Source organism: Gopherus evgoodei, unplaced genomic scaffold (genome assembly GCF_007399415.2).
Source record: "Gopherus evgoodei ecotype Sinaloan lineage unplaced genomic scaffold, rGopEvg1_v1.p scaffold_62_arrow_ctg1, whole genome shotgun sequence".
Taxonomy (NCBI): Eukaryota; Metazoa; Chordata; order Testudines; family Testudinidae; genus Gopherus; species Gopherus evgoodei.
The window spans coordinates 461496-533584 of NW_022060083.1; the positions used below are offsets into that span (position 1 = coordinate 461496).

Consider the following 72089-nt stretch of genomic DNA (forward strand, 5'->3'; position numbering starts at 1 on the left):
ATCCCATTGATAATGGAACCTGAAGATATGATGAAGAGAAAGAGCTCTGAACCATTCTCGTAACTCTTTGCATCATGTGATACAGACTCACTAGACAGTCTGGTGTTCAGAGTGATGTTTGGGGTTATTGTGTGTGCGGGTAAAGCTGTGTATTTGTTTGTGTTGATTTATTTGTAGAATGTGTTGTCCTGGAACATTTGTGTTGATTTTTGTGTGCGGTAAAGAAGGGATTTGTGTTTTGGTAGTGAACTATGTGTGATTACGTTTATCTTGTATTCTGGTTGAGTTGCAGTGTGAGTGGTTGTAATGATTTCTGTGAGGGTTCTGTTATGCCTACAGATTTGAGTTGATTTGTGTGGATGTGTGCTGCAGTAAGAGGCTCTGTGTGCTTTGGGTTATTGTGTGAGAAAGTTGTTTTATTTTGAGGACAGTTGTGCAGATGTCATTCATTATAAGCTCATGTCCCCTATTAAGTAGTTGACCTGCTCTTTCATTTCTTTTTATATTGCTGCTAATGTACTTATAATTCCTCTTCCTATTGCCTTTTATGCCCTTGCTAGGTGCAAGTCATTTTGCACCTGAGCCTTTCAGATTGTGCCCCTACATCCTGGTTGTATACTTCTCTAGTCATCCTTATCTATTTGTCCATGAGTACAGCCAGAGAATGAAACACAGTCACAATACTGGAATCTTCTCTGTATAGATTGTCACCAAGTCAATCAGAGAGAAGGGTTAGATTTCAACCTATTCAACCTATTTGCCCTATTTTTTTCCATTGGAAATTTCTCTCTATGGCAATTCAGTGAACATGTCATGAGCATGGTACACAAGTCCGTCATCAGTTTAGAAACAAAGGAATCCCTTGGTCCGTCAGGATCTCCTTAGGTATCCCTACTCTGGAGAATATCTGGACTAACTCTTTGGCTATGGTCTTGGACATCGCATTCCGTAGGGGGATGGCCTCGGGGTATCGGGTGGCGTAATCTAGTACTACCAGGATGTATTGATGGCTCCGGGCCGACTTCTCCAATGGCCCCACTATGTCCATAGCTATTCGTTCGAATGGAACCTCAATAATTGGCAGAGGTACCAGAGGGGCCCTTAAGTATGGTCTGGGCCCATGTATTTGGCACTCCGGGCAGGAGGAACAATATCGCCGGACAGCCGCATAAATACCAGGCCAGAAAAACCTCTGTAGGATCCGATTGAGGGTTTTATCCTCCCTAGGTGGGCCCCAAATAGATGACTGTGGGCCAGATCCATTACCGCTTTTTGGTGCTTCCAGGGGACCAAGAGTTGTTCGATGACTTGCTCTTGGACGCAGACTACTCTATACAGAAGATCCTTTTTAATCATATAATACGGCCCTGGGCCCTTAGTTCTCCCCTCCACTGGGACCCCATTTACCTCGACTACTTCCTTAAAAATGTTGTGGTATATGGGATCATTGGCCTGATCCTGACCAAAAGTCCCGTGGGCGTTCCCTATTGGCCCTATTCCGGGGGGGGGTCTACCTCCGTCTCCCCCTGGACAGAGCCTGGGGAACCCGGTCCAACAATTGGGTTGTAGTTGGCCGACCCCGTCCCACTGTCAGTTGAATTCCTTCTTTCTCCTGCTAGTGTAGGCGTCAGGTACCATGTCAGGATCCTCGTCCCCCTCCTTTTATCCGCCCTCCATTCCCTCCAAGTCTTCCTGGACTTCCCCGGTGAGGAGAACACATCCCGGCTAAACTCGTGGAAGGTGGGGAGAGGGTCCCCGATCTGGGCCACCCTTTGGATCCCAGAGTCCCTCTTTCCTTCACCCTCGTCCCCGGGGAGTAGGCCATCAAACCCCGGGAAGTCTCTTCCGATAAGGACAGGGTAAGGGAGTTTCAGGACGACTCCCACTGTCAACTCAGAGGGGTTCCCTAGAACTTCTATGCGTACGGGGACGATTGGGTAGTAGCTGATATCCCCATGTACACAGGATATTCCCGAGCGCTTGGCCTGGGATAGTTGGCCCGGCCTGTCCAGCTTCCCTGAGACCAGTGTGACTGCACTCTCCGAGTCTATTAAAGCTGTGGTCTCTATACCATTCAGCTTAACGGGCCTAGTGTACCTATGGGGGACCATCGCAACCCTGACTAGACTTATTAGCTCGCATGGTCCCCCTATATCTCCCAGTTCACACTGCATGGGCTCTCCTAGATTAGGGCATTGGGCAGCAATATGCCCTAATTCTCCACAGGCATAACAGCGGTACCCCCCTCAGGGCAGCCCCCTATTTTTCGGGCTGACGGGATTTATCCCCTGAGCCTTTCTTCCCCAGTCCTCCCATCTCTCCGGGACTGCCGGCGGCACTTCCGCCTCCTGCCTCCCCTCCATTTTCAGGCCTGGAGCAGGGGCAAATCGGGGCCTCAGTGCAGAGGCTGGTCTCCGATACTGGTGCCTTCCTCCCTCGGGGGTCTGAGAAAGATCTTGGGCTGCCAAATGCCTCTCCACGAGAGCAACTAGATCGTCATAAGAGGAGGGATCATTTCGGCGGACCCACCCCCGTATGTCCGGCGGCAACCCTCTCATGTACCTGTCCAATACCAGGGTTTCTACTACCTTCTCCGGCCCACGGGCCTCGGGGCGGAGCCACTTCCGCGCTAGGTGTATCAAATCAAATAGCTGGGACCTCGGTGGTTTGTCCTCCCGGTACTTCCACTCGTGGAAGCGCTGGGCCCTTATGGCTGGCGTCACGCCTGACCTCGCCAGGATTTCTGCCTTCAGCTGAGGGTAATCCATAGCTGCTTCTGCAGTCATGTCGAAGTAGGCTTTCTGGGCCTCCCCACACAGGAATGGAGCCAGCAGACCTGCCCACTGGTCTTGGGGCCAGGCCTCCCGCAGTGCCGTCCTCTCGAACGCGAGGAGGTACGCCTCTATATCGTCATCCGTTGTCATCTTATGTAAATAGTTGCTTGCCCGTAGCGGCTGGGTCCCCTGGGCTGCGTGCGTCATCGTAGTCAGGGCCTTCAACTGGTTCACTACTTCGGTCAGGGTGGCTCGATCTTGGGCCACCTGGCTCATCATCAGCTGGTTGGTCTCCTGTTGCACCCGCACGGACTCTCGCTGGGCCACCACCTGTACTCGGGTAGCCTCCTGCTGAGCCGCGGTGGCCTGCATCAACGCCTTCAGCACATCCTCCATTTTTCCCAAAGAGAAAAAAAAACTTTTTTTCTCTCCTTTTTTTTTTTCACCTTGCCCTGTGATGGCTTGCCACCGAGCCACACTCACTGGTACAATCCCACTCCTGACACCATGTGTGGCAAAGTACCTGTCTCTCCTCCCCTAGCTCAGTCCTCCTCAGCCTTGGAGACACAGGCTTGGGCAAAGCAAAAGCCCTTCACAGTCACGCTTGGTCTGGCTGATCCCTCTCAGTCAGGCCCTTGTTCTGTTTTCCTCTCCTTTTGGGGAGAGTGCAACCTGCTTTGCCAGAAAAGTTTTTTAGAGTTCAGCTGCCTCTACTCGCTGGCAGCTACTCTGCTTCTCTCCTCCCCCCCTGCTTTCCTGCCAGGGAAGGTTTAAAAAGGTCTCCAGCCATTGGGGCCAGCTGAAACCAATTACCTCCCTGGTAACCCCTGTTCCAGCTGAACCTTATTCCTCCAGGGTTAAGCCTTCTGGGACTAATTACTACCCCACGCTTGGTAGCTAAGTGTCCTGAGTTTGCCACACTTATTTATTCCCCTTTAGATAACCAATGGCTGGACTAGAGAAAGGAAACCATACACTCATTACAGAATTCCTGCTTGTAGGATTTAAGACTCTTCCCGAGCTGCAGATAACCCTTTTTGTGGTGTTCTTGGTCATCTACCTAGCAACCATTGCTGGGAACCTTCTCCTCATTCTGACCGTATGGACTGATCACCACCTATACACCTCCATGTATTTCTTCCTCAGTAATTTATCCTTCCTGGAGACTGGCTATGTCTCCAATATCATCCCCAGGCTGCTAGTGAGTCTTGCAAGGTGACAAGACCATTTCTCTCCTGGGCTGTTTCCTTCAGTTGTTTGTTTTTAGCTTTCTGGGAGCTACTGAGTGTTTCCTCCTGACTGGAATGTTCTATGACAGATACTTGGCAATATGTGATCCACTGCATTATGCAAGCAATATGAGCCCCAGGTTTTCCTTTCTGCTGGCCTTTGTTTCTTGGGCATTAGGCTTTGTGGCTCCTTCCTTCACAGTAATTATGGCATCCCTGTTGCCCTTCTGCGGTCCTCGTGAGATCAACCACTTTTTCTGTGATTTAACAGCTGTGTTGAAGCTTCCATGTACCAGCACCAGCCTAATAGAGATAACAGCTCTTAATATCTGCCTCTACTATATCAACGATCCCATTTGTCCTGACCATCATGTCCTACATCTATGTCATTCTGACCATCCTGAGAATCCCATCCACCCCTGGGAGGAAAAAGACCTTTTCCACCTACTCCTCCCATCTCATTGTGGTTTCAACATTCTACGGGGCTCTGATCATCATGTATGTGGCACCATCAGGAAACCAGTCTCTGGATATCAACAAAGTGTTCTCCCTGCTCTACATTGTGGTGACTCCCATGTTCAACCCCATTGTCTACAGCCTGAGGAAGCAGGAAGTGAAAGATGCCTTGAGAAGAGCTATCTGTAAAATGTGGCCTTCCATCAAAATGTAGCTGACACTGAATTTCAATTTTTGAATGAACTTATAAGGGAGAAAAAGTCAGGAGTTAAATTTACATGTCAGACAGTCCAACAATGTATTTTTTCCCCTTCTTCCATGGTTTCGGTTGCTGTGTTAAATGTGATCTGAACATGGTCTAGAGAAGGGAGTTTTATTAATCATGCAGAATGAAGACCTGAATCTTTTTTGTAACTGTTCTTAGCTGAGATTTTAAAAGGGGCCTAGTGGAGTTAGGCACCCAACTCTTGTTGAAAGTCCACGCAATCGTCCTGTCTCCAACAATATCAGCTACTTCAGAGGAAAGAACCAATACCATGGTGATCATGGCTGGGATTCTTTTAAGATGTCACAAGTAATTAGGCACTCAAATTATTCTGACATTCAACAAGAATTTGGCACTTAGTTCTTTTAGCTTCCCTTGAAAATCCTAGGCCAAGTTTTCAATGTAGTGCTCCTTACTGAGTTGTGGTCGGGGTAATCTCCCTTGAGTACTTGTTTCTTAACACTTAGATCTCTTGAACATCAAGTGCTGACAAGATAATGTGCATTTCTAAGAATCAGAGTCATACTTTCATGACAGGTTTCATGCCTGCTGCTGTTGATACATTAAAAGATCATGGGAATGTGATCAAGCTGTCATAAACAGATAGCTAAGGGTTAATGTCTCTTTCACCGGAAAAAAAAAGTAATCTGAAGCACCTGACCAGAGGACCAATCAGGAAACAGGATTTTTTCAACTCTGGGTGGAGGGTTTTTTGTGTGTGAGTCTTTTGTTCTGGGTCTTCTGCCTGAATCTCTCTCGGCTATGGGAGGATTTCTGTTTCCTGCTTTCTAATCTTCTGTTTACAAGTTGTGAGTACAAATATAGTAAGACAGTAAGGTTTCTATTGTTTTCTTTGTATTTACATGGATATAGTTTCTGGAGTGCTTTGAATTGTATTCTTTTTGAATAAGGCTGTTTATTCATATTTCTTTTAAGCAATTGACCCTGTATTTGTCACCTTAATACAGAAAGACCATTTGTATGTATTTTTATTTCTTTTTTATATAAAGCTTTCTTTAAAGACCTGTTGGAGTTTTTCTTTAGTGAGGAACTCCAGGAAATTGAGTCTGTACTCATCAGGGAATTGGTGGGAGGAAGAAGTCAGAAGGAAATCTGTGAATGTTAGATTTACTAGCCTGACTTTGCATTCCCTCTGGGTGAAGAGGGAAGTGCTTTTGTTTCCAGGACTGGAATTAAAGAGGGTGGACTCCCTCTGCTTAGATTCACGAAGGTTGCTTCTGTGTAGCTCTCCAGGAGCATCTGGAGGGGGGAAGGGAAAAATGATTATTTCCCTTTGTTGTGAGACTCAAGGGATTTGGGTCTTGGGGTCCCCAGGGAAGGGTTTTGTGAGGACCAGAGTGCCCCAAAACACTCTAATTTTTTGGGTGGTGGCAGCAGTACCAGGTTCAAGCTGGTAACTAAGCTTGGACGTTTTCATGCTAACCCCCATATTTTGGACGCTAAGGTCCAAATCTGAGATTAGGTTATTGACACAAGCCCATATATTTTAGATTCTTATGGAAACATCAGCCTCAATGGAAGTGGGCAAAGAAAGGTATTCCATTTCATGGAGGAGTTTTTGAGCTTCATTTTGACTAAGAGCAAAAATGACAACATTAAAACTTCTCCATGAAGGGGGATGGAGATGTAACCCCAGGGCAGTCTAAACAGTTCTCAGCATGAGCTGCTGGTATTTCAAACAGAAGTGAAATAATAATCAGTAAGGCATATGAAAAATAAAATGAGTTGTTCAAACCCTTTTCAGGGTTATGGGAAATCATGGGACGTTCACACAACAGGGGAATGTCAGACAATAGTTGTTTAATGGCAGTAAATGTTGAGATTCAAAGAGTTAACGTTTTATAATCATTAAAACAAATTGTCAACATAATGTCAAAATATATAAAGTCAGTATCCTTAAATCAAAAACTTTTAAGTTCTCAAGCAGCATTTTTCTTACTTTGCCTAGCTGTAACTTTTCATAGAATTTCATAGAAATAACTTTTGGTTATTATTGATAGCAATATTTTTCATTGCTTTGTGTGCGCACATTGAAATCAATATTTGCCAACATTTACCAATAAAAATCTAATCCTTCCAAGGCCAATTATAATTAGAGTTGGTCAGAGAAAAAAAATCCCTTTGGGGAAAATATTTTCTTTGAAATAATTCAAATTTTAATAGAAATACCAAAAGCCGCCAAATAGATTTTGGTTTCCATTTTTGTTTTGTTTTATTTTTTCCATAAACCCCCCAAATAATTTGATGAAAATGGATTTTCTTCCCCAAGAAAATTTCTGTTTTCTTGAAAACTTCTTTCATTCCAGGAAAGATTTCAACAGAAAGTTTTCAATGCACAGCAAGATTTTCAAAGGATCTAACTAGGGAGATAGGCACTTAGGAAGATTTCCAAAGCTGCCAAAGTGAGTTAGTCACCTCATTGTTTACAACAGGAGATAGCTGCATAGCTTAGGTGCTTTTAAAACTCCCACCTTTGTAATTCTGACCTCAGGTCTAGTCATGATGAACTCTGGTAAAACACAGATTCTAAGAGGCTCATTTCAGCCTTCTTGTTAGTTGAAATACTCACTTCTGTAGCAAAACTACCACCATTGAGGTCAACACATTTTCTTGCCCAGTGTTTTCCTCAGGGGGCCTTCACCTTGTTCTTCTTCAGGCTGTAGATCATGTGGTTTAGCATGGGCATGAGGATGGTGTAGGTGAAAGATAGTAGCTTTTTGGTATCTGGGGAGTAGCTGGACTTAGGTCATAAGTAGGTCAAGCTGTCCTTTTTATAGAAGAGAGTCACTACAATGAAGTGTGGAAAGCATGTAGGGAAGGCTTTTTGCCTGCTGCCTCCTGACGATTATGCTAAGGGCCTATTTCTCAGTGAAGGCCTATTATCAGGTGATTCAAACACCCAGCAACATTTAACAATAATTTGTAGTAATAATGCTAAATTGTATCACCTTTATTCAGAGCAGAAAATTTGAATTTAGTGAGAATGAGAAGTTTAGTCATTTAATGTTTAGTGCAATATTCTCTTTAACAGAAAAAGTGTTCTGAATGTAAGACGGACTAGTCATGTTAGTATGGGGAGTTTGGCTATTGCAATATCTGTATCAGAGAAAGCAGATTATAAGTAATTATTCTGAGTGTAAAAAGGGAATTTATAGACTGTCAACACATCAAACTATAAAAGAGTGTATGTTTGGGTTATTAATTGGATCGGACAGAATTGAGATTAGATTGCCTTGGGCTGCAGCCTTTGGTTCCATAAGGATTAGGTATTACAGGTCTCTCCTTTTTATGCACTATTCTTAAATAATAAAGATAACCAAGCTTGACTACTAATTTATTATTACCTTCTAAGACTGGACCGCTAATAATTTTCTATATAAAGGTAAGAGCCAGGATGGCGTAGATGATATGAATGTAAGAGACAAAGATCAGTATAAAGGGGACAGTAATAATAGAGCCCGTCAGGGCATACATCTGACAAAAGCTTTAGCATGAGGCGGACGGAGGCTGTTGCTGAAATAATAGTGTTGATGTACTATACTTAATAGTCTGTAAGGCGTTTGACTTAATACCACACAACATTTTGTGGGTGTTGTAGTTCAGGTGCCTCACATTCTCATTTGACCAGAATTCACGATCAGGACTACAACTCCCTTATTACCCCTCTTGTAGATTCCCTCTGCGCACTGGTGTATCATGGGAGATGTAGCACAGCTTAGGTGCATGGCCTGTAAAGGAAAATGGCACATGAGGCAATTGAACTACAACTTCCACAAGTCACTGAGGAACCATATCCAAATTTAAATATTTCAGACTTCAGCTTAATATACTTGTTTGGGACTGAAATATGTCCAACTTTTTTATTTAAAAAATCAAAATTTTCTGCATAGAACAGACTCTTTTTGTGAAAACCTTTAATTGAAAACCCAGATTTCACTGGAAAATTTTCCATAAACCTTACTTTTTTGGGGTCAAAACTAGTACTGGAATAGATTTTCCAAATTTCCAAATTTCAGTTTAAATTAAAAACAACTGATAGAATTCTCTCTCTCTCTCTCCTTTCTTCTCTAGTGGGTCTGAGAGGAGGAGAAGGACCTTGGGGTACTGGTTGATAGCAGGATGACTATGAGTCGCCAATGTGATACGGCTGTTAAAAAAGCAAATGCGATTTTGGGATGCATCAGGCGGGGTATTTCCTGCAAGGATAAGGAGGTGTTAATACCGTTATACAAGGCGTTGGTGAGACCCCATCTGGAATACTGTGTGCAGTTCTGGTGTCCCATGTTCAAGAAGGATGAATTCAAACTGGAACAGGTTCAGAGACGGGCTACAAGGATGATTCGAAGAATGGAAAAACTGCCATATGAAAGGAGACTCAAAGAGCTTGGATTGTTTAGCCTGGCCAAAAGAAGGCTGCGCGGGGGGATATGCTTGCTCTATATAAATATATCAGGGGGGTTAACGTTAGGGAGGGAGAGGAATTATTTAAGTTTAGTACTAATGTAGGCACGAGGATGAATGGGTATAAACTGGATATTAGGAAGTTTAGACTTGAAATTAGACGAAGGTTTCTAACCATTAGGGGAGTGAAGTTCTGGAACAGCCTTCCGAGGGAAGTAGTGGGGGCAAAAGACTTTCCTGGCTTTAAGACAAAGCTTGATAAGTATATGGAGGGGATGTTATGATAGGATTGTTAATTTGGGCAATTGATCTTGGATTACCACCAGATAGGTCTGCTCAATGGTCTGCGGGGAGATGTGTAGGAAAGAGAGAGCAGCTTCTTGGTATTTGTGGAGTAGATGGATTCGGGTTGGAGGTAGGTCAAACTGGCCATGCCATAGAATAGAATCACCACAATGAATTGAGAGGAGCAGGTGGAAAAGATTTTGGGCCTTCCTATGGCTGTTGGCATCTTTAGGATGGTGGAGATGATATGGACATAGGAAAAAAGGATAATCAGAAAGGATGGAGAGGTAAGTATAGTGGAGGCAATTAATGCATACATACAAAAAGGTAAGCGTCTGCACAGATGAACTCTAGAACTGGTGCGTGCATCACAGAAGAAGTGGTTCAACTCACTGGACCCTCAGAATAGGAAACTAAACAACCATGTTGTTTGCAGAGTTCCCATGGAAATCCTTGAGATCCAAGAAGTTACTGCCAGCTTTTTACAAAATTTCTTGTTCATGATGGTGGTGTAATGCAATGGGCCATATATAGCTGCATAGCCATGGCAGACAGGAGGAAGGACTCTATGATGCCAAAGAAGAAGAAATACATATGTGTCATGTCACCAGAGAAGTAGATGTCTTTATTCTTAGAGAGGAGCTTCATCGGCATCTTTGGTACAGTGACTAAATTGAATAAGATGTCCACAAAGGACAAGTTCTGAAGGAAGAAATACATGGGGCTTGACCATAGTCTCATGCTATTTTTTTAAAAAAAAGCATTTATAAACTGGAGTCATGATAAAGAAAGATCTAGGAATAAATTCTGCCCTGTGTTTTTTCTTAAACAACTTCAGAGCTTCTGTATATATGTAACTGAGAGCATAGCCTGGGTCTTCTTGAATTCAATCTGCTGGGGAGGTGGAGTTTGCTGTCTCCAGAATTCTAGTATAATGATAGGTTCTTTCAATTCCTCTTCAGAAATGTTTTTCTCGAGTTCCCAGTTCAAGTTAGACAACAGTCGGTATGGCTAAGACTTGGCAAAGATCCACAGTGTCTCAAAACATCATCAAAATGCAGTGTGATGCTCGTTCCCTTTTACACCTCTTTAGGGTAATGATGGAGGAAAGGAGTAGATACCATCCAGAAGTATGTGTTCTGCATGAGAGAAAAAAAACTAAGAAACGGAGGGGAGGGGGACTATAGCTTTCATATGATTTCCATCATCAAACTTAATTCAGTTGATGTTGCTTAAATGCGTAACACACATCTTTGTCCCCCTCTCATACTTGCTTCACTTAAACGGAAAAGAGTCTACAACTGCTGACTGTCAGAGGCACATGTAGAAATTAAATACTCTTCTTTATTTGTTTTCAAAAATTACAACATGCTACTAGGTTGACAAGTCAGGATTGCCGGTGTCAGGCCCTAGAAAGAAAAAACAAAAAAAGAAACAAACAACAACCCCCCACCCCAGTAAACCAAGATGGTGAAAAAACAAAAAAATAAAATAAATGATACAACCATAGAGCAATAGAATTCATGGCCTGAAGGGCCCATCAGATCATCTAGTGAGAACTCCTCTCTATCGCAGGCCTGCAACACCAGCCATCACCTGCCCACCTAACCCAACAATGACTGGAGTCTGAAAAAAACATAAAATACAAAGAAAACAGTGAAACAAAACAGAAGAGGGGGGAAAGAGGTTCAGTGTTACAACACACACAGAAACATGCACACCCCCACACTACCCAGGCCCCACCCACACCCACACACTCATCGGGAAGACAAGAGCCTTATGAAGAATATGAAACACACAAAAATAAAGAGAATGACAAGGAAGACCAAGGACTAATCATAATGAAGAGCAGTAAAAATGAAAACATGAAATAAAACACAAAGTAGACAATTTTTCCCCATCAAATGAATAACTAAAAATAATTAAAACAGCCCAGCTGATGGAACAAGTCTCATTGTCTCATTACTTCTTGTATTCCCCCTTTTGTCTCTCTGTCTCCATCTGTTGTCTCTTATCTTATATTGTAAGCTCTTTTTTGTTCTGAGCTTGTACAATACCTAGCACAATGGGGTCATGGTCATGGGCTAAGGCCTCAACCTATTATGATGATACAAAGAAATAACAATAACAACAAGTGGGGCAGGATGTGGGAGTTGTTTTTGTTTCAACACGCAGCCAACATAATCCCCTAACAAAAAAGAAATGATCAGTTCAGGTAAATTTGCTACCCTAACTCAACAGCTACACAGAGAGCTGTGCAGGACTTGAAATTTCTGTTTGGAAATTCTTGGGAGGTGGACAGCTGGTGGAAAGCCAGCGCAGCAGATTCAGAGCAAGCCTGGCTTATTACCATTGAAACCTTAGAAAGAATCAATATATTCCTGTAGAATATATTGATTCTGTCAAATCAGCATTTCCTGGTGGAAATGGTTCAGAGCAGGAAAGAGCTATAATTAATTTTAAACTGGAGGGAATAACTCAGGGCCTCTTGCTCCCATCCAGGACACTCTCCACTGGTCCACTCCAGATAAACCATCAGTGACTGCATCGCTGAAACAAATCAGTTTTCAAAGGTACATAAGGGAATGTGTCATCCAACTCCCATTGAAAGTCAATGAGACCTGGTTGACTGACTCCATCTGGTGCCTGTGAAAATCTCTGTCTAAATGTACAAGGAGCCTAATTCTTAGCTGTGTAGCTCAGGGCAGCTCGACTTATTTTCAGTTCCCATCATCTGGAGATTGAGATCACATGCTGCCATTTTTGGAGGCAGGAGGGGGATAAACATTCCTGTCCACATAAAAGTTGTCATGCTTACTGTTAGGCAATCGGTGTAAAACAAACAAAAGGAAGTATTTTTTCACACAATACACAATCAACCTGTGGAACTCCTTGCCAGAAGATGTTGTGAAGGCCAAGACTATAACAGAGTTCAAAAAATAACTAGATAAGTTCATGGAGGGTAGGTCCATCAACAGCTATTAGCCAGGATGGACAGGGATGATGTCTCTAGTCTCTGTTTGCCAGAAGATGGGAATAGGCAATAGGGGATGACTCACTTGATGATTGCCTGTTCTGTTAATTCCCTCTGGGGTACCTGGCATTGACCACTGTCGGAAGACAGAATACTGGGCTAGATGGACCTTTGGTCTGACCACTGTTATGTTCTTATCTTCATCTGGAGGACAGTTTGGGGAAACATCTGGAGAATAGCCAGATAAAGCAATTTGGAGTTAAAAGAAATATATTTAATCTTTTTTTAAACTTGTTTAAAAGTCCTCACTTTCTTTCTCATCTAGGCATGTGTCACAACAAGTTTGGTCTATACACACTATTTTTGCATGCATTGTTCCGCACTGACCAATCAATGGGATCTGGGCACATAAACCCATTAGGATTCTTTCAGAATTCCAGCCATCCACTTTAGAAAAGTGCCTAGCACCATGGAATGAAATGTGACCACTCGTGCTACCAAATGAGTGGTAAAATTTGGAGGATCAGTCACTAAAGAATTGCTGCTCTCAGATATAATTCTTCACTGTCAGAGGCTTAAAGCCTGAACTTTCAGAGTTGGAGTTTACGGCACTAAAAAAAAAGAGAATTAATCCTTGATGGGAAAAATTATTCATCTGAACGAGAATTACTCATTAGATTAGGTCCAGACATGTATGATCATTGCAGATATGAATTATTATGATTAATAATAATAATTCAAGTAAGAAGAAGATAGAGGTTTAGGAGGAATGTGCTGTGGCAGGGAAGCCAACGAAGAGAAAGAACAGAGAACAAAGTATCTATATTGCTCAGGGCAGCTGGCACATCAGGAAGGATAAGAGTAAAGTAAGCTTCAATTGTATTTAGCTATTAAGAGGATATTAGAGTCTTCAGTGAGGAGAAACCAGGTCCAAACTGGAGGAAGTTGGTTAAAGGTAAGGGAATAAAAGAGCTGTTGTTCCTGTTTCAACAGAGCACAACAGTTGGGGAGTATCAATTTCACAAACAGAATGAGACGGGTGAGGTCAGTTTCAGCTCCCTGCCCTTATGAACCTGGAGGAAACTGGACAATTTCACATGTCTAATGAGGTAAATCACTGGCAGTGGTGGGTGTCCGTTTCTCATCTGAGTAGCATGGCAGGATCCATAACAAATGAATCCTAGTTCATTGGAAGGATTTAAATATCTCTAGACAATAACTCTCTTTACTGCAGCCCACGGACATCCTCACCCATGTCTGGAATTAGTACTGGTGCCTCCACAGCAGAGCAACTTTGCTTACCTTCGATAAAGCCCCTTAAACCACAGCTGGGACTGCTGCTTCTGTGTCACCTTCTCTTTTTGTTTTGGGAATGACTCAGTAAATTGCTGTTTGACTTTCTTTACTCAAATTCACAGATATGGTCCCATGATTCCTGTGCCTATATAACTGGGGGGAAATTTTAGTGTTAGTGGGGCATCAAACTGCACCTTGTGCTTTTGATAATTTCCCCTGGTTTCCTTCTCTCCCTAATATTGATTTTAAATCAATGATTGTTCTCAGAGGTGTTTGCCTACCTGCTTTCGTGCTTGACAGGATACAATTTTTAATACATTCATAGGACTATGCTATTCTAGCTTCACCTTCTCTATAAAAGCTGTTCTCAAGGAAATGTTGTAGCAAACCATGTAAATGCAGCCCTGTGTCAACTACTAGTGATGGACCACTTTCACATGTGGTGAAAATTATCGTAGCTCCACTATAGTCATTGGGCCAGATTCCCAGCTGCTGTAGCCTAACATTGATCCACTGATGTTGTGCAGTTATTTTACTGCCTACATCATGAGAGAAACCTGAATAAAATCTAGTGGTGAGAGCAGTTTGTTAGAAAAGAGTGAATAAATAGTGTTATTTTGTGCGACTGAAGAGGGGGAATGATCCAGTCTCATGTTCCTCAGTATTTATTGTTTCTACAAACATTTCCTCATGCTCACTGGAACCTCTGTGTAAGAATAATAATTAATCGGACACGGATGAATATTTATATTTATTTCTGGTTCTCATTTTGTTCTAGCCAAACCCTATTTATTTGTTTACTCATTTAAATACTTTCCGCTCTACAATAAAATAACACCCAATCAAATCTCTGGGTGGCCTTGAAAATCTTTTCAAAAGTACTTTTCAACAATTAAACCCAGTCAAATATCACAAGGTCAAACAACTCAGCAGCAATATATATCTGACAGAAACTGAGCCCTCATCCCACCACACCCAGCTCCCAGAATCTCTCACCAGTGTTCCACAGCAAGTTTACCCAGCCCTAGCCCATCCCACATCTCCCTGTGTGCAGCAGAGAAAGATGACACTTGCTCTGTGCCCTGAAGGTTGACAAACTCATGACTAGTTGGAGCACAGGGGCTATGAGTTCCAAAGATGTTGGACTCTCATATATAACAACCTGACAAAACGCCTCCTCCCATAGATCAATGAGGCTCCAGCTCTGTTATTTCCACTGACTTTAAGTGTGGCAGAGGGTGACCTATGGATCCATTAGACAGAGTTTTATGGCAGGAAATCTGAGTTGGTTAAAGGAGTAAGGTGCCTAAATACCCTTGGAACTCAGTCAGAACTGGATGCCTAACTTCCAGCACACATGTCAAAATGGTTATCTTAGAATCAACTTGGAAGCCAGCAGAGAGCTCATGCGGAAGAGAGAAGCAAGATATAGTCATGGGAAGAAACATCACATGGACAAGTTACAGGTACACCAGGAAAGAAGAGGCTTCATTCTCATTTCATTTCAAGTGGTATAAATCTGGAGTTACTCTAGATATTCAGAGGTGTATCTGAGCTCAGAATCCCATTCATGGTCCTTGTTTAATATATAAGCTGAGATTTTTAAAGGAGACTAAGAGACTTGGGCACCCAAATTTCCATTCAAATTGGATCCATGATGCGCAATGTATTTATATTAAAACTAAGTATAGGATTTACAATAGATGTAAGGAATTTGGGGACCTATCTCCAGTTGACCCCCGTTGTCCTTTTGAAAGTCTCAACAAAAACAATACAGTTTGAGATCTGTATCCTCTCCATGTATGATACCAAAGGCCACATGGTAAAAGCCTTTGAGTTAACTGAAACATTCACCTGCCTGGGGGAAAAAAAATCAAAATTGCCTTGAACATATTTGCCAACCCAGCATTTTCCTGATGGCCCCCTTCACCTCTTTGTTCCTCAGGCTGTAGATGATTGGGTTTAACATGGGTGTGAAGACTGTGTAGGAGAGAGAGAGCAGCTTCTTGGTGTCTGGGGAGTAGCTGGATTTAGGTCGGAAATAGGTCAAGCCAGCTGTGCTGTAGAACAGAGTCACCACCATGAGGTGAGAGGAGCATGTGGAGAAGGTCTTGAGTCTGCCTTCAGCTGAGGGTATCCTCAGGATGGTGGAGATGATGCAGATGTAGGAGACCAGGATGAAGATGAAGGGGAATAATACAATTACAATGGTGCCAGTCACAGCATACATCTCAAATAGGTAGGTGTCTCCACACACCAGTTTCAACACTGGGGGGCTGTCACAGAAGAAGTGGTTGATTTCAGTGGGACCACAGAAGGGGAAACTGAACAGCCAAGTCGTCTGCACTGTTCCTACAGGAATCCCTGAGACCCATGAAGTCACTGCCAGCTGGATGCAAATCCTCCTATTCATGACAACTGTATAGCGCAGGGGGTTGCATATTGCCACATAGCGGTCGTAGGCCATGGCGGCCAGGAGGAAGCACTCTGTGCTGCCAAAGAAGAAGAAGAAATACATCTGCAAGATGCAGCCATGGAAGGAGATGGTTTGATTGGCAGACAGGAGGTTCGCCAGCAGCTTAGGGACGATGACTGAGGTGAAACAGATCTCCAGGCAGGACAAGTTCCGGAGGAAGAAGTACATCGGGCTATGAAGAACAGGATCCGCTGTTGTGATGAGGATGATGAGAATGTTACCCATTAGGGTTATCACGTAAGCAGCCAGGAATATCGCAAAGAGCAGGCACTGGAGCTGGGGGAGATTGGAGAACCCTAGGAGAATTAACTCAGTGACCACAGTCTGGTTGGCCCAGGTCATTCTGTCACCATTCAGGGCAACTTAATCTATATTTCCCCCCTTTTGTTCCACCAAGGGCACCCACTCTATGCTCTCAGTTCCTCAGTTGTCACTTCTCCGGGGTAGAGACTCATGTCTCTCCCTCTTTACTAGAGGGCTTTGAGCCCTGCCTACCTTCTGCTTTCCTCATTAAGCCTTAGCAGGCCTACGTCTGTGCTTTCTTTTCTCTTCCAAGCCTAGAAATGGATTCATTCCCCCCAGCAATATGTTACTATGCAATTCTTTCTAAGCAAGAACGTTTACTCTTAAGGTGAAAGCGTTACAGAGAAAACATATTAAAATAATAAAAGAACCTATATGCATGCTCATAAGATAACCAGGGATCACCTCAACTCCAGCAAGGGCTCTGCTAGGAGTCGTTCCTTCCCAACTCACCAAAGGGTTTTTCCCAGATTACAAGTTCATAACAGCATTAGCTCAGAACTCACACATTCATGAAAACTTTTGCCTCTCCTTTATACAGCCTGGACCTTTGTTTTTTAGATTCCAGGAATAGGTAATCAGCCGAGAATAGCTCTCTCCTTAGGACATAGCTTCAAATGGCTGGAGCTTCCCAGGAAAGCCACTTATCTGTATATGTTCTAAAACTATATTCTTATCTGGCCCATTCCTAAATACAATCCTTTGAAGCTCATACTACTGCCAAGGGTTCATCACCCCTCTCTCACTCTGGAGAGGTTACAGGTAATCCTGGCCCACAATAAAGTATAAACCATTCATTTAATACAATGGACTCCAAAGATAGTTAAACTTAATTCAATAAGGTTTTTCAAGGATATTGCAGGAAATTGCCATATTTGCAACACATTCTTCTAAACATTTTTACTCTGAGTCTGAAAGAGGTTATGAAGAGAGTAATCCAGTTCTCCGAAAGCCTTCAGATTTTCTGTCCTCTTTGGTAAGTTTAATTATGTTCAGTGGAATTCATGCTGCAGGCAAGGTAGTATTTCCTATCAGTCTGATTGTCATGGAAAGTGGTCAGAAGTGTCACCTTCTGGACTACCGCATTTATGATCCACCTTCTGTTCCTGAGGCAGCCACTGACTATGAGCAAGATATTAAAATATCTGAGAAATACAGTGTGATGGAAACTCTCTGATATTTCAAGCCAATGTCAGAGTACAAGTGGAAGCCAGTAGAAGTCTGTGATCTGCAAAACATACACGAATGAAAAAAAAACGCAAAAGTAACTAGAACATTGTTTGGACTGTGGTTTTCACAGACTCTAACTGGAGCTGGGTTTGAAATGGTTTTCCCATCCAGTAAGAATTTTTGAGATTTCAGAAAAAAATATTCCCATCTTGAATCAGGCCAAAAAATCTTTTGTGAACCAACAGACCAAGTAATTCAATTAATGAATGAATCAATCAACCAATCAAACAGTTTGAGGCAATAAAAATGTTTGGTTTTGATAATTTTGAAAAATGCTTCATTCGAATTTACCCTTTTTATTCTTTCTAAATAAAGTTTAATTTTGAAATAAAAAAGTCATTTTCAACTGAACTGTTTTGTTTAGAAGATGTCCATTTTGTGAGCAGAGAAATTCATTGAAACCCATCAGAAATTCATTCATTTTCCCATGTATGAATTCAGTTTACATGAATCAGCATTTTTCAGCAAAAAATATTTTGTAGCAAATTCTCAGAGAATTCTATTTCAAAGGGAGTTAGGTGCCCGAGATCCACTGAAAGGCAATAGAAGTTGGGTCCCTAAATCCTTGACAAATTCTATCCATACTTGTAATATAAATACTGTATTAGCTAAAGCAAGAGGATGGCTGAAAATGCTACTCATATACACAATATGCCTGGTTCACTACTGTGTTGTTCTAGTTTTATCTCAATGCAACTCCAGGGAAACCTATGGAGTTTCACCAGAATAATGGAACCAGAGTAGTGAAACCAGCCACTTGACTCCAATGGGTTGTCCGCTGGTATATTTAAGAGCAGAACTTGTCAATCATCTTTATCCATTGCCCACATGACCTCCAAATTAGATTAATTGTGATCCATTTTTATCTTTTTTATCACAGAGGTCTGAACATTCTATATGTTAATCTTATAGTTCCTCGCCACTTGTAACATCTTGTGATACTGAGGGGAGAGTTTCAAAGGCAAAAAGGTGAATTAATTGATTATCCCCTTGTGACTTAGAAAATCATAGACTCATAGATTCATAGGACAGGAAGGGACCTTGAGAGGTCATTTAGTCCAATCCCTTACACTCAGGGCAAGGCTACGTCATTACTAGACCATCCCACATAGCGTTTGTCTGATCTGTTCTTAAAAACCCTCAATGATGGACATTCCACACCCTCCCTAGGCAATTTGTTCCTGTGCTTAACTACCCGGACAGTTATTAAATCTTTCCTAATGCCCAACCTAAACCACCCTTGCTGCAATTGAAGCCCATTACTTCTTGTCCTGTCCCCAGAGGTTAAGAACAATTCTTCTCCCTCCTCCTTGTAACAACCTTTTATGTACTTGAAAACTGTTATCATGTCCCCCCTCTGTCTTCTCTTCTCAAGAATAAACAAACCTAGTTCTTTCAATCTTTCTTCATAGGTCATGTTTTCTAGATGTTAAATCATTTTTGTTGCTCTGCTCTTCTCATATTTGTCAACATCTTTCCTAAAATATGGGGCCCAGAACTGGACACAATACTTCAGTTGAGGCCTAATCATCACAGAGTAGAGTGGAAGAATTATTTCTCATGTCTTGCTTAGTGCGCCTGCTAATAAATCCCAGAATGATGTTCATCTTTTTGCAACAGTGTTACGCTGTTGACTCATATTTTGCTTGTGATCCACGATATGTAACTCCCAGATCCCTTTCTGGAGCAGTCCTTCTTAGGCAGTCATTTCCCATTTTGTATGTGTGCAACTGATTGTTCCTTCCTAAGTGAAGTCCTCTGCATTTGTCCTTTAAATTATATATTTAAAAAATGAATTTTTACCAAACCTAGTTATACAGGAGGCCAGAGGAAAGCATTGAAGAGCTAGTGATGCACCATGTGGAAGGCTGTTGACAAATCAGGAAGAATAAGCCTAAAGAAACACCCCTTGGATGAAGCTGGAAAAATATTCATCAGAGTCCTTTGGTAAAGGATAGTTTCAGGGGGTGTGAAGGGAGGAGAACTCACTGTGGAGACAACCAACAAGGTGGGAAGAAAGACAAGACAACAAAAATGACTAGTGCATGAGACACCAAAGGTGTTAAAAGTTTCTCTTAATCTTTCAAGAGTGCACTACAAAAATATAATAGATACATAGATAGATAGATAGAACAGTAACCAGGATTAACAATGAAGCAGGTTTCACATCTCTGGAAATATGAACCTGCTAGTTATTTCATCAGTTTAAGAAAGTAAATTACGACAATCATGTGTAAAGTTTACCTTTTGGAGCAACACAGAAATAGGTGAAAGAATGTAAACATCAGGAGGGAGAGAAAACTGCTAAACTCATCTCATGAAAATCTTTACCTTCCTCTGCCAGAGTGAGGGTTTCCTACTGACAGCAAAACAGGGTTGGTTTAGTCTTCTTATCAGGATTTACCCATCAGCACTGAAACATTTCAACAGAGCCATCTGATGGTAGCAATTACAGGCAAATTGACTGTTTACACATTACCTTAATCATACCATAAAACTTGCTAATATAGTTTTAGTACTGGGGTTAAGTGAGTTGATGTGATCTGGCAATGTTGCTGTCCTTCTCTGAGGTGTCTGGTAACATATTTATGGCATCATGAGATGTTTATGTGGCCTTCTCCCCAAGGGGCTTGTTTCCTCGGGACTCATTATTACCTGGTGTAAATATACACATATAGTTTGCTTGATAACTATTACCTCATTTATTGGTAGGGTGTTCTGAATAGTGATGGGCCTGAACCAACCCTGCAGGATAGAGTGCTCCTACATTTAGGAGAGTTTAGAACCCCAAAACATGATGATGATGATGATGATGATGATGATGATGATGATGATGATGATGATGATGAAGGTTGAAATATCACCTATCAGGGTTGGTTTAGATCAGAGGTCCTCAAACTGGAGAAATGTTCAGGGGTGCAAGGCTGGGGCTCAGGACAGCACTCACAGGGGGTGGGAAGGGAACATCACCCAGCTCCGGTCCTGGCTCTGGCTGCTGGCCCTAGTTACCAGCCCCATGACTGGGGACCTTCGGGCCCAACACCTGGGGTCCCTGCCTCCAGCCCCATGCCAGGGGCCCCAGCTCCTGGCCTGGTGGAGACACTGCTCCCAGACCTGCCCCCAACTGTGGCCCCAGCCTCAGCCTCCTTACCCCGTCTGCATCTCCCTTCCCAGAATTGAGGCCCTGCTCCCGGTCCTGGCTCTGGATTAGGTGGGAGGATAGAGGCAAGGGTATGTGTGAAGTAAAGGGCTTGGGGACTGCTGGTCTAGATGAGAGTTAGTTGTGCCAGGAGTGCAGGGGACTGGACTAGATGACTTCTCGAGGTCCCTTCCAGTCTTTTGATTCTATAATTCTATAACTTAGATTACATCAGTGGCTCAAGGTCTCAGCAGAGATCAGGTTCCATAGTGCCAGGCACTGGACAAACACACAGTGTGGATCAGTTCTTTCCTGGAAGAGCTCAAGGTCTAAACAAACAAGAGAGAAACTTCAGGAGGGAAAGCAGAGACCTGGAGGAGAAATGAAGTGAATTGTCCAAGTTCACAAAGTAGGCCAGTGTCAGAGCTGGCAATGGTTTCCAAATGCCCTAAATCCTATTCAAGTGCTTCTATGGCAATGAAGGCTAGGGTTGTAAAATTAGCCTAAACTAAGGTACCCTATTGACGCACCTAACTTCCTTGAGTTCCCTTGAAACATGCAAATGAAGAACTGAGGAGTGGCTAGGTAGATCAATAGGAAGAGAAGGTTATTGGATAATTATGTGGATGGATGGAAGGATAGAGTAGATAGACTGGTGGATAGATATAGAAGGTGGATGGATGAATTATTTAAATGGATGGATAGACACCCCCCTCCCCCAATGAGTCCCACTCACATGACATGCCCTACTAATGCCCAGACCAAACCCATTCCCATGAACAATCACACATGACTAGAGCTTGCTCACATTATCAGTCCAAGCCCCAGGCCCTGTTCACATGAGCGCTTCAGTCTCACTTCCTCATCACTGTTTTCACAGAGTCACAGAGTATCAGGCCAGAAGGGACCATGTGACCAACTAGTCTGAGCTCCTGCAGTGCACAGAGCATTACATTTTACTCAGTTCCTCCTTTATTGAGCCTAATAACTTATGTTGGAGTGAGGTATGGTCTACATGGTGGATAATGCTCACTTACAGTGGTGTCATTTCTAACGCTCACATTAATTGGTCTGCAGAGACCCTGCTGGTGTGCTCCCTGGTGTGCTTTAACACAGTGCTGTTTGAAAGAGGACTAAGTTAAAGCGCACTAGGGAACCTTTAGTGTGTGCCAGCAGGGTCTATATGAATGAATTAAAATGCAACACTTTAGTGAGCTTCAGGTATCACACACTTATAAGTGTGCATTGCCCCACAAAGTAGACAAGCCCTAGAGCATGACTTGTGTTTCTCTAAAGCACGTCTTCCAGCAAGGAACACAGACTTAATCTGATGACATCAACAGATGAAGAATCCACCCCTTTCCTCAGTAGTTTGTGCCAAAGATTAATCACCACTACTGGTAAAAATGAGAGCTTTATTTGTAATTTGATTTTGTCTGGCTTCAGTTTCTAACAAATGGCTCTTATTCCACCTTTCTCAGATAAATAGATCTATTTATTGTCACAGATATACTGTGCTTACACACACACAGGTACTTTTCTCCAAGCTTAGTGGCACAAGTAGTCACTGTTGGTATTGACACACATAGTCTCACCCTTACTTTCCTCAAAAGAGTTGTTCCATGTCCTCAGGTGAATAACGTTGATCACATCATGACATCACGCATACAATACCAGTGCAACTCAGCCAGAAGATTTCCTCATATGAGTACATTTTACTCATGAACTTAATCCATCAGGATGCCTAACTCTATTAAAAGTGGTTTCACCACTGAGAATTATAAGAAGAGGGAGTCACATAACTCTGTGAGGGGGCAGGCTGTAGGACACCTGCCTTTCATCAGCATCTTAAACTGGCTAGCTTAGTGGCTACCAACCCAGCTTTTGTGACTCGCAGTCTAAGGTACCTAGCTTTCCCCATTCATTTACAGGGAGTCTAGGCACCTATCTCAGGTGTTGTGAATCACAGAATTGCTCCTGTGATTGTCTGAAAACTGAGTAGGCACTTCAGGCTCTCATCTATTATTTTATTGCATGTTATTTTATTTTTGCTTCATGCTTGCATGACAAATGCACTTCCATTATGCAACTATATGACTTTAAATAAGGGGAAAACCCACCTTGGTTTGGATGGAGAAACTGAAACCTTCTTGTACAAAAAAAGAAGTGGAGGGACAGATTAAGAGAGAGAGAGAGTTAATTTTCTCATTGCTTTCAATGGGAAAAGGATCAGACCAAAAGAGACAGCAAGAGACTATCACAGAGAGAAAGAGACAATGTTGGAATGTGAAATGAATGTGAACCCCACACACTGTAACTATTGCACTAAAAAGCACTATGCTCCCAGGAGACCCAGGACTCTGAGGATCAAGACAACTTCAGTGTCTTAACTCTTACAGTTACAGAATATATTTCACAGACACATTTCAAGAAGAAAGCAGAACTGAAACCCAGATCCTGTTCTCATTGTAGTCAGTTGTAAAACTCACCCTAACCTGAACTGTAACCTGAAGTTCTTAATTGATGAAAGATCAGGGGAGAAGAAATTTAATCTCTTCCACTAACACTGGTCAGCTGTCTCGCACTGAGCAGACACATGGGCCAGATTTCTCCTACAACACTTAGGAACCAAGACAAAGAAGCTGAGAGTTTGGTCCAATTCTATTGAGGGGAACGCATGAGAAGTGAATTGGAGATTCGTCTTTGACCTCAGTAGAAGCAACAAAAGACTCTTAATGATTTCAGTCAACTGTTTTAACCTAGTAAATACTGGAGTATGGTTCAGAGATGTTATCCCGCTGCTCACTACTGAAAAGGCAACAGAGACAGCGTAACTTAATTAACACATGGATCTTTTGGAGTCAATGAAAAACCTTTCCAACTTCAAGAAGTAGGTAAAGAATTTCCTACAGCATTTACAGGTAGTGGTATGTGGTATACAGATACTATGCAGCCAATGAAGGAAACAAAAAAGAAAGAAATATAGATAAATAGACAGACAAACAGACATTCTCATAAATGATAATAACTACTCTACAGGATTTTGATACCAACAGCTAGACTTATATAGCAGAGATATACTTTTTTCTTCTATTCTACAGGATTTTACAAGCGCAGCTTTGGCTTGATTGGTGTTTGTTTTTTTGCTTCTTACAGTTAAGGCATCTTAAGTAATAGATGGACAGTTTTTGGTATATTTTACTGGAAGTCCAAATAAATACATAATAATAAAATATGAAGCAAGTTTTCCCATCAGCTGATGTTTTCCAGAATTCCTAAGTGTCTATTGAATTTGTGCTCCTCACTCAGTTAGATGCTTTGGAAAATATCACTCTGTACAAAAGGAGCCAATGTGATCTTTGATGTGATTGCAATGAATTCAGCAGAGTTGCCCTAGAAAATTTCTTGGCCTCTTTCTGTTTAATGACCCAGTTAAAGAGAGGCAAACAGGGCCAGATTGTCAAATATATTTAGGCAGGTTAGGAGGCTAAGTCCCATTAACATCAGTGGGAGTTAGGTAGGTGTCTAAACTGCTTAGACTTTTTAAAATCCTATTCGGTGTCTATCTGAATCTATAACCATTCAGCTAGACTCAGTCATTTAGAATTCAAAGTGATATTGATAAACTGGGGAACTGTTCTTCAACCAACATGATGAAATATGATAAAAACAAGAGTAAAGTACAGGGGTTGCCTCAGCTGGAGCACTGTGTCCAGTTTCGGTACCACATTTTAAAAAAGCTGGGAACAAGCTGGATGTAGTCCAGAGGAGAGCACCAAAAATGATCAGAGGTTTAGAAAATCTGATATATGAGGACACATTGAAAGAACTTGGTATGTTTATCTACAGAAGAGAAGACTGAGTAGGGACACAATAACAGTCTTTGCACAAACAACAAGGAATCCTGTGGCACCTTAAAGACTAACGGATTTATTTGGGCACAAGGTTTTGTGGGTAAAAAAACCCACTTCTTCAGATGCACCTGAAGAAGTGGTTTTTTTACCCACGCATCTGAAGAAGTGGGTTTTTTGCCCATGAAAGCTTATACCCAAATAAATCTGTTAGTTTAGGGGTTGGCAACCTTTCAGAAGTGGTGTGCCAAGTCTTCATTTATTCACTATAATTTAAGGTTTCACGTGCCAGTAATACATAACAACATTTTTAGAAGGTCTCTTTCTCTAAGTTTATAATATATAACTAAACTATTGCTTTATGTAAAGTAAATAAGATTTTTAAAATGTTTAAGAAACTTCATTTAAAATTAAATTAAATGCACAGCCCCCCGGACTGGTGGCCAGGACCCGGGCAGTGTGAGTGCCACTGAAAATCAGCTTGTGTGTCACCTTCGGCACACGTGCCATAGGTTGCTTACCCTTGTGTTAGTCTTTAATGTGCCACCGGACTCCTTATTGTTTTTGTGGATACAGACTAACACGGCTACCCCCTGATTCTTGACAGTCTTCACATAAGTCAAGGGAAGTTATAAAGAGGATGGTGGTCAGTTGTTCTCCATGTCCATTGAGGGTAGGATGAGAAGTAATTGGCTTAATTTTCAGCAAGGAAGGTTTAGGTTAGATATTAGGAAAAAAATGTTTCTAAGTATGTGAGTAATTAAGCAGTGGAACAGGTTACCTAGAGAAGTTGTAGAATCCTCATTTTTGGAGGTTTTTAAGTACAGGAAAGATAGATAGACAGACATTTGGAAATCTCAGCCTAAATTCTCCAGCTCTGTCAGTATAATGACTCCCAGCAAAGTTGGAATTCAAACTCCAAAGCACCACTGCAGATTGCTACACTTGTATAACTTAGTCTTCTATCAGCAGTGATAGTCTTTTATCTACCAGAGGATCAGTCAGTAGCAGGCTATCTGACACTCATTTTTCCAGTAATTTATTTAAACCACTGAAGGTGTAACCTACACACACACACACATTCACCAGGTGTTGTCAGTAGCTATCGATGTGGTGCTCTGCTCTTGTTCGATGACGGTAAGAGTCGGCTGTGTGCATATTCTCTCTGTGTGCTGCCCCAGCTCTGCACAGATCGCTGACACAGCAAAACCTGAGAGAACCCCCAATGACCACAAACTCTAGTAAGGTACAAAGGAACCCGAGCCAGGTTTATTGTCAAATGAAGCACAGTAATAGTTTCCCGTAAACTGTACAAGACATACTACGAATTTGTGCCTCCTGGCAATGGACCAGCTCAGTCAGTGGTGGGACTTTCCACTGCCCCCTAGCTGGCCAAAGATACGCACTCCGGGGCCTACTTTTATACAGTTACAGGACAGATTATTCATCCCTACTGAGGTATTGAGGTATAGCCCCTTGGTGCATTAGGAGGCTGTCTCCCCCATTGATCATGTTGTTTCAAACAAACAGATCTATCCATCATGCTGTCCTTTTGACCCTGTCTTTAAGATGCACCTGGGGTGTATGGGGTTGTATGTATCTTGCTGAGAAGCACCACCTGCATCGTGCATATCAGAACGATTCACCCTCAGGGGCAAAGAAGACCACCTTTATCAACTCTCGCAGAACAGTACAGAACTGACTGCGCAAAATGCAGGACTTGTGGCTGAGCACCAAAGCAGATGAAATACAGGTGTACGCAGACAGGAACGACTATAAGCAGTTCTATGAAGCCCTCAATACACTCCATGGTCCACAGTCTTCTGGGAGCTTTCCCCTCCTGAACTCTGATGGCACTGTGCTCCTTACAGAAAAGACGCAGATTCTCCAGAGATGGGCTGAACATTTTGAAGCAGTTCTTAACTGCCCCTCAGTCATCAATGATGAGACCATTGACAAGATGCCCCAGGTTGCAGTCAATGACTCCATGGATGCTTCACCAGAAGAGGATGAAGTGAAGAAAGCCATCAACCAGCTGTCAAGTGGCAAAGCCCCAGGGTCAGATGCCATACCAGCAGAGGTGTACAATGTCGGTGGACCCGTGCTGCTACGGAAACTCACTGAGTTATTTCAGTCCTTCTGAAAGCAGCGATCCATTCCACAGGAATTTAGAAACGCGTCCATCGTGCACCTCTATAAGAGGAAGGGCAATCTCCAGGTATGCAACAATCACTGTGGAATCTCGCTGCTCTCTACAGCGGGGAAAGTTCTTGCACGGGTTCTGTTGAACCGATTGATCACTCACCTGGAGCAGGGCTTACTGCCAGAATCACAGTGCGGCTTCCGCAAGGGATGTGGGACTATTGACATGATCTTCGCTGCACACCAGCTACAGGAGAAATGTCAAGAGCAGAAAAACCTGAACTCTACACAACTTTTGTGGACCTCACGAAAGCATTCGACTCTGTCAGTCGCCAGGGCCTGTGGAGGATCATGTTGAAATTCTGCTGTCCAGACAGATTCATACAAACGGTACCTCAATTTCATCACAGTATGATGGCTCGTGTCCTGGATGATGGTGAAACATCTGAGGCCTTCCCAGTCACCAACAGCGTCAAGCAAGGGTGTGTTTTAGCACCCACTTTGTTCAGCATGATATTCTCTGCCACTCTGACTGATGCCTTTCAACACTGCACTGAAGGAGGAGGCCTGAAGTACAGAACCGATGGGAAACTATTTAATCTGAGGCAACTGCGTGCCATCACCAAGATGAAGGAAACTGTACTTCGAGACTTTCTCTTTGCCGATTACTGTGCTCTGAATGCTAGTACAGAGCCAGAAATGCAAGCCAGTATGGACAAGTTTTCATCTGCATGCAACAACTTCGGTCTCACCATTAACATCAAGAAGACTGAGGTCATGCACCAGCCAGCTCCCCATGCTCAGTACTCAGAACCGTCCATCACTGTAAATGGACAGAGACTTCAGGCAGTGGACCACTTCACGTACCTGGGCAGTACCCTTTCCCGAGCAGTGTCAATCTATGATGAAGTAAACTGCTGAATTGCTAAAGCCAGCTCTGCATTTGGCTGATTGCACTCCAACGTCTGGGAACGTCAAGGGATCAGCCTACCAACGAAGCTGAAGGTCTACCGAGCAGTGGTCCTTCCAACTCTGCTGTACGCCTGCGAGACGTGGACTGTCTATCGGAGTCATGCACGAAGGCTCAATCACTTCCACATTTCCTGTCTGCAAAAGCTTCTAAAAATCAGATGCCAGGACAAAGTGCCCGATACTGAAGTCCTTACCAGAGCCAGCCTGCCATCAGTTCACACACTGCTGATGAGAGCCCAGACCAGATGGGCCGGACATGTCATGAGAATGTCAGACGAGCGCATTCCTAAACAACTCTTCTACGAAGAACTCACTCAGGGAAAGCGCTCCCATGGAGGACAAAAGAAGCGGTTTAAGGACACGCTGAAGACCTCTTTGAAGTCCCTTGAGATCAACACCGCCACATGGGAAACCCTCGCACTGAACCGTCCAGCATGGCACAGCCTCATTCACACAGGTAGTAATACCTCTGAGGCGAGGCGTACTGCTGAGGCTGAAAGAAAGCGTGAACCGCGCAAGTCCAGAACTGCCCGCACATCATCGACAGTGCCATCACATGTCTGCCCGACGTGTGACAGGACATTCCATGCCCGAATCAGACTGATCAGTCATCTTCGGATGCACAGAGTCCGGTCATCAAACGAATGAACATACATAAAAGAGATGCACCTACCTATTCCTTGTTATCTCTGTGGAGTGCCCTCGTATCAGGATGTCCAGGTGCCATCTTGGCACAAGTTCCTCTTATTAGCACTTACATGTGGATGCACCTTCTTCTAACAACCGTATTCTTACCATCCTCTGTGAGTGGGGCCTGCCTCTGGCTCACAGCCCAGCTTTTCCTTAGCAATGCCTGGAATTACTTTAGTTCAGACTTCAGGCCTCAGACTGGGCCTCTGACACAAGAGTTTATGTTTCAGGGCCTCATCTTACTACACCAGGTATAGGATAACCATAAATATAAAGGATGCTTCTTCCAGCATTTTAATGCTCATCCTCTTTGTAACTGAACACAAAGAGTTATTTTATTCTTGGAAGAAAAGGATCCTGCTTGGAGGGGGGATTAGTTACCCAGTAGTGTGACATAAGCATCAACTATCTGAATGTCACAACCCTTCAATGTGTCTCAAGTTGGGCAACCAAAAATTGACACAACAAAAATACCTGGGTCACTTTTGAGAATAATTGCAGGATTAGAAAACATGCCTTAAAGTGTGCTCAGCTACATAGATTGAGATAAGAGAAGGTTAAGGGATGACTTGATCACAGTCTATAAATACCTACTTGGGGAACAACTATTTGATAGAGGCTCTTCAGTCTAGCATACAAAGGTAGAAAAAGATCCGATACCTGGAAGTTGGAGTCAGACAAATACAGACTAGAAATAAGGAGTTAATTTTTAACAGTAAGAATCATAAACCATTGGAACAATTTACCAAAGATTGTGTTGGATTCTCCATCTCTACTTTTAAATCAAGATTGCATGCTCTTTCCCCCTAAAAAGTCTGCTCTAGGAATTATTTTGGGGCAGTTCTCTGGCCTGTGTTATACAGGAGTTAAGATTAGATGATCACAGTGGTATCTTTTTGCCTTGGAATCTATGAATTTTCAACATTGTGTCCAGATAACCCTTTACTGCCTTCATTGCCTCTGCAGATGACACCCACTGAGGAAGCACAATGGAGAAATCAGACCCTCATAACTGAATTCATCCTGCTGGGGTTCTCCAACCTCCTGCGCCTTCAGGGTATGCTATTCTGCATGGTCCTATTCATGTATATGGTGACAGTGATGGGAAACACCCTCATCATCTTTGTTGTCACAGTTGATCCTGCTCTCCACTCTCCTATGTACTTCTTCCTTGAGAACTTGGCCTTCATTGAGATCTGCTTCACCTTGGACACGGTGCCCAAGATGCTGGTGAACCTCCTGGAGAAGGAGAAGAGCATTTCATTTGCTGCCTGTGCTGTGCAGATGTATTTCTTTTTCTTTTTTGGCTGTGCAGAGTGCTTCCTTCTAGCAGCCATGGCGTATGACCGCTGCGTGGCCATTTGCTACCCATTGCGCTACAACACCCTCATGAACCAACCAGTCTGCCGCAAAATAGTGGGCGGTGTCTGGGTGATCGGAGTTCCTGTCTCTCTGCTGCAGGCAGTCTGGATATTCAACTTGCCCTTCTGTGGCTCCAACCAGGTCAACCATTTCTTCTGTGATGCTCCAGCAGTGCTGAAGCTGGTCTGCACTGACACCTACCACTATGAGATGCAGGCTATCGGCTCCACGCTCCTGTTCCTCATGTTCCCCTTTGTGCTGATCCTGGTCTCTTATGTCCGCATCCTCACCACCATCCTGAGAATGCCATCAGCCGAGGGCAGGCGCAAGGCCTTCTCCACATGCTCCTCCCACCTCATCGTGGTAACCTTGTTCTATGGAAGTGGCAGTTTGGTGTATCTACGGCCCAAGTCTAGCTACTCCCCAGATGTCAAGAAGCTCCTATCTCTGTTCTACACAGTCCTCACACCCATGCTGAACCCCATCATCTACAGCCTGAGGAACAATGAGGTGAAAGGGGCTCTGAAGAGGGTGATATGGCGGAAATTGTCCTTGCAGAATTAGTAGGTACTTTGATTAGATGTTATGGCAGCATGGAGGATTTTGACTGGTATCCTGCAATCCCCATAAATACCTGGGAGGAGGGACATTGCAGTCTGAGAGGAACATCGAGGAAGGGACAAAGACGTAGTTAAAATATTGATAGTCTTGCATCTGGAAACAATATGGGGCTTATTGTAAAGTATGTAGAATGGAACTCGGTAGACCTGGCTTCAAATCCTGGCTCTATCACAGAATCTCAATGCTACTTAGACTGGGATTTTCTAAGGGAAATAGGTACCCAAATCCCATTGATTTTCCATAGGACTTGAGCATCTAATTCTATTAGGCCTTATTAAAAATTCCAACCTGCACCCCTCACTTTCCCATCTTTAATGTGGGAAAAGCAATGTCTCAGCAGTAACAGATTGGAAATGATGGTGGCTTCTGTGAAAAAAAAATAGTTTTTTCCCCAGAAAACCAAGACCCCCAAAATTTGCAATTTTGGGCTTAAAACTGGATAATTTAGCAGTTTTGGGCTAAAATATATTCAATTTTTTGGTAGTTTTCTGCACTTTTTTTTTTCAGTGAGGGGGGGCTGCTTAATATTTCATGTGAAATATGCCAAAAAAATTCAGCTGAAAATTGCTGAAAACCTTTGGACAGAAATAACTGCAAACATTAGTTGCTGCACAAGAAATCTTTGATTTTCTGTTTTCCCAATGGAAAAAAATAATAAAGAAAAGCATGCATTCCCATTAAAGTCTCTGTTTTGATGAAAATCCAGTTATTCTCCAAATGTTTTTGACCAACCCTGTACAGTAACAAGCGCCATATAGCACTGAACTAGATCCAAAGACACTGCCCAAAAGTTAGAAGCAGAACTGGTCAAAAATGTCAATAGCAATTTTCCATCAGAAACAACAGTTTTGTTGAAACTGAAACTCTTTCACAGGCAGCTGTAGATTTCAACTAATGTTTTGATGGTCAAATTTCAAAATGATTTATTCTGACTTTCTCATTTGCTTTCATTTAATTTTGATTTGTATATCATATTTTTATTATATTATGCACAGCTAGGGTGACCAGATGTCTCGATTTTATAGGGACAGTCCCAATTTTGGGGTCTTTTTCTCATATAGGCTCCTATTAACGCCCCCACCCTGGTCCCAATTTTTCACATTTGCTGTCTGGTCACCCTGTGCACAGAATCTGTCACAATGGTTCATGACTACTTGTTCTTAGACATCCTCAATCACCATAACTGAGAAAATAATAATGATGACATGGTTGAAACAGAATGGTTTTAGCTCTTCAAAATGAAAGGTTTTGGTGTTTTTGAATTGAACATTTTCAAAAATTTTGTTATGCAGGAAGTTTCAACATTTGAAATTCAGGACTTTGTTTTTTTCAGCAAAAATGCCCACCAGCTCTAGTGAAAAGGCACAGGTTGCTATTAAAATATTTGAAGGGACCTAATCCATTCAAGTGCTAATTGTCTGCTGTAGCTGTTGATATAAATCTAGATGCCTCATACGATTGGGCAAAGAGTCTTTCTAGGTGAGAGATGCAAACCCTTGAGGTAAGAGTAGAACGAAGCAAACAGGATATCCACATTGGATGAAACTCCTATGCACCCTTCTGAGCATTGTCCCTCTGCCTAGGGTTGACAGCCATTCCCATTAAGCACTGTGATTCTGCAGAGAAAGATTCTGAGTACACAACAGGCTTGGCAGTGGGCACTGAGGTTCCCACTGGCCTTTAGCTCTGCAAAGAATTGATACTCAACAAATTACCTAGTGGTTGGATGCTGAAAGATCTCAAAAGCTAAGAGGGCTGGGGTAGGTAAGTATGGGAGAAATCCTGGAGGAAACCTAGAAATAGTCCCATGCACACCATGTTATTCCATTTTATGTACAGGAGACAGTGTACTGTGATCAATAGAAGAGTCTTTTATCTAAATCATTTTTTTTTATTCAGAAATATTCAGTTAACATTGTCTGTGTGTCAACACTGGCCAATCTCATTACCTGTGCGATAACATTGCAGTTAACTCAGTAACATAGCTAGGCTTAGCACTTTTAAAAAAATAGTTCCCACAAATAATATCAATGATTATTTTAAAGCATTTTTTTTAGATTTCTTTTTATTTAAATTTTTACAATTGCATGACATTATGGGTTTTAATTATTTTTATCAATTTAATTTTTCACAGTGGTAGGAAATTTTTCAAGAGGTGTCAGACATTAATTATTTAATGAAAGTAGATGCCGAGATTCAAAAAGTTAAAGCTTTAGAACTGTTACAACACAAATTGTCAACATCACATGTCAAAAGAAACACAGCACATTCCTTCACTGTAACTCCGATAAATTCTCCAGCAGCTTTTGCCTATCTGTAAATGTTGCTTATTATCGATGGAAATATTTGTTGGTTTGTGTTTGTGCGGCAAAATCAATGTTTACCTACATTTATCCATAAAAAGCTAATCTTTCCAAGGCTGAACATAGCCTGTGAGCTCTGAATACATGGACCTGGAATGTTAAAATGTCATTTGTTCCTGTAGAAAGGGAATGTGTCTCTTTGACAGGAACTCAGTACTAATCAACTAATTCACTTTGCAGAGCACAATGCATGTTGTTTCTATAGGAAAAATTTTTCAAAGGCTGATATGGGGGTTAGATACCCAATTCACACGGAATTTCTATGAGACCTGGGAGCTAATACCATTTTGTGCCTTTGAAATTCTCTTTCTAGAACTATGTGAAGTGAAGTAATGAATCATCCCTTAAAAAACATAACACCTAGGAAGCTTGCTTACCAATCATATTGAAGGGTTAAAATCCATGTGCATTTTATATAACAACCTGGTGTATGGTTTGTGCTAGCTCTTTTCCAGACCCAAAGTCCAGAGTTTGGTCAAGAGACCAGAGGCCTAGCAAATAGTGATCAGCTAAGAGAAAGCTGCGGTAAACAGATTTTAGAGTAGCAGTCATGTAAGTCTGTATCCACAAAAAGAACGGGAGTACTTATGGCACCTTAGAGACTAACAAATTTATTTCAGCATGAGCTTTCGTGAGCTACAGCTCACTTCTTCGGATGCATAGAACAATGATGTGGTAAACAGATAATCTTGTTTTGCTAAAATAGGCCTGTTTAGCAAATTGTCAAGTGTTGAAGCTAAGAACTAAATAATTGTGTCTTATTCAGAGTTTCAAGTCGAACAAAGAATCCCTGTTCCTGTTGTATCAGTCTCTTCTGTAGAGAACATTCTTCCCACAGATCCAACCTTGAGTTTATGAAAATTGGCACATCAGTATAAAATATGACATCCTTCCACCTCCCTTCCCAGGGACCAATGACCTGTCTTAAGACATAAAGGAGACAATATGTATTGTCATATACTCTCACTGTTTCTTTGCTTTAACCCCTAGGAATGTACCTATTGGACAATCAAAGGAGTTGCTCCATTCCTATGGACCCCAAATCAGAATTCAACATATATATATTTGATAAAATGTTATTAGTATAGAAGTATTTATTAAATGTTAACTTGCTAACTTGAGACCATGCGTGGAGACATTATGTATCCTTTTAACCGTTGGTTAATGTGCTATCTTGTCTTGCTGCAAAACCTGTCCCGGGGTGTGAAACTAACTACACCATCACTTTCCCCCGCCCGTGGAAAATCTATATATTCTATTGTAATCAATTGACTGGCAGTGTCTCTGAGCCTAATAAGCAAGTTGACACTCTACCAGCACTGTGTGTAATAAACTCCTATGCTTGACCTCTACATGGTGTGGATTTATGTCCTTCACATATTAATATCCCAAGAACTTATTTTGGCTGGTACTTGTAAAGTTGTGTCAGGGTCTGACATTCCAGGGTGCAAGCCAGACCAAGGAGGGGCTGTGTAACCCATACACTGCAATCTGGGTACCTCACAATACTTTACTGCTGTAGCTCCCACATGGGCTCCTCACAAACAGCTTGCCAGCCTGCAGGTCACACCCCCAGCAAACACCAGCCACACTCTGGCTTCTAGTCAACTTGGTTCCTCTTTACAAGGTGACCCCAACACACTCCCAGTCTTGAATTCCCGCCCCCCTCAGAAATGTGTGTTCTGCACTATTCAGCCCTCTCCTGGACAATCCAGATATACTAGGTCTGTGGCTCTTCTAAGAGGATCAATATAGAATAGCCAGCTACCTTAAATGGAGTCACCCAAATAATTCACAACACTGGATTTGTTTTAATTATAGAATTAAACATCTTTATTTAACTACTAGGAGTTAGATTTTTAGAGAGTACAAGCATAAGGCATTAAAGTCAGAAATGGTTACAAGAGAAATAAAGATAAACTGTTTCCTTTTACTAAAACATAACAAGCTAGACTTGGTTGAAGGTAAAATTTTTGTCCCATGCGTCCATCAATAGGGTTGATCAATCTTCAGATCAGGAACTGCTCCCGAAGTCAGATGGGCTGGTTTCTTTTGTCATCTTAGGAGAAAGAGCAAAAGATGCCTAGGGAGAGGTAACTTGGGTGTTTTGCACCTCACATTTTTAGTTAAGTCACCCTTTGAAATGTATTTCCCTGAGGGTTACCTATAGACAAAATTCATTCCCACTGTGAGGTTGAAGTCAAGGACTCTGGTGGTGAAAGAGGGCTCATGCTGTTTGCTATACTGCAGATATGTTTGTTCCAACCTGCTTCCTTACCAAAGATCAACCACTTGACAGGTCATGGCTCATCTGCTTGAATAACACCTTGCTAGAGGTGTCAGTTTTGTCCTTTTCTTTGAGAATCAGGTTTACCCACTCCCAGGCATGTCTGGTAAACACACTTCAGTCATGATTTCAGATTATGTCTATAACTTTATATATAATGTTGCTATACAAATTTCTCCATACAATTGTTGACCAGCTAGTTATTAGTTTTCAGAAGATACCATAAGAGGCATATTTAATACAAATATTATTACAATGGTGTGCAGAGTGTTACTACAGGGTACAGTCTGTCAGACAGGGCTATCACTGTTGCTAACCCAAATATTCAAAAAGCATGTGTCAGTTCTCTGGAAAATCCTGAGTTTTGCTTAAAAATGATGAGATTTTAAAAATTATAAATTTTGATTTTTTACCTGCTTTTCTCAAAAACCCACAAAGGCCAAAAACTTACTTTTTTATTAAAAGAAAGTTGAGGCTCTCATGTAATAATCCAATTACAAGCAGACAGGTTTTACGGAAAAAAACACCAGATATCACAAGACTCACAATAAGATCCCAGGAGTTAGCAATACCCTACTGTTCCAGGAGTGGGCAACTTCACTTGCCTTATACCAATGTTTCATCACTGTCATCCTAATGCAACACACTTCTGTGTATGAGCAAATATCTCCTCAGACGCAATTCATTGTTGATGGCCAAGGTCAATGCATCATTTCAGTACTTTCACAATGCTTAATAGACATGGAACTCATGAAATTAAAGTGAGATTGAAGTGATATTTATGCTTTGTGCTTTACCTCTGCACATGGGTGAATTTCATCATTAGCTTGTAGCCAATAGCATTGTAACTGATGTCAGTTATTGTAATCACTGGACCAAAAAGTGTGCTTTGGAAATATTCTCAGATAAAATAATAATTTGACACATTCAGAGTCTCTTCTCTGAATTAGAAGACCCATAACCCTGGTCAAAAAAGGGGTAATATTTTAAATGAAAATATTCATCAAAATAATTGTCCCTTTCTCATTTAAAAATCTTGACATTCAAAATGTTTCAAATACTTCTTCTCATACCTAAAAGGGGTACTGCCCAGGAAAAAATAAATGCAGTTCCTAACTCCCCTTTCACTCACCGATGCACAAACCAGGAGTAAGGTCACTGAAGTGTAAATCAGGAGAAACACAGCTGAAATAACTTGAGTGAAATGAGAGGGAGACTAGGTCCATCATCAGAATGAAAGGTTGGAGAACTCAAAGTCATTCCAACATGAGAACAGCCTTATTCTATGTAGGATCATTCAAATAGAGTCCAATATGAGTGTATTAGAATATCAAAGTGAGGAATTCAATTATTTTGGTGAAAACATCCTCCCAAATAGTTTGCCCAGAGCCTACTTTATCTCCTTGTTTCTCAGGCTGTAAGTGATGAGGTTCATTACTGGTGGTTCCACAGAACAGAGAACTGCAGCCAGCTGGTCCTAATGCAAGGAAGAAGCAGACCTTGGCTGTGTGTATGTAAATGTTGCAGAGCCAAGGAACAAACTGAACACAATGAAGTGGGGCAGGGAGGTGGAGAAGACTTTATACCTACCCTGTCTGGAAGGGATTCTCAGCACAGCGGAGAGAATGTGACTGTAGGAAAAAATGATTAAAGTAAAGTGGCTCATACATATAACTGCTGCTCGGGCAATCATCAAAATATCATTAGCATCTATATCGGTGCAAGAGACCTTTAGCAGCTTGGGGATAGTGATCAATGGCTCCCTGTCTAGTTGGCAGGCGGTTTCAAGGGGAGTGCCCTAAGGGTCGGTCCTGGGGCCAGTTTTGTTCAATATCTTCATTAACTATCTGGAAGATGGCGTGGACTGCACTCTCAGCAAGTTTGCAGACGACACTAAACTGAGAGGAGTGATAGATATGCTGGAGGGTAGGGATAGGATAGAGAGGGACTTAGACAAATTAAAGGACTGGGACCAAAAGAAACCTGATGAGGTTCAACAAGGACAAGTGCAGAGTCCTGCACTTAGGATGGAAGAATCCCATTCACTGTTACAGACTAGGGAACAAATGGCTAGGAAGCAGCTCTGCAGAAAAGGACCTAGGGGTTACAGTGGACGAGAAGCTGGGTATGAGTCAACAGTGTGCCCTTGTTGCCAGAAAGGCTAATGGCATTTTGGGCTGTTTAAGTAGGGGCATTGACACCAGATAGAGGCATGTGATCATTCACCTCTATTCAACATTGGTGAGGCCTCATCTGGAGTACTGTGTCCAGTTAGGGGCCCTACACTACAAGAAGGATGGGGAAAAATTGGAAAGAGTCCAGAAGAGGGCAACAAAAATGGTTAGGGCACTGGAGCACATGACTTATGAGGAGAGGCTGGGGGAACTGGGATTGTTTAGTCTGCAGAAGAGAAGAATGAGGAGGGATTTGATAGCTGCTTTCAACTACCTGAAAAGGGGTTCCAAAGAGAATGGATCTAGACTGTTCTCAGTGTTAGCAGATGAAAGAACAAGGAGTAATGATCTCAAGTTGCAGTGGGGAAGGTTTAGGTTGGATATTAGGAAAAACTTTTTCACTCGGAATGGTGAAGCACTGCAATGGGTTGCCTAGGGAGGTGGTGGAATCTCCTTCCTTAGAGGTTTTTGAGGTCAGGCTTGACAAAGCCCTGGCTGAGATGATTTAGTTGGGAATTGGTCCTGCTTTGAGCAGGGGATTGGACTAGTTGAATTCCTGAGGTCCCATCCAGCCCAGATGTTCTATGATTCTATTATATTGCAAAAGAACTGGCCAATAATATTGGATCCGCAGAAGAACAATGTAAAGGCCTGGTGTATACCAAAGAGTATAAAATATTGCTGAGCCACCAGCCATCTGGGCACATGAATCCTTGTGCATGATCACCCTGTAATGAGGAGGTTGGCATATTGCAATATAATGGTCAGATGCCATGTCATAAACAGATAGTTAAGGGTTAATGCCTCTTTTACCTGTAAAGGGTTAAGAAGTTCACCTAGCCTAGCTGACACCTGACCAGAGGAACCAATGGGGGAACAAGATGTTTCAAAAGGAAGGAGGGAAGTTTCCTTTGTTTAGTCAGTTTCAGTTTCAGCTGGAGAAAAAAAGATCAAGGAACCAGCCTCTTATCAGAATAGTAAGTTTCAGAAAGGAATAAATAGGTTTATGTTTATTTCTTTGTAACTTGTCTTGTGCAATTAGAGGAAGAATCAAATTGGGTATTTGGGTATCTTTTGGTGGAACTAAGGTTTTGCCCAGGGGAACATCCTCTGTGTTTGGAATCTGTTGTCTGTGAGAGTAGCTGATATGCTAATCTCTCCCAGAGGATTTTCTTTTGCTTTTCTTTTCTTTAATTAAAAGCCTTTTTTAAATAACCTGATTGATTTTGCCTTGTTTTTAGATCCAAGGGGGTTGGATCTGGATCCACCAGGAGTTGGTGGGAGAAAGGAGGGGGGATGGTTAATTTCTCCTTGTTTTAAGATCCAAGGGGTTTGGATCTGTGTTCACCAGGAAATTGGTGAAGTCTCTCAAGGCTACCCAGGGAAGGAAAGTAGTGCTTGCGAGTGGTGGCAGTCACACCATATCTAAGCTGGTAATTGAGCTTAGAGCTTCTCATGCAGGTCCCCCACATCTGTACCCTACAGTTCAGAGTGGGGAAGGAACCTTGACATGCCATCACTCTGAGAAAGCTAGGTTCTGAAGCTGCCAAGGTGGGAACCAGAAAGACTTGGACAACACATCCAGAGGAAGGGATGGGTCTGGTATTGATTATGAAGTTAGCCAGGGATTTGGGGACAGGGACAGAGATGCAGCAGAGGTTTAGAAAGGACAAGATGTCTAGAAAGAAAAAACATGGATGAGTGAAGGTGGTGGTCAAAGATTATTACTTTGATGACTAAATTCCCCACCAGGGCTGCAGTTAAATGACTAGAAACACCACAATGGGTAGATTCTGCAGTTCCCAAATGTCAGAGCATCCCAGGAGAAGGAACTTGGTCACAGTAATTTGGTTGGGCATGTCCTGCCCTTCATAGGCACTGACTCCATGGGTGCTCCGGGGCACCCACCAAAAAAATAATAGGAGGTGCTCAGCACTTGCAGGGCTGGATTAATCTTTTGTGGGCCCCAGCACCCAGACCTTGGCCCCGCCCCCAAACAGCATCTTCCCCCCAAGGCCCATCCGCCGCTCTTCTCCAAAGGTCCATCCACCGTTCTACCCCAAAGGCCCATCCACCACTGGCATGGGGTGAAGCGGCAGAGGGGAGAACCCACCAGCAAAAACAAAAGTCAGCCCCTGTGCTGTCCACTGCAAAGGGAAGAAAAAGGGAAATGGCTTCTTAAAATATTAACAAAACTAAATTCTACTAGTTTTCACTCCACTGAGCCCTGCAGATCCCAGCACAGCGTCTGGATGCTGTTGTGGTGTGAGCCTCCTCAGCACAACTCTTGACAAACATTCAATTTCATACCCTATTTCTGCCCTCACTTATTCTTGTGTATTCCTTCTGCATTCAGAGTCTGATTCCATTTGCCATTCTGCCTTCACTGACACCGGTTCATTTCTACAGGGCTAGCGATTCAGCTGATGTTAACTGGCATAGCACCATCAAAGTCTTTGGAGCAACATCAATTTACACTAGTTGTGAGCCTGGCCTAGTGATTTTCACCCTGACCTGAAACAAACATTTGCTTCCACATTGTTCTTCTGTTCTACCATTATTAGCACCATTAATAACCCAGAGTTTTCCCCTACAATTAAAATGTAACTAACATTTGTCTTGATGATACATTGAATGAAACAGACCCAACACCACCCTTCCACAGCTATATTCACTGAAGTTCTGCAGAAATCTGTAAATAAATTCTGAAATTGAAAATGTGGATAAACCCATCACCCTTCTCTTGTGACCAAAAAAAGTAAGTGGTAGCGGGCATCATCTACAAGTTGAGAGGGGAAACTGAGTCATAAAAGAGCCACTAAGAGCCAGCTCAGAGGTGGGGACAGAATTCATTTCATATCGGGACCCAAAACCAGCTGAGGGATCCACCACTGGCTATGACACAAATGTATGAAGAGCCTAACTGTGCACAAAGCATGGCCAACTTACTGCAGCATCTTCCTGGAGATGAATGGCTGAAGTTTCACTAAGAAAATTTATTTAGGTGGCTTCTTCTAAGGGCATTTTGGTTGCTGTTCCCTGCAGAGGTGAAAGGCAAAACTAGTGAGGGGGGAAAAATCAACTAATTACTAAGAAAATGTAAAGTAGTCTCTTTGGTGCAACAGAGAGCATTCTGAAATTTTAGTAAGCAAGGCAGTGTTTCTGTGGCTGTGGCTTTAACTCTTACTAGAAGATGAGGAAGGCCAGTGATTGGGGCATTGTGCTGGGCACTCAGGAGAGCTGGGTTCAAGGGCTTGGTCCATCATAAGCTTTCTGTGTGACCTAGAGTAAGTCACTGGGAGTTAGGTGCCTGAGTCTTAGGTCTGCATGTGTAAACGTGAGCTGATATCACTTTCTTCTCTCACAGGCGTGCTGTAAGAACAATACATTGGAGGTTGCATGTCGCTCAGGAACTCTAGTAACAGGGGGCAGGTAAGCACCATAGATGGGTTCTGAAAATAAACAAATAGGAGAGTGTTAGCAGGGAGCCTTATTCCCTGCAAGGGGAGGAAAGTTTGCTATAGATTAACTAGAGCACCTGAAGCCAATTAGAGCACCAGCAGTCAGTCATGTGATAAACACCCCTGCTTCAGTCAGACAGTGTGGGAGTTGGAGCAGAGAGCAGTTTGAAGGAGTTGGAGAAGAGAACAGTTTTGAAGAAAGACAAAAGGAAAGTTTGGAGGAGTGCTCTGGTGGGATGAGAAATCCAAAAGAAACCCTAGGTAAGGGGCACCTGGCTTGTATAGAAGGAGGGCAAGAAGCCCCTTCACAAGCTGAAGGGCAGGAGAGGGAAGTAGCCCAGGGGAAGGAACCGCTAGTTCAAGTGGTTCACCACAAACCTCAGGGCCCCTGCGTTGGGACCTGGAGAAGAGGGTGTCATGGTATTCTATCCCCAATCTGAACCTTAGAGTCCAAAAATGGGGTACCAGCATGAATTCCTCTAAGCTTAATTACCAGCTTAGATCTGATAAGCTGCCACCACTCAAAAAATTATAGTGTTTTGGGGCACTCTGGTCCCCACAAAAACCTTCCCTGGGAACCCCAAGACCCAAATTCCTTGAGTCTTACAACAAAGGGGAATAAACCATTTCCCCCCCTTCTCCTTTCTTCCTCCCAGATCTTTCCTATCCTGGGTACACTAGGAGATCACCGTGATTCAACTCCTTGAATCACAACACAGAGAAATCAGGTTTGTTTCCCCCCTTCTCTCTCCTTTTCAGGCTTTCCCTCCCTGGGCTATCCTGGAGAGATAGATAGATTCAAGCTCCGTGAATCTAAAAGAAAGGGATTCCACCCTTCCCCCCTCCCTTCTCGCTCCCTGTCCCTCACCAATTTCCTGGTAAGTACAGACTCAATTCCCTTGAGCCTCAACAAGGGGAAAAAAATCAAACAGGTCTTAAAAAGCAAAACTTTTAATAAAAAGAAAGAAAAAAAGTAAAAGTTGTCTCTGTAATTTAGATGGTAAAAGTTACAGGGTCTTTCATCTTATAGACACTAGAGAGAAGCTTCCCCCCAGCAAAAATACAATTTAAAATATTTCCAGCAAAATACACATTTGCAAATACAGAAAACAATTAAAAGATTATAACCTCCTTTCCTACTTAATACTCACTATTTTAAATATATAAGAGACTGTAGCAGGGAGATTGGCAAGAAACCTGGTTGCACGTCTAGTCCCTTTCAGGACCCAGAGAGAACAAAGTAAAACCCCAAAAACACAAACAAAGGGTTCCCTCCACCGAGATTTGAAAGTATCTTGTCTCCTGATTGGTCCTCTGTTTGTTAACCTTTTACAGGTAAAAGATACATTAACCCTTAACTATCTGTTTATGACAGAGGGTGGGCCCAGGTCCCTCCCTCTCCACTCCCCTCCTCAAGGACACTAGTGGGGCAATTAAAATGCCGGTTCAGAGGCAAGCAATGATGCCCTGAACCTTCCCCAAAGAAGAGAAAGCGCGAGACCCAGCATAACAGTACCGGCAATTTGCCACAGAGCCTATTAAGTTACATCAATTTGGCCACTACAAGCGTAATATTAATTAGCTAGGCTAATGAACATTCAATTGTCCATTGATAACTATAAGCTCCAGAATTGTCTTTTATGGGTGGTTCATTTGACTTCATTTTTTCCCTTTTATTTTTATTAAAACTTTAACATATAAATGTTGAAACCCATAACAATGTACATTTCAGAAAAGACAACACACAGTTCTCTGAATGTTAAATCCATCTTATGCCTATTGGACCAGGCTGGTGAACGATTAACATTTTCCTAAGCGCACCCCTTATGTCATTGTTTCTCAGGCTGTAGATGATTGGGTTCACAGTTGGTGGCACAACGGAATAGAAAATGGCAGCTACCAGGTCCAAAACTTTTGAAGACTTTGATCTGGGTCCCATGTACGTTAATGTTGAAGTGCCAAGAAACAAACAGAAAACATTCAAGTGGGGCAGGCAGGTGGAGAAGGCTTTGTACCTGCCCTGCTTGGAGGGGATTCTCATCACCGTGAAGAAGATGTGAATATAAGACACAAATATAAATACAAAACAAGAAACAGCTGAAACAGAACCAAGAACAAGCATTACTATATCATTAACACGTGTATCTCCACAGGAGAGCTTTAATAGCTGTGGGATATTACAGAAGAACTGGCCAACCATGTTGGAGAGGCAGAAGTGTAACCTAAATGTGTTACCGGTATGTATCACAGCACACATCATGCTGCTGAGCCAGGCCCCAGCTGCCATCTGGGCACACCTGCCCCTGTTCATTAACATCCCATAATGGAGGGGATGGCAGATTGCAACATAGCGATCATATGCCATCACCGTGAGTAATGCTAGCTCCGTAATGGCAAAGGTGACAACCAAGAAGAGTTGCGTGACACACCCTGAGAAAGAAATTGTTCTGCTGTCCATGAGAGAGTTGGCCATGGATTTGGGGACAGTCACAGAGATGTAGCACAGGTCTAGGAAGGATAAGTTGACCAAGAAGAAGTACATGGGGGTGTGAAGTTGTCGGTCAAAGGCTACCACTATGATTATAAGGAGGTTCCCTATCAAGGCTGCCAGGTAGACCACTAGAAACGCTGTGAAGTGTATAATCTGCAGCTCCCAAATGTCAGAGAATTCCAGGAGAAGGAACTCCGGCATGGAGGTTTGATTGTTCATAACCTGCTTCAGATACATTCTGGGGAACAAGACAAGAGGAACGGTCAGTAAAATGGTGACAAAAGGAGGGAGGGAGAAAAAGAGAGACTACCATCATCCTTCAAAAACAGATATTGGAGCTACTTAAAATGAGCCGTGACCCCATTCTGTCAGGCTGTGCAGATAAATGCTTATTATTTGAGTCACTGGGCCCCAGAGAGAAAATGGCTTTATAGCCTGGTCAGTAGGGCTCTTGTATGGGAGACAAGGATGCCAATGACTCTTTAATTATTTAATATAGAGAACCCTTTCCCCACCCCAGGAGAATGTCCCATGCTCCTGGGAAGTGGAGGACCCATCTTCAAATCCTTTCTCCTCATCAGTGGGGAATTTAATTGAAGTGTCCCACATCCTAGGTGGGTACACTTACAATTGGGCTAAAGATTATGGGGGACATCTGCTTCCTCCCCTACACATCCATGTCATGTGATTTTGTGTGCTGGCCCACTCTGGTAAGTGGCCTCTGAACACACCTGTCAGATCAGGCCCTGCAGTTGAATAAGGCAAGGGAACATCTATCTTCCCCTTGTTTGTGGATTTCTCTGGGCTTAGCTATCCACATGCATAAAGCGAGGCTGTGGTGCTCATGCCCAGAGGCAGAAATATAGCACATAAGAAATGTTTACATCAAAAGAAAGGAGGTACAGAGCGAATTTAGGCACCTACAGGGTAAGGTAGTAGCTGAGCAGTAAATGCTAGTGGTGCGTATATCTGGGAGTTAGGTGCCTAAAGCAGTAGTGATGCACTTAAGTCCCTTGGAGAATCTAGCCTTAGGTAGCACCCAACAGCAGCTCTGCCCGTCTCTATTCATAAGACCATAAAAGCTGCCATCATACCAATGGTCCATCCAGTGTAGTATTCTGTCTCTGACAGTGAGCAGTATCAGACCTTCAAGTGCAAAGTACAGAACACGCAATTTTGGAGAGATTCACCCCTGGCAGTCAGGTTTTGGGTTTTCCCAGCCATAGGGTTGCATCCCCTGACCCTCCTGGCTAATAGTCTTTGATGATTTTTATCCTCCATGAACTTACCTAGTTCTTTTTTGAACCCATTTATACTTTTGGCCATCAAAACATCTCATGGCAATGAGTTCCACAGATTAATTTTGCATTGTGTAAAAAAGTACTTCTTCTTGTTTGTATTACACCTGCTATATAATAATTTCATCAGGTGACCCCTGTTTTATGTGTTGTGCGAAAGGGTAAATAGCACTTCTCTATTCACCTTTTTTCACACCAGTCATGATTTTATAGACTTCTATCACATCCCCCTCACAGTCATCTCTTTTCTAATCTGAACAGCCCTAATCTTTTTAGTTTCCCTTCATATGGAAACCGTTCCACACATATACCAGCTTGTACTCACTGGCCTTTCTCAATTAACATGGATTATTTATATTTCTGCTGATCCAGACGAGCCAACACAGCTACAAGAGGGGATACTGGCTCTGTTTCTGTCTCATTATTCATCACTTCTGTTTTGAATTAAGGCAATTGTATTTATTGTCTTTTTATTTGTGTTTAGAATAATAAAAAAAATGCCTGGCAGAGACTCCGGGTGCCCCTGCATAATTAATAACACAATGAAAGCCCAGCAACATTACGTAATCATTGTAGCCGGAACTTGGCCGGCCAGACATCTACGAAATCTCCTTTTTCACCCCTTCCACTCTTTCAGCAATGACTCTATTAAAGATTTGGAGGCTGTGGTGCCTAATAAGCTGAACTTGGGCTCCAGGTGTGACACTAATGTGATCCACAGATGCATAAACAGGGAAATTTTGAGTAGGGATAGACAAATTGTATTACCTCTGTATTTGGCACTCGGTGCGACTGCTGCTGGAATATTGTGTCCAGTGGATGTCCACAGTTCAAGAAGGATGTTGTTAAATTGGAGACGTGTCAAAGAAGAGCCACAAGAATGATTAAAAGATTAGAAAATATGTCTAAAAATCATGGTTTTAGTAAAGCACTGGATATATGGTTTGCTACAACAATCTATAACCCATTAATCCCCTTTTTTTGTCCCCTGACTACAAGGCAGTTAATGGGTCACTTCACCTTGAAAGGTCCCTTAGAATATGTGCTAACTACTTATGATAAGCTAGCTGTTCCACGCTGTGACACTGTGAGTACCTTCCCGGAGGTAAGGAAGAGCTCTGTGCCACTAGAAAGCTTGTCTCTCTCACCCACCTTGTCTCTCTAATACCACACTACAGTTAATATACCCAACAATGATATAAGCCTTTTTTCACAATTGCAGACATGGGGAACCGATATTTGATAATGGACTTTTCAATAGCAGACAAAGGTATAGCAAAATACTATGTTTGAAAGTTGAAGCAAGACAAATTCAGACTAGAAATGAGGCGTACATTTTTAACAGTGAGAGTGATTAACCATTGGATCAATTTACCAAAGGTTGGGGTGGATTCTCCATTACTAGCTACTTTTAAAATCAAGACTGGATTTCCCCCCTCCCCACAAAGTAGAGCATACTTCAAACTTGAATTGTTTTGGGGAATTTCTCTTGCTGTATTATACAAGAGGTCGGAACAGATGATCACAATACTCCCTTCTGGCCTTAGCACCTATGACTCATTACGGGAAGTAAGCCATTATACTTCTCCAAAGGTATGTCTATACTACCCACCAGATCAATGGGCAGCAATTGATCCAATGGGGTCAATTTATCGCGTCTAGTCTAGACATGATAAATCAACCCCCGAATGCTCTCCCGTCGACTCCTGTACTCCACCGCTGTGAGAAGCGCAGGCAGAGTCGATGGGGAAGCAGCAGCAGTCGACTCACCGCAGTAAAGGCACTGTGGTGAGTAGGTCTAAGTACGTTATTCACGTAGCTGAAGTTGCATAACTTAGATAGATCCCACCCCTCCCCGCAGTGTAGACCAGGCCCAGGAGCCTTGTCAAACAGATCTGCATTCTGCAGCATGGCCAGATAAGGCTGTTTAAGATTAAGTGGGGAGAGCAAGTTCCATCCCCCAGGAGCCATCACAGAGGAGATCCTCTCAGCTATACTGATGGGGAGCAAGCTTAGGAGCCCCTACTGACTACAGCTGGACGAATTGTTTCAGATAAACCAAATGCAGATATGGATCAACTGAAATATTTTCCCAATTAATGTTGAATTTGCTGAATTGTTTTGACTGAAAAGATTATATAAAACCCGCTCAAAAATCAAAATGATATTTTTGAAACAAAACATTTAGATTTTTCAATTTGAAATAATTTTACCTTTCAAATTTTACTTCAATTTTATTTAAAAATATGTTTAAAAGTACTCAGAAACCACAACATTGTTTCTCTATTCTAGTCTACATTGTTTTCTTGTACTTTACTCATCACTGTGGCATCTGAGCACTTTGTTTTAGTTTGAACAAAACACATTGTTCCCAAAATATTGTGTGTTTTTCTTTTTTTTTTTTGTTTATTACTTTTGTGTTGTATCAAAAATAATTTAAAAAAATCTATTTCAGGTCAACTTGAAAGGATTTTTTTGGATTTTTGGTTCAGCCAGCAAACTGAAAAATGACTTATTTGGGCAGCTCTGCTGCTGACTAAAGTGTTGGCAGCATGGCTCAAGGAGAAAGACAATCTCTCAGATAAGTCAGACCCAGCAATTTATGGGTCAGGTGTAAACTCCATCCGGAGAATGGCAGGCAGCCAGTGCCAATTTCATTGCACTGGTGCTATATGCTCCTAGCCAGATGCACTGTTCACTAAGTTAGCCACTATATTCTGCACCAGTTTTTGCCTCTGAATGATTTGAAGTTGAGCTCCATGTAGAGTGAATTGCAGTGGTCTAGTTCTGTGGTAACAAAAGCATGGATCAGAGATAGAAAAAAACATATGAAGTATAATAATTATGATAAAAGTAACAAGAGCTGACACAAAGTCTGCCTTCCGTTCCAACAGCATTATCTGTTGTCTTCCCATTTTGTCCTGTCACATATCTGCTATCCTACTCCCTTTACTCTTTGCTCTCAGTGAAACCTAAGTGACATCTGTTAAAAATTGCTGGCTTTTGACTTGAAACCTGAGGGACAAAACAGACGAGGAACTGTGAAAACTGGTGAAATGACGGCTCAGTAGGACTGTAACTGTGTTAACTGAAATTGGTTTGACCTGGGTTTAGTTTGAACTGGTTTTCACAAAGAATATGAGTTGGTCCTTCACAGAATTATTCAATATATTATGGAACATTCTTAGATAAAACAGATCCACACAAACCTTTTCCCTCCCAAAGAAGAGTCTTGTTTAAATATCCACATTGTTTCTGAAAAACGTAATGGTAAATGAGACAGTTGAAATGAGATAAGAACCGGTTTTGAGGAGGACGGAGGCAGAAGTCACCTAGAAAGGAGACAGATAGAGAAAATAAAAGGAAATAGAATGTGAGTGAGAGTTTGAGCTTGAAAGGAAGAGATATAAAAAGAATATTGAGGGACAAAGCGAGGCTGGAATTTGTAAGTATTTCTATGACCTTGTTCATCAGGAGTAGAGGACTAACAACCCTAATGAGAGTCAGAATTAGTCTTAGGGAACAGAAAGGCATCCCCATATCTTAAGAGGATAATAAAGGACACATGAGTGGCTACCAAGTCGTGTAGAGTCCAGGGATGAAATTTTGGCCTCTGACAAGTCAATGACAAAACTCCCATTGACTTAAATAGAAACAAATTAATCTAGACTACACAATTGAAGGATCCTGTTCTACATCTCCAGCCAGTTATGCTCCAGCTATCCCACACTCCGTGGGTATTATCAGCTTACCTGGAATAACATCTTCTTTGCCCCTTAATATCAAGCTAAGAATCCTTTCAGATACACAGATTCCAAAGCTATTATTGGAAAGCCCCTGCAGTCTGCAGAGAATAGACAGAGTAACTTTTAGATGTCAGCATCTTACTTGAGTGACATTATAAGTCACTTTGTCCTAAATTGAGCTTGTTCTTTCTGAAACTGACAAGGGAGACTGATGAATGACTGGACTATGAAATGCTCCGGAATTTGAATTGTTGTTGATTTTGCAGGGCAATATTTGGAAGTACAGAACTTCATAACCTGTCTTTTCCGATTGTTTGCTTGGAATAGGAAGCAGTGAAAGCAGAATTTTTCTTACTGCCTATCTGGAGTGCTGAATACTGAATGATCATTTTCTTTCCAGAAAGCTACAGAAACACTTTGGTTAGTGCTGATTTTAAGGGCTTGTCTACACTTAGACATCCAGGAAAATTAATCCAAATTAACTAACATCAGTTTGAAGTGGATTCGTTAAACTGCACTAAATCTGTGTGTAGACACTGTTATTCAGAATTAAAGCATCCCAATTCAGCGTCTCTTAAGTCACATTGGAAGTCAATTAAAATAAACTGAATTAAGGCTCCTCAATTGTGAATGAGGATATTTGCACAGGAATTTAATGTGGTATAGTAAGTTCACATCAAATTCCCGCCTTTAGTCAATTTGGGTTAATTTTCCTGGATGTCCCTGTGCAGACCAACCCAAAGCAAAGCAATCCAGTGCCCCCACACCACATTTGGGGTACTGGTGGAAAGAGGCCTTTTTCCTATCCTAGAAAGGCAGGAGCAGTGGCATGGAGTCCCACCCAAGAATGGCAGCAGAGACACCTCAGTATTACCTAGGTAGATGAGGTGTCTCTGATTGGGCTACAGGGCACATCAACTGTGGATGTCTGAGAAATGGAAGTCTTATAGCACCAGGGCTACAGAGATCCTTTCTGACTAAAAACATCTCTCTGTGTTGGGACTAGTTCCTTATTAGTGAATTAAATGGAGATTGCCTTTAATTTTTCTATAATCACATAATTGTTCCGTTTTTGTTGGCTTTATCTGACTTCAAAGCACTCACTCCTGGTTTGCATTTGAAAGCAGAGAGTGTCATTTCACAAACTCCTCCAAGCCACTCAATGTGCATTTTACAGTCATGAAGTGGGAGATTGCCATATGTATAAATGAGGGTTTGGCACTCAACTCCCACCGACAATTTGAATGTCTCCTCTCCCTTAGACTACATCTACATTGCAGCTGGGGGGTGTGATTCCCAGCTCTAACAAATGGACCTATGCTAGCTCTGCTGAAGTTAGTGCCTAAAAATAGCAGTGTGGCCCAAAAACAGACCTATTTTTAGGCATTAGACCTCCCAGCTGCTGCGTTAACATGCCCTAAATCTCTTCTCTCCTAGCCATGCACCCTACCAACTGGGTCACAGGCCTGTCCTTATCCGAAACAAACAAAAAAAAATTCACTTCACTGTCACTTGAGGAATCATTCAAGAAGCCGGCATATATGGGCAAGAACATTGGGGAAGAGCGTTTACTTGTTATTCAGATTTTTGCTACTAAATTTGCTCTTTTCAGAACCACAGATATTAAAAAAGAGGTGGACACTTACTGTGCACTTTCTTCTTCCAACTCCAAGATGCTTATAGGTATGATCTAACTTGTATGTAGTGTAGTCACAGTCGAGTCAGTGCCAGGATATTATTTTGAGAGAAGGTGGGCGAGGTAATATCTTTTATTAGATCAACTTCTTATCTAAACTATCCATAGAAATTTACCTGTTTACTTAGATAGATGGATGGATGGATGATGCTGTATATCTATCTGATCTATCACATCTTTGTCCATAGAATCTACATGCCAAAGGCACAGCTATCTTAGAGCCCTTACATCCTTTACAGAGGATGAACGTACACTTAGTTCTGTTGCTTTCTTCAGATGAACTATGTGTAGCTGACTTTTGGCTTCACAGACACGAACAGATTGGTGCTGTGGGAACATGATTTATCCAAGTCTGTTCCCTAAGGCCTTTCAGAGGCTCACTCCCTGGAGCCCTGCACAGCTCAGAAGTGGAGGCCGAGAAGCAAACATCTGCTCTGCTGCTCAAGAGCATTTATGCATTTTCACCAAACTACATCAAGAGCAAAGACCAGATGAAATCAGGGCTTAGTGGTCTGAGGGCAGAGCCAGGAATTCTTGAGTTCAAATCCCAAGGGTGCAAAGAGGACATATAACTGTTTCCTTTCCATTCTCAGTGTATGTTCCCTGTCTGGTTAATCATAGAATATTAGGATTGGAAGGGACCACAGGAGGTCATCTAGTCCAACCCCCTGTTCAAATCAGGAATAATCCCCAACTAAATCATCCCAGCCAGGGCTTTGTCAAGCCTGACCTTAAAAACCTCTAAGGAAGGAGATTCCACCACCTCCCTAGATAACCCATTCCAGTGCTTCACCACCCTCCTAGTGATTTCTTTCCCCTAATATCCAACCTAAATCTTCCCCACTGCAACTAGAGACCATTTCTCCTTGTTCTGTTATCTGGTACCACTGAGAACAGTCTAGATCCATCCTCTTTGGAACCCCATTTCAGGAAATTGAAAGCAGCTATCAAATCCCCCCTCATTCGTCTCTTCTGCAGACTAAATAATCCAATTCCCTCAACTTCTCCTCATAAGTCATGTGCTGCAGCCCCCTAACCATTTTTGTTGCCCTCTGCTGGACTCTTTCCAATTTTTCCATATCTTTCTTGTAGTGTGGGGCCCAAAACTGGACACAGTACTCCGGATGATGCCTCACCAATGCCGAATAGAGGGGAATGATGATGTCCCTTGATCTGCCGACAATGCTCCTCTATTCGACAGCTAATGCAGTTAGCCTTCTTGGCAACAACTCACACTGTCAAATCATATCCAGCTTCTTGTTCATTGTAACCCCTAGTTCATTTTCTGCAGAACTTCTACCTAGCCACTCGGTCCCTAGTCTGCAGCACTGCATGGGATTCTTCCATCCTAAGAGCAGGACTCAGTACTTGTCCTTGTTGAAACTCATCAGATTTCTTTTAGACCAATTTTTCTAGGTCCCTCTGTATTCTATCCTTACCCTTCAGAGTATCTACCACTACTCCCAGTTTAGTGTCATCTGCAAACTTGCTGAGGGTGCAATCCACGCCATCCTCCAGATCATTAATGAAGATATTGAACAAAACTGGCCCCAGGACCGACCGTTGGGGCACTCCGCTTAATACCAGCTGCCAACTAGACATGGAGCCATTTATCACTACCCATTGAGCTTGATGATCTAGCCAGCTTTCTATTCACCTTACAGTCCATTCATCCAGACCATACTTCTTTAACTTGCTGGCAAGAATACTGTGGGAGACCATATCAAAAACTTTGCTCAAGTCAAGGAATAATATGTCCACTGCTTTCCCCTCATCCTCAGAGCCAGTAATCTCATAATAGAAGGCAGTTAGGTAAGTCAGGAATGACTTGCCCTTGATGAATCCATGCTGACTGTTCCTCATCACTTTCCTCTCCTCTAAGTGCTTCAAAATTAATTCCTTGAGGACCTGCTCCATGATTTTTCCAGGGACTGAGGTAAGGCTGACTGGCCTGTAGTTCCCTGGATCCTCCTTCTTCCCTTTTTTAAAGATGGACAGTATATTTCCTTTTTTCCTTTCATCTAGGACCTCGCCCAATCACTGTGAGTTTTCAAAGATAATGGCCAATGACTCTGCAATCACATTTGCCAACTCCTTTAGCCCCTCAGATTCAGTGCATCCAGCCCCATGGGCCTGTGCTTATCCAGCTTTTCTAAATAGTCCTGAACCACTTCTTTCTCCACAGAGGGCTGGTCACCTCCTCCCCATACTGTGCTTCCCAGTGCAGCAGTCTGGGAGCTGACCTTGTTCTTGAAGACAGAGGCAAAAAAAGCATTGAGTACATAAGCTTTTTCCACATCCTCTGTCACTAGGTTGCCTCCCTCTTTCAGTAAGGGCCTGTGGAAGAAACAATATCCACTTTCAGGTTGGAAGCAACAAAATCAGAGACAGCTTTATTCAAGCAATTTCAAGGGAAGAATACAGCTGTCAGAGAGCATCTGTGCCTCAGTTTCTCCAAAGTACAAACAAAATCACACAAGTTTATACTCCTTGTGACATGCATTAATTAAAACATCTGCAATTTATTTAGGCTATGTGCTATCTATTCCAGTATTTTCTCACTTTCTCTTCTCTAAACATTGTTATCTCAAGGCTAAGTCACTCTGACTATTCTGCTGTCTTTCACTCGCTTCTGACATGGGCCCTGCTTCTCCAGGTCTCTCGATATTAGGCTAAGACTTAGCTCAACAGCTGCTCTGTCTCTGCTGTTAAATGGCTGCACTTAAACGCTATCTGCTTTCTCAGCTTCCACAGGGCTCACTCTTTCCTTGACTTTGTTCTTGTTGTTAACATACCTGTAGAAACCCTTCTTGTTACTCTTAGCATTCCTTGCTAACTGCAACTCCAAGTGTGATTTGGCCTCCCTGATTTCACTCCTGCATTCCTGAGCAATAGTTTTATACTCCTCTCTGGTCATTTGTCCAATCTTCCAATTCCTGTAAGCTGAATTTTTGTGTTAAAGGTCAGCAAGGATTTCACTCATAAGCCAAGCTGGTCACCGGCCATCTTTACTATTTACTAATATTTAAGTTGTACTCTGTGCTCATTCCTGATTTAAAGTGAGTCCAGGTCACAGACCGTCAAGCCTCTGACATCCCTCACCAGGAAGGAGTTGGTTGGGGATGGGGAATGGGGGCATATGCATGAGCCTGTCCCTCATCACAGTAATGAGGTAGTTGCTATCCCCAGGCCCCTCTCCGAGGTCTCATTCCTGTGGCTCAGCTAAAGCAGGGACACGTACAGCAGCCTCTTGCTAATGCAGGATTGTGAATCCCAGTGTTCCCTTTCAGCAAAGCTGTTTTTAACCATATGTGAAACTCCATCCCTTTGTAGACAGTCCCTTTCCCTGCAATGGGCTCACCTACCTCACTCAGAACAAGGTTAGGGACATTTGAAGACACTGGCTTGAATTTAGTGAACAGCCATTGTACTCTGCGAGGAGCCCTGAATTTCCAAATGCGCACACCGACACACACACACACACACACACACACACACACACACACACACACACACACACACACTGACATTAACAGATGGTACCAACACACTCATCTTAATCTGTTCACATGCCATAATGCACATTAACAAATGCACTTCTAGTAACGTGTGCGCACACACTTAGGCCCAGATTTTCAAAGGTATGGCTCCATTGCTCCATTTAGCAGTGCTAAGTTCAGGGCCAGGTTTTCAAAGGTATTGAAATGGATAGAAGTGCAGATAGACACCTAGTGGAATTTTAAAAATCAGCCAAGGGCCAGATTTTTGTGCCTAGTGGGATTTTCAAAAGCAATTTGGTGCCTAACACACATAGAAATCAATATGCCTAACTCTCATTCTAAGTGCCTAACATCCAAAAGCAAAAATTTAATGCACCCTCATTTTTCTGCAATTTCACTAGCCTAAAGTGACAGCAAAATCTTTGTCAAATAGAAAAATTACAATAACTAGCAAAGACACCTGCATATAATAATGTGCATGCCCACTCGCCCTCCCCCACTGCTGAGTAACATAAATTCACAAGCAAACTCATACAAAACAGACTATGTTTGGGCTAGGATTTTCAAAGGTAACCAAGGGAGTTAGTTCCTTTGGATCTTATCCTGGTCCCACTGAAGTTACTGGGAATTTGCCCTTTGACTCAAGTGGCACCTTCCTGGTTAGAGCTGGACATGGACAAATTGAAGTAAGATGGATTATCCTGACCAGAATGCATCCACACAGCAATGATCTGCCGAGATCAAGACATTATCAGGAGACAATGGGGCAAGAGGGATAAATGAGGGCCTGGGCACAGTCACTGACTTTCAGCTTTCTCCAGGGATGCTCCACCCCCGCTCAGCCCCACCCACACTCCACCCTTTTCCCCAAAGCCCGACCCTCACACCACCTCTTCTCCCACTGCCCACGAGGCTCTTCCCACCCCTGCTCCTCTCCCTCTTCCAAGTGCCTCTCACCTAACAGCTGATCGACAGTGAGCAGGAGGCACTAGTGGGGACAGGAAGGAGCTGATTGGCAGGGTCTGGTGAGTGCTGAGCACAATCTATTTTTTTCCATGGGTGCTATGGGTCTGGGTATGTGGATATGATCCATCTCTACTAAAATCATTTGAACTGGCTAATTACCCCTTAGCAGGGTCCACAGAGAGGTCAGGAGTGAATAGGACCTGGCATATGAATTCCCCTGCCCACTTTGAAAGTGTCTTATACAATTCAAGGCTGAGCCTGCCCAAAGGGGACAAGCAGTGCCAGCTGGGATGGACTGTTTGCCACGTTCTGTGATTGTTGGTGCAGGAACTAGCGAAACCAAATTCTGTTTCTTGACTAAATGCATGGGGTATTTTTTTGTTATTTGTTTATTGTTTTTTGAAAATCTATCTGCTTTCCCTCATGGTCCCATTCTGCTCTACAGGCTGGACTCCCTATCCAGACTACATCCCCCATGATGCATTGCAGCCATTGGACTCCCATGATGCACCATGGTTGCTTAGGAAGAAGGAATCCCATGGTGCAGATGTTGTCCAGTAAGGGAGCCTGTCCTATAGCTAGGCTTGGCTGAATTTGATTTTAATGTTTTAATAATTTCCATGGATGATATCAATGCTTATTTTTAAGTGTTTTTCTATTTTTATTGATTTAAGTTTTCACAGTTGCCCAACATTATAAGGACTTAAGACAATGGACAAAGCAGTTTAATGACAGTAGCCACTGAGATGTAAAAAGTTAAAAGCTTTATACTATTAACACACAAATTGTAAAGTTAACGTGTCAAAACACACACACTCATTAAATACCCATAAATCAAATTCTAACAAGTTTTCAACAAGTGTTTTTCTTACTTTGCCTTTCTATAAATTTTGATGATTATCAGTTGAAATAGTTTTCTTTGCTGTTTGTGTGTAGTGTGAAATTGACATTTGCTGACACTTACTGATAAAAATCTAATCTTTTGAAGCCTAATCATGGAAGAAAATGTGGCCATGAGATACCATAGTGGCATTTCCAAATAGACGTTTACATTTTCAGCTGAAAGTTTGAGTTTTAGCTGAAAATTGTAGGGGGAGGGAGCTTGTTTGTTTGTCTGGCAGCCATTCCAAGGCTCAGTCTATGACTGCAAAGTTTATCCAACTCCTGCAACCATTCCAAGGCCTGCAGCTATTCCAAGACCTAACCAGGACATACAGCTATTCCAGGGGCTAATTAAGGCCTGCAGCCATTTCAAAGCCTAACCAAAGCCTACAGCCATCCCAAGATGTGACTAAGCCAATCTAAGGCCTAACCAATGTCTGCAGCTGTTCCAAGGCCTAACCAGGGCTGGCATAAAATTCAAGGCCTAACCAAGATCTATAGCCATTTCAAAGCCTAATCAGTGTCTATAGCCTTCCAAGGTCTAAATATGGCCTATACCCAACCTATAACCACAACCTGCAGCTATACTTATACCTAACCAGGCCTGCATCCATTCTAAGGCCTAATAAAGACATGCAGCCATTATACAGGCTAATCAGGGTCTGCATCTAGCGTGACCACATTTGAAATGAACCCCCACCACAAAGCAAGCCTGCCACAACCACAACCCCCAACCACAAGGCAACTCTGGAACCCCTCCCCTTCAACAGCCACTTACAGTATCTAGAGAGCTAACACATAAATATGATTAATAACATCCCACAACTCCACACTCTTGCATGGTCAAACCCTCTCTCTCTCACACACACAGACACACACACACGATGCAGCTTGTGTGTTGGTGGGCAGACAACTGCCGTATTTTCAATCATTTTTATCTGTTATCGCTTAAATTGTGGAAGTTGGGACACTGCAGCATCTTTAGCTGGACACAGAAACTTTAAACGTTAGCTGTACAAGTGAAGTGTGATAATAATGCAAGTCTTTAGAACCACATAAAAAAAACCCAGCAGATTAAATTATTTTTCTGGCAACTGGCAAATCTATAAAAAAACGGACAGGCCGATCAAATAATGGCCAGGTGGTAATCCTATTTGCAGCCTTTCCAAGCTCTAGCAAAGGCCTGAAACTATTCCAAGGTCAACCAAAGCCTGGTGTCTTTACAAGGAGTAGCCAAGCTTTACAACCACTGCAAGACCTAACCAATGAGAATGGTGAATTCCAATTATCAGATACATTCATTGTTTTAGTTTAAGGACAGAAGGAATCATCCAATCAGATCATCTGACCAGCTCAGTATAACAGGCCATATATTTCACCCAAATTGCCCCAGGCTGAAAAGATAAATAATACTCAAGACATTGTCAGTGGATAGGAAATGTGGATTGGTTGTACCCATGGCTGGGATCATAATTCAGGCTACTTTCGATGCCAGCCCTGAATTCAGTCTTCAAGGCCTTTCTCTCTGTTTGTCTTATTTTCACATTTTATTTTGATGAATTTCAGACAAACATGGGACAGAGAAATTAGAAATATATTGCCTTGGGGCCTCTGCTTCTGAGCTATGCAGAGCTATAGAGAGCAAGTCCTTTAAAGCCCTTAAAGAACAAACAACAATAAATCTTTCTACAACACCAACACCGGCTGATGGAGCATGGAGTCCCAAGCCCGCTGACCACAGCTCATTTGTGGAAAGGAATGGGTGTCAATATTTTGGTCACTTAAGTCTCAGTGTCTGGGGTGAAAGGGTGTTAGAAAGCTGTGCCTTTGGTATCTACATACAATAGCAGTAAGGGCATCGGAAATCAATAGAGAGATTCATTGCAATGACACCTTTTCTTTATTGACCTGAAACAATCTTGAAGGAGGAGCAAAGACACCATACACTGTGAAAAATACACTCACGTCCACCAAGGAAGTGTCCTGCACTCATTTAATCTGGGATGTATTGATTTAGTGGTATATTTACTCACTTTTAGTGAGGAAAATTATCAGGAGAAATTCCAGTGAAAGTGTAAACTATTTCCTGGTTTTAGTGCCAAAAAAACAACAATAGCCCTCCTTCTTCAACGGAATGTGATATGACAGACAGGAAAATTCATTTTTCCTAACTTTGATCCCATTCAAATAAGGGGGACAGTCTGTTCAGTCAACAGACACAGGTGTCAAGGAGAACAGATTTCCTGGATTTTGTTTCTGTGTAACCTACCAACAAATCATTCGGTCCCTTCATTCCAGTGTTTCTCAGGGAGGTATTGATACTAACTTGATCTTTCCTCTCACTGAAACAGATTCAATTTGACCATGGTTAAGCTGCTGGTGCTCTGAGACCGCTGCCTGTCATGCCATCCAAAATGGTCTAATTGTTTGTTTGTGCTACTCTGTCTGTATCTGTCTGTTGTCTCTTGTCTTATACTCAAATTGGAAGCTCTTTAGGGCAAGTACTGTCTTTTCATTCTGTGTTTTCACAGTGCCTAGCACAATGGGGTCTTGGGCTATGATTTGGGCTCCTAGGCACTGCTAGATGAAATAAAGAACAAAAAGTTCTGACACATTTACTCACAAAAATACTGATTTCCTTTGTGAATAACCCTATTGGAACTACTTGCAGAATAAGGTACTACTCAATGTGATGAAGGGTTTTAGAATATGATTGTAGTGGGGTGAGCACCCACTCCAGCCCTGAAGGGGTTGGAAAAGCCCTGCAGAGGGCTGGAGCTCGGGAAAGGAGCAAAACCCTAATTGACTGGGGGAAGTGGCTGCAGCTGGGACCAAGCCCCAGACAGACTAACTGGGCCATATAAGAAGGCCATGGCAGCCAGAAGCTCAGGAGTCTCTCTCTGCCTGTAGAGAGGGAAGGGCCTGGCTGCTAGAGAACTGAGCAGGATTCTGAGAGTAAAGCAGGGCTGGGGGAAGGCTAGAGGAGCTGGGGAGCTCCAGGCTGGAAAAAACCCAGGCTGTGGGCCTAGCTGAGAGCCTAAGACCAGTACTGGGACTGCAGAGGGGCAGCCCAGCTATAGAGAGAGGCAGCAGGTCCCACCCAACCTTGCCTGTGATGAGTGACATATACTGAAGTCTGCCCCAGGGAGTGGGGCTAGATGGTGACTGGCAGTAGCCTTACACTGAGGTGAGGTGAGGTTAGTGGGTGGGGGTTCCCCTGGGTGGGGAGACCTAGAGTGTGGGGGTACTGCTGGGGTGGGGGCAGCAACCCAGAGAAAGGGGCACTGGTGTCCTGGGAGGGGCACGGAAGCCAGTGGTAAGGTGGATCACCAGCCTGCAGGGAGCATTCCAAGATGCTGAAAGAGCTAATTCCCATGGACAACCAGCAGGAGGTGCCACAGGAGTGAGTCCACTCTCTTACAGTAATCCCAATCTGATTCTGAAGTCTACCATTGGGAAAAGTAATGTACATGCTAACTGTGGGTAAAGTGAACTAAAAGGCAAGGCAGATGAGAGAATACTTTATTGGAGTAACTGCTGCTGGTAGAAGAGACAGAGACAAACTTTCCATCAACCAAGGCTGGTCCACACCTTGTCTCCTTCGTATCCTGGGAGCAAGACAGCTATCTCAACTGAAACGTTCCTGGGTTTGCATTCAGTTCATTGGGATTTTGTAAATACAATGTGGGGAAACAGCAAACAATAAATGAAAAATAGAGCCACTTTGGTTTAGAGTGATGACAACTCACAGGCACTTTGCAAGAATGGGAAATGATAAATCTGTAATGGAATAAACAAACCGAGTCTCTGTTCTATATGTGGAGCAAGTGCATTTGTCTTACAAATTTAACTTTTTCTTCTGATCACTGATCCAGCCTACAGGTCTCCATTTTACAAATAACTTGATTTTACTGTTCAGTTGTATCTCCTTTGAATTCATCATGAAACTATTGAAACTAGAACATATTTGAAATATTGTGAACATTATTTTAATTTTTTTTTAAACTTATGGACTCATTTGTTACTTTCTGCAAAGCTTAAAAAGGTTAGGAATGACAAACAGGTTGCTCTCAAATTATGTGTCTTTGCTGTGGTGGTAAAAAAATAAAAAAAACATAGCAAAGGTTTTCAGCCCTACCAGGGTCATGTCCCTTTCTCTCTGCTGTGTCCATGTGATTATCTAAGACATTAATTAGGGCCAGATTTCAAAAGGTGTTTGGGCACCTAATGGGATTTCCCAAAATATGTGAGCCCTAACTCACAATTGAAGTCAGTGAGTTTTGTTGCCGAGGTGGATTTGAAAATCCCACTAGAAACCTTAATGTCTTTCAAAGTCAGGCCCTACCCCTAGAATGTGCCATGCCAATCACATGTCCACAGGAGATTTGAAGTATGAGACACTGAACCACACTGAATAATACCTACTCAAAAAAATCACCCATTTCTCAAATACCAAGTAGTGTCTCAGCTGTAGCTCATCACAGCTCACCTGCCCCGGTTCCAGCTCCAGCAATCAGACACAATAAGGGGAATGAAAAGCAAGGCATCTCCAAGCTGTGATTCTGCTCTGCCTTCCGCTGCCTGTGCCCCATAATTAACTCCCACCTCCTCCTTTCCCTGGCAGACTTTCACATCTCCCCTCACAAGCTCAACTCTACATGTGTTCCATGAACATACATTGCAAGTCTTAGCTTGAAGAGAAGGACTGGCTTTGCAACATCAGTTAGATGAATGTGCACAGAATTGTGTTTGGCTGTCACGTTGCGAAATGGAGGGCATAGGAGTGTGTTGAGATACAAAACAGTGTCTGATTCACAGAGAATAATTGCGGGTAGGGGGTTGCAGGAAGGTAGAGGTTAGACTTTCCCCTTAATTCATTATTAAGTCTAATTATCTGCAATAATTAATGTAACTAAGAAAGCATAAACACATTTTTAGAGCAGTATTTTTCTGAATGTGAAGCATTAAGACCACCAAAAATGACTAATTAAATGTATACAGATGCGCTAGAAATTCTTAAATTGTGACCAATATTGAACAATTATATTTAATGAACTGTTTAGTAATTACTTACTCCAAACAACAAGATAAATCAATGCAGTCTTCCAAAATCAAATATTTTATTTATTATTTTATCTACAGCAATGCTGTCAAGGTATGATTCCCCACTCTGAACCTTAGCATCCAAAAGATGGTGTACCTGCATGAACCCCTCCAAGCTTAATTACTAGCTTAGAAATGATAGAGCTGCCACCACCCAAAAATATAGTGTTTTGGGTCACTTTCTGGCCCCCAAACCCTTCCCTGGGGACCCCAAGACCCAAAACCCCTTGGGTCTCACAACAAAGGGAAATAAACCATTCCCCCCTCCTTTCATCCTCCCAGATTCTCCCCTTCCTGGGTAACACTGGGAGATCCCTGTGATTCAACTCCTTGAATCTTAAAACAGAGAGGAAATTCACCTTCCCACCCCTTCTCTCCCCCTCCCACACTGTCCCTGAGAGAGAAACAGTGATCCTAACACAGAGAGAAATCAGGCTTTTCCTCTCCCCTTCTCTCCCACCAATTCCCTGGTGAGTGCAGACCCCCTCCCCTTGGGTCTTACCCAAGAAATAAAAAAAAATCAATCAGGTTCTTAAAAAGAAAAGTTTTTAATAAAAGAAAGAAAAAGTAAAAATTGTCTCTGTAAAATCAAGATGGAATATGTTACAGGGTCTTTCAGCTTATAGACACTAGAGAGAATCCTCCCTCCCAGCACAAATACAAGTTGCAGCAAACAGAGATACAATCCTTGCAGCGAAATACACATTTGCAAATAAAGAAAACAATCAAAAGACTAAACCGCCTTTCTAACTGGTACTTACTAAATTGAACAGAAGAGGCTGTTTCAGAAAATTGAAGAGTTTGTATACATGTCTGGTCCCTCTCAGAACCTAGAGAGAACAAAAAAAACCCAAAAAGCACAAACAACAGCTTCCCTCCACCGAGATTTGAAAGTATCTTGTCTCCTGATTGGTCCTCTGGTCAGGTGTTCCAGGTTTACTGAGCTAGTTAACCCTTTACAGGTAAAAGAGACATGAACCCTTAACCATCTGTTTATGACAAATGCCCATATAACCAATATATCTCCATGTTTCCATATACAATGTAGGTACTATGCGATGTGCATATTGAATTATATTGTATATTTACAAGCAGTTATTCTACTGAGGCTTTGCATATGTCAAGTGATGCTCTACATCTATTAAAGAGGATCATCAAGCTCAATAGGAGGAACATTTTCTAATATTACAGGTACATTTCTCTGTCATTATCCCACTTCAGCAGCATTAGTTGTATCTCCTTTCTTTATGTTAAATACTTCAGCTGTACATTTGGTGTTTACATTGTTACTATTTAACCAAACAACAGAATTTTCATAATCAACATAATCTTCAACTCCCTCTTTAAACATCAACAAGTCGAGCCTTTGAATTCAATTTTTATTGCTCTTCTCTGAACTCAGTCCAGAGGCAGAGGATGAAGAGAACAGGGCTGTACAGGTGTCACTGAGGGCAGGGTGAGAAGGGGCTGGGGTGCACAAGTGCAATGAAGCTTGAAAAATAGACAAGAGGATTGTGCTCATGACAGGGCAAACATTTAAGACAACTTGTGTCTAGGTGTAGAAAGATCATGGTCACTTTGGCTTTGTAAAGTTCCAATGTCTTCTCTGAGGCATATAAAAGTAAAAGAACATAAGAATGACCATACTGGGTCAGACCAAAAGTCCATCTAGCCATATCCTGTCTTCTGACGGTGGCCGTTGCCAGGTGCCCCAGAGGGAATGAACAGAACAGGTAATTATTAAGTGATCCATCTCCTGTTGACCAGTCCCAGCTTCTAGCACACAGAGGCTAGGGACATCATCCCTGCCCATCCTGGCTAATAACCATTGATGGACCTATCCTCCATGAATATATCTCATTATTCTTGAACTTTGTTATAGTCTTGGTCTTCTCAGCTCCTCTGGCAATGATTTCCCCAGGTTGACTGTGCATTGTGAGAAGAAATACTTCCCTTTGTTTGTTTTAAACCTACTGCCTATTAATTTCATTTGGTGACCCCTAGTTCTTGTGTTATGGGAAGGAGTAAATAACACTTTAATTCACTCTCTCCACAGCAGTTTCCCTCTTCTTTGTAACCATTTACCTTACCATTCCCCTTGTTCTTCCCTCCACAGAATGTACCTGAGACCAGAAACATCCAACCAAACCATCCTGACTGAGTTCCTTCTCCTGGGTTTCTCCGACATCCGAATGTTGCAAATTTTACATTTTGTGCTGTTTCTAGTGATTTACCTGACAGGTCTGATTGGGAATCTTCTCATCCTCATAGCTGTAGCTGTGGACCGCCACCTGCACACCCCCATGTACTTTTTCTTGGGCAACTTATCCTTCCTAGACCTCTGCTATATCTCCGTCACCGTCCCCAAGTCCATGGCCAATTCCCTAACCAATGACAGACACATCTCTTTCTCCAGATATGTTGCCCAAGTCTTCTTGGTGATCACCTTTGTTATTACTGAGATGACCCTGCTTGTGATCATGGCATACTACCGGTACGTTGCAATCTGCCATTCTCTTCATCACAGAGTCATCATGAATACAGACACTTGTGCCCAGATGGCAGCTGGCTCTTGGATTGGCAGTGCGATCTATGCAGCCTTTCACACTGGTAACACCTTTAGGTTGTCCTTTTGCCAGTCCAATGCAATTGGTCAGTTTTTCTGCAATATCCCACAATTACTGAAGATCTCTTGCACTGATACTCACCCTAATGAAACTTTGCTTCTTGCCTGTGTTATATTCTTGTTTTTCATGTGCTTTGGTTTAGTTATTGTGTCTTACACTCACATCTTCTCCACTGTGCTAATGATCCCTTCAGCGCAGGGTAAGTCTAAATCCTTCTCAACCTGTCTGCCACACATGATTGTAGTTGGTTTATTTCTTACACCGGAATGTTTACGTACATGAAACCAAATTCAGGGTCTTCTACATACTATGACCTGCTTGCTGCTGTTCTTTATACCGTGCTTCCTCCAGCCATGAACCCTCTTATCTACAGCCTGAGAAACAAGGAAATTAAAGAGGCTCTAAGGAAAATAGAAGACATGAAGAAAATATTTTTTTAATAACTCCCAGGAACTAAGCCCATCTTAGTTTGAGGAGCCATAGATTCAGAAGAAAGATTTAGCGAAGAGTGTAAGAATAACGAACAGTGAGCCGGCATTTGCCTGTAGACTTTGGGAGAGGGCAAATGGAAGAGTTACAAGTAGAGTTACATTCCCAGATAATGATTCAGAGAGAGACTCTATAATCTCTTGTATGACAACATGAGAAGACAGGGGATCTCTACAATGTGGAGCACAGCGAGTCCATAACTGAGGTTGTCTTGATAGAAAATACTGTCAAATTCCTGGACTGCCTGGGCTAGTTTTGACTGTTCCCTCATTGTGAGATCTTGAAATTGAATTCTAAATTATTCTTGGAATTCAAGATATGGGTCTTTTCTGTCCAAACCTACCCTAGATCTCGCAACATCTATTGACTCTAATTGTCTCCATGAGGAGATTTCAGGACTCCTAGTGTTTCTTCGGGTGCCATCTTTCCTGGGAGGATAGGTTGCATTTTTCATATTTCGCAGTGCAGTGAGCATGCATCAGGATTAACAGGAAGAAGAGCACTGTGTAAATTCAAAAGCTAGTCTTTCACCAGTAGAAGTTGGTCAAATAAAAGATATTAGCTCATCCACCTTGTCTCTCTAAGAAGGGATAAAGAGAGATATAGTTTGTATGGAGTAACCCAAGTGGCTTCAGTCTGTTACCATGGGATAACTAAGTACTAAAGGCCAGATAGTTGCAGGTATTTAGGAACAGAGTGGGACATTTAAAAGCATTCAGGTGCCTAATTCCCATTGATTTAAATGGCAGTTAGGGGCTTAGATATTTTTGGAAATCCCACCAGGCACCTAAAGACTTAAAAATATGGCCCTAAGTCATTTCCATCTGAGAGCAGTTCAATGAGCCTGATGTCTCAGCTCTGATATGAACTCAGGAGGTATTCTCATAGAAATGAAAATGATGGGCAATCAGCCATACTGGGTGGCCTTTGCCAGTCATTTTCCTAGAAACTCAAACACCACACAGTGCAGGACAGAATGCCTTGGGAGAGACTATATTCCTCTTTCAGCACTGGAAGTGATGTCTCCATAAGAGAGTTTGGGGGTCATGGGCAGGGCCATCTGGTGGAGCTGCCATGGTCTGTGTTACATCTGATGTGTGGATACTGAGAGCACGTTCATCCTCCAGGGCTGTCAACTCAGCACAACAAAACCAAACAAAAAAATTAAAAAGAGAGCTAGAAAAAGCTTTAATTTAGTTGTCTGTCAAATAGTCATACATCAACATTCCCTCATTCACTAGAGTTGTTGCCCTTATTTTACTGCATCCTCAGAAGTGGCTGTGACCCTGGGGAGAAGAAACTGTCTAAAGTTTGGCAGAGAGTAAAGGGAGTGAATTATTCATCCCACCCAGCTTTGCATGCCATTTGTTTTAGGGGAAGATGCTGCAGAAATGTTTGCTGTCTTGCCTTGGGTTCTGATTGCCAGTGCTTGAGACAAATTTTCTCCCTGGGAAATGGGCATTGGAGTTGGGATGAGATTCTTGGAAAAGGACATTCCCCTGTGTGCTCTGTGGTTCTCTTATTTGGGGACTTGCGCATATGTGTAAAAGTAAATCACCCTGAGAATATATCACTAGTTTCTCTCCCATTGGAAACCAATTTGTAAAGCTCCAAGCACCTACAATCACTTGGCAGCAGCGGGGATGGGGGAGAAGTGGTAGTATCAGAATGGGACGCTGGTGTCAGAAGAAAGGGAAACAGCATTTTGAATTTCATTTCACTGTGGAAATGGTGAGGAGGAGGAGAAGGGAATGGGAGAAAAAGAAGAATAGAGGGGAAAGTTCATTGCTCTGGGATAGAATTTTCAAAGATTGGAGGTTCAGTTCCCAGTGAAGATAATTGGCACTCTGAGAGGAGAAGCAAAGGTCCTGAGCTCATCCAGGGAGTCTGCAGGAAAAGCAGGAATTTAACTCAGAACTCATGACACACAAGCTCAGACTAGCCCATCTGCTGATGAATGAACAAAGTTGATTACATCTCATGGGGTCTTTCACTAGGGTGCTCCACTCTGACCCAACAGACATGGCAGAAGGAAGAAGCTGCATCCTTACTTATATGAACACAGGAAAATGGGGGCTTGCATAAGTTTTTCAAAGTGATTAGTGATTTGTGGTCCCTCAAGTTGGGCACACCAAATAATGGGACACCTTGAAATGAGCCTGATTTTCAGGACAGATCCTCAGCACTTTCTATGTATCAAGACCCTTTAAGGAGTCTCAAGTTGGACACCCAAAATCTCCAGTCACTTATGAAATTTTAGGCCAATGTGCTAAAAAAAACCCTGGCTTATTTTGGGTGGTCTGTATTAAGTTCCTTTTGAGCATGAGAACATACCGCCCAAAGCTGTCTGTTATTTACAAACATTTACATCAAGATGGGCAAGTCCTTGATGCAACTTGGAGAATGGTTTCCCTCATTTAGGAGCAGAAAGGCGCCCTCTAGGGAGAGGCTGAAATGCAGTGAAGAGTGGGATGGGGTAGAGAGATGGGAATAGTGGATTTAGTGCAGATACAGAGATCCTGGTAAGAATCCTAGTGCCATAAAAAAATAGGTCAAGATGTGGAATAGTGAAGAATCAGTGAGTTCATTCTACATTGGAGTAATATTAATCAGTTTTCTATTTTTACATTCTGCAGCATGTTATTTCAGCTATGATTCCATAGCACACGGCAGAATCAATTACATATTTCTCCAGAGGCCCATGGGGGCAATGACATTTTGGGGACTAATTCAACCCAGTGAGGGCCTAGGACACCTCTGCCCTGCAACCTTGAGTGCCTTACAATGCCCTGCTGATGTAGCTCCCACCTAGGCTGCTCACAAAATAGCCACTTGCATGCAAGTCACACCCCATGGGTCTGTGTATAGCTGCACTCTGCCACACAACCTGGCTTACGCCAGCCTTAGTTACCACATGGTGGGTGACCCCAATATGCTCCGAGTCCTGGACTTCCCACCTGCTAAAACTGTGTATTCTGTACTGCATTGTCCAGCCCTCTCCCGGACAGTTCAGATAAGAAAGGTCTGTTGTCCCAGTAAGGGAATATACAACAATCTGCAGTCTGGTGTGGGGGGAGGATTGTAAAGGGTGTACACTTACAGCACTGCAGCATCACAGCTGCATCAGCGTAGCTGGATAAGTGTTGCACTTAGCAAAGATGCTACCTACGCCAACAGGATAGCTTCTCCCATCAGCACAGGTACTCTGCCTCCCTGAGAGATGGAAGCTATATCAACAGGAGAAATCCACAACCCTGAGCGATGTAGTTGTACAGACATAAGTTTGTTCAGTAGACCAAACCTCAGAGGCAGATCTGTTTGTGCCAACCCCCGTTCCTTGCCAAAGAATGGCCACTTGATAGGGGATGGCTCATCAGTTTTGATGACATCTGGCCAGGTGTCCGCTTGTTCTTCGTCTTTGAGAAACAGCTATAGTGTATAGCCACCTGACCATGCCTCCACATAGGAGCCACAGGGCTGTAACCCCCTTCTGCACCCCAAATCCCTCTTCCCCAGCCCCACATCAGAGCCCACACCCCCAGCCAAAGCCCTCACCCCCCAATACACCCCAATGCCCTGTCCCATCCTGGAGCTCCCTTCCACACCCTAAACCACTCATTTCTGGCCCTACCCCAGAACCCACACCCCCGGCCCTGAGCCCATATCTCCTCCCACACCCCAACCTCCTGCCTCAGCCAGAGCCCACTTCCATACTCTGAACCCTACGGCTCTACCCCTCATGCCATAGCCTCCTCTTTCACCACAAACCCATCATTCTGGGCCGCACCCCAAAGCCTCCACCCCTAGCTGGAGCCCTCACCCCCTCCTGCATCCCAATCCACTGCCTCAGCTCTGTGAAAATGAGTGAGTGACTGAGGGTGGGGAGAGTGAGAAACAGGGGGAGGGGTGATGGAGTGAGTAGTGGGCGGGGCCTCTGAGGAGGGGCAGGGTCGTGGAGGAGGGGCGGGCAAGAGTGTTCAGTTTTGTGCCAGTAGAAAGTTGGAACATTTCTGCCAGTAGATAGCAAACACATGTTTATTTTACTCATGACTGGGATTATAACTCAGGATGCTTGGGGTACAAGCCCTGAGTTCAGTCCTCTAGACCTTGGTCTCTGTCTTTGTTCGCACTTTATTTTAATGAACTGCAATAACACATGGGATGGAGAAGTTAGATTTTGCCCTGGGGCCTCTGCTTGGGGCCTTGCTCTGTGCAGGGCTCTGGAGAGCATGTCCCATAGTTCCTGGAAGAATAGACCTGGATAAATCTCCTTCCTCAGCACCAGGAATTTTTTACTGATAGTAGAGGTGTGATGACAGATTTTTTTTATTGACCGTGAGGTTGGAGGAGGAAAGACACCATATATTGGAAGAAATCCACATACATCAGCACAGTAAGTGTCCTGCACTCCTTGAATCTTGGCTGTATTAATTTGTTGGAAATTTATTTAATTTCAATGAGGAAAATTAACAAGACAAATTCCAGTGAATACCTAAACTATTTCCTGTTTTTACTGCTAAAAGAAAATCACTTTCTTAAACGAGATGCATTCCTTTAAAATCATTATTTTTATTGTATGTTTGATCTTTGGCATTATAACTATAATTACAATTCTCTGAAGTGGAAGATGTATCTCTCGCTCTCTCGCTCTCTCTTTTTCTCTCTCTATCTGTACTGTGTGTTGGGATAGGACAGGGTGTCCCATTCACGTGAATAATTTGATGATTTTTCTCCAGGATGATACAGAACAGACTTTCCCCTTAACTCATCATCTCCTTGCTTTTAAGTTTTGTGTTGGTTAAATTGGGATTAATTGTCTGAAGTAATTAATGTACCCCTTAAAAAATGCACAAATTGCAGCTTTACTATTAAAATAACATGAAGCATTAAGACCACAGGAAATTAGTCGTTAAATCAATTTATGCACATGTACTCTAACAGTCTGAAATTATTCTGACCTGTATTGAACCATTAAAATTTAGTATACACCTTTTAAGAGCAACTTTAACTAGGAACAAAAAGACATATCAGTTCACTCTCTCAGCATCAATATTTTATTATATATTTGATCCGCAGCAATGCTCAGATGTACAATATAATTCAATATCTGCATCACATATTTCCTACTTTGCATATGGAAACATGCAGACATATAGCAGAAATTTACCATTGATTTTGTCTCCTCTGGTGCTGAGCATGCCCATGATGCTCTAAGTCTATTTTAGAGGCTCATGGGCCTCAATATTAGGATTTGTTTTCTGATATAGACTCCTAGATTCTAGGATTGGAAGGGACCTCGAGAGGTCATCGAGTCCAGTCCCCTGCCCTCATGGCAGGACCAAATACTGTCTAGACCATCCCTAATAGACATTTATCTAACCTACTCTTAAATATCTTCAGAGATGGAGATTCCACAACTTCCCTAGGCAATCTATTCCAGTGTTTAACTACCCTGACAGTTAGGAACTTTTTCCTAATGTCCAACCTAAATCTCCCTTGCTGCAGTTTAAGCCCATTGCTTCTTGTTCTGTCATTAGAGGCTAAGATGAACAAGTTTTCTCCCTCCTCCTGATGACACCCTTTTAGATACCTGAAAACTGCTATCATGTCCCTTCTCAGTCTTCTCTTTTCCAAACTAAACAAACCCAATTCCATCAGCCTTCCTTCATAGGTCATGTTCTCAAGACCTTTAATCATTCTTGTTGCTCTTCTCTGGACCCTCTCCAATTTCTCCACATCTTTCTTGAAATGTGGTGCCCAGAACTGGACACAATACTCCAGTTGAGGCCTAACCAGCGCAGAGTAAAGCGGAAGAATGACTTCTCGTGTCTTGTTTACAACACACCTGTTAATGCATCCCAGAATCATGTTTGCTTTTTTTGCAACAGTATCACACTGTTGACTCATATTAAGCTTGTGGTCCACTATGACCCCTAGATCTCTTTCTGCCATACTCCTTCCTAGACAGTCTCTTCCCATTCTGTATGTGTGAAACTGATTGTTCCTTCCTAAGTGGAGCACTTTGCATTTGTCTTTATTGAACTTCATCCTGTTTACCTCAGACCATTTCTCCAGTTTGCCCAGATCATTTTGAATTTTGACCCTGTCCTCCAAAGCAGTTGCAATCCCTTCCAGTTTGGTATCATCTGCAAACTTAATAAGCTTACTTTCTATGCCAACATCTAAATCGTTGATGAAGATATTGAACAGAGCCGGTCCCAAAACAGACCCCTGCGGAACCCCACTTGTTATACCTTTCCAGCAGGATTGGGAGCCATTGATAACTACTCTCTGAGTACAGTTATCCAGCCAGTTATGCACCCACCTTATAGTAGCCCCATCTAAATTGTACTTTCTTAGTTTATCTATAAGAATATCATGCGAGACCGTAGATAAACTAGGAAAGTATATTCCTACTACATTTCCCTGTCTTAATTCTGTCCAATCAGTTCTACTTGTCCCTCCTTTCTTTGTGTTAAATAGTTCATCTTCCTGTTTGATGTTCACATTCTGAAGTTACTATTTACTACACATTTCAGTTTTCTAAATTTTCTTCCTAAATCAACAAATACAGTCTTCAAGTTCATTTTTTATTGCTCATCTCTGAACTCAGTCCATGTTTCCAAAATATTTTTGACACTGAGTTGTCAAGAGGACTATTAATTTCACTGCATTGGGTTGTACCAGAGGAATTGGCCTGAAGCTATAAACAGCTAAAACACATGGAACAAATATTGAAAATCCTATTGCTTCATATTTCACAAACAATACTGGACATGATATAAGAAAATGGCCTAGAGGTAGAACCCAGGAAGATGGATTAGATGATCTAATAGATTTTGCCAAGAGGACTATTAATTTCACTGCATTAGGTTGTACCAGAGGAATTGGCCTGAAGCTATAAACAGCTAAAACACATGGAACAAATATTGAAAATCCTATTGCTTCATATTTCACAAACAACACTGGATATGATATAAGAAAATGGCCTAGAGATAGAACCCAGGAAGATGGATTAGATGATCTAATAGATTTTTCCATCCTTTACTTCTCTGAATCGTTGATTAACATCATAAAGAGACAAAGTACCAAGCTTTCCATGTGGGATACAATGCCTAAAGAGATACACAGATATTCTTCATTGAGGCATATCTTTGTCTGCAAAAATATAGACTGAGATTTTCAAAGTCATCTAATGGATTTGGATGATCAATTATTAATGATAATGCAGAATGGACTTCTAAACCTCTTTAGCCACTTCGAAAATCTCAACTTTGGTCACACAGATGTCACTGAGGGCAGAAAATGAATGGAGTTGTGTGGGGTAGAGTGTTGTCATAAACAGATAGTAGGAGTTAATAGAACAGAAGTACTTTATATCTCTTTTGCTTGTAAAGGGTTAACAAGTTCTGTAAGTCTGGCTGTCACCTGACCAGAAGACCAATCAGGGGACAGGATACTTTCAAATCTTGAGGGAGGGAAGTTTTTGTGTGTGCTGTTAGATTTTGGTTGCTGTTCACTCTGGGGGCTCAGAGGGATCAGACGTGTAACCAGGTTTCTCTCCAATCTCTCCGATACAGGCTCTTATAAGTTCAGAATAGTGAGTACTAGGTAGATAAAGCGAGTTAGGCTTATGTTTGTTTTCTTTATTTGCAAATGTTTATTTGGTTGGAAGGAGTTCAAATTGGTATTTTGCTGAAAAGATTTTAATTTGTACTTGTATACTTAGGCTGGAAGGGTATTCCCAGTGTCTATAGCTGAAAGACCCTGTACCTATTCCATTTTTTAAATTTACAAAGATAATTTTAACTGTTTTTTCTCTCTTTAATTAAAAGCTTTAATTACGAACTTGATTGTTTTTTTATTCTGGTGAGACCCCAGGGGACTGGGTCTGGATCCACCAGGGAATTGGTGGGGAGAAAGGAAGGACGGAGGAGAAAGAGGTTAATTTTCTCTCTCTGTGTTAGAATTACTTTCTCTCTCAGGGAGAGTCTGGCAGGGGGAGAGAGAAGGAGGGGGAAAGGTGAATTTTCCTCTCTGTTTTAAGATTCAAGGAGTTTGGATCACAGTAATCTTCCAGGGTAACCCAGGGAGGGGAAGCCTGGAAGAGGCAATGGTGAGGGAAAGGGTTTACTTTCCTTGTGTTAAGATCCAGAGGGTCTGGGTCTTGGGGGTCCCTGGGCAAGATTTTGGGGGGACCAGAGTGTACCAGGCACTGGAATTCCTGGTTGGTGGCAGCGCTACAGGTTCTAAGCTGGTAATTGACCTTAGAGTAATTCATGCTGGTACCCCATCTTTTGGATGCTAAGGTTCAGAGTGGGGAATTATACCATGACAAGTGTAAAATAAGTGTTTAGCATTTTTGTCACTAGGGGAGGAATTTGAAGGCAGCTGGGTTGCACAGATGTCAGTAGGTGTGGGATTTAAAAGTGTGATACATCAGGTGTAAGTGAGGGCAAAACTGTGCTTGTATTTGAAACTTAGCTAAGAATGCTGTTGCTGAAGCAGATAAATGAACC

General features: G+C 42.5%; 3 protein-coding genes and 1 pseudogene across 3 annotated transcripts; 2 read left to right on the forward strand and 2 right to left on the reverse strand.

Moving 5' to 3' along the window:
• Positions 1-15574: 15574 nt before the first annotated feature.
• On the reverse strand, positions 15575-16519 carry LOC115643554 (olfactory receptor 10A2-like). The gene has a single exon (XM_030547582.1). It carries the CDS (start codon positions 16517-16519, stop codon positions 15575-15577), a length of 945 nt encoding a protein of 314 aa, XP_030403442.1.
• Positions 16520-29470: 12951 nt separating this feature from the next.
• Positions 29471-30430, forward strand: LOC115643569 (olfactory receptor 10A7-like). Its single transcript, XM_030547592.1, has one exon. The coding sequence runs from the start codon at positions 29471-29473 to the stop codon at positions 30428-30430; it is 960 nt and encodes a 319-aa protein (XP_030403452.1).
• A 12101-nt stretch (positions 30431-42531) lies between these two features.
• Positions 42532-43482, reverse strand: LOC115643555 (olfactory receptor 14A16-like). The gene has a single exon (XM_030547584.1). The coding sequence runs from the start codon at positions 43480-43482 to the stop codon at positions 42532-42534; it is 951 nt and encodes a 316-aa protein (XP_030403444.1).
• Positions 43483-62571: 19089 nt separating this feature from the next.
• Positions 62572-63521, forward strand: LOC115643556 (annotated as a pseudogene).
• The last annotated feature ends 8568 nt before the right edge of the window (positions 63522-72089 follow it).

What these genes read in the sequence shown, in the direction of transcription:
- LOC115643554 (XM_030547582.1), bottom strand. Translation starts at nt 16,519, where the DNA reads ATGACCTGGGCCAACCAGACTGTGGTCACTGAGTTAATTCTCCTAGGG.
- LOC115643569 (XM_030547592.1), top strand. Translation starts at nt 29,471, where the DNA reads ATGACACCCACTGAGGAAGCACAATGGAGAAATCAGACCCTCATAACT.
- LOC115643555 (XM_030547584.1), bottom strand. Translation starts at nt 43,482, where the DNA reads ATGAACAATCAAACCTCCATGCCGGAGTTCCTTCTCCTGGAATTCTCT.